The sequence below is a fragment of the Lepidochelys olivacea genome (assembly GCF_965140295.1).
Source record: "Lepidochelys olivacea isolate rLepOli2 genome assembly, chromosome: 2".
Taxonomy (NCBI): domain Eukaryota; kingdom Metazoa; phylum Chordata; order Testudines; family Cheloniidae; genus Lepidochelys; species Lepidochelys olivacea.
In genome coordinates this window covers 21040403-21112491 of record NC_140412.1, presented here as the reverse complement: position 1 = coordinate 21112491, position 72089 = coordinate 21040403, and the positions used below count along the sequence as shown (strand labels likewise).

General features: G+C 44.1%; 1 long non-coding RNA gene across 1 annotated transcript; it reads left to right on the top strand.

Annotated features, from left to right (window-relative positions):
- Positions 1 to 12292: 12292 nt before the first annotated feature.
- On the top strand, positions 12293 to 70789 carry LOC311515971. Its single transcript, XR_014710280.1, has 3 exons — positions 12293 to 12365; positions 70528 to 70595; positions 70703 to 70789. It is a non-coding gene; the product is annotated as an uncharacterized lncRNA (long non-coding RNA).
- Positions 70790 to 72089: the final 1300 nt, after the last annotated feature.

Here is a 72089-nt window from a genome sequence, read left to right as displayed (position 1 = left end):
GGTGCAGTGTTGGTTTACAGGCTGGAAACCCCTGATTGCAGGGAGAAGCTTCCATTTTCAAGGAGCTCTGAGAGGTGGGGGTTCCTAATGATGGGAGCTCTGATTTCCCCCACTCCCTTTCTACGCTGCAGCTGACAATGTTGATGTGCCATGTGTCTTCAGTGGAATAAGAAGGTGCACTTACAGCCAGATCCCTGACTGTCCATTTCTCTGCACCATGTGCAAACGTTTATCGCAGGGCAAAGTTGCTGTAAAAGGCTGTTAGCAGAATGGAAACGCTTTACATCCACTCGGCCCTAGTGTAATGACTGTACAAGGTGCAGGGAAATGGAGAGTCAGACAGAGATGTGGAATGATCTAGAGTCAAGAAAGTGACTCTCTGAAACAAATAGGTATTAAAAGCAAATACATAATAGGCAGGAAGCTAGCAAGTCGGGGAAAGCAATGCTTGATGAAGGTAATGACTAATCCACAACCACAGGTGGCTGCAGGTAAGCAGTCTTGGAAAGGAAGCCAAGGACTGAATGGAGTGATGTTTCCTCAGAGGTACTTCCATATCTCCCTGCTGTTGTATGAGATCACATTACTGAGGGCATCTAGCCTGAGCTGAAAGTGAAGGGAATTGGACAGTTGCCAGAATGTCAATAAATTCAGATGAGCATGTCTAATAAGGAAATGAAATATAACAGACTGGCAAATGTATTTGCAAAAACCCTTATGGACTGAGTAATTACCCCAATAGGTGTAATGACAAAGTGGAATAAGAAAAGCCCAGACTCTCTGGCAGATTGTGCAAGAATATCACTGATACAGACACGTTCTGAGATAGAACACAGATCATGTCTCAAAGTTTGCCAACTCAGTTTGGGCTAGTTCTCATTGTTAACCTAACCTGGTAACTTCTTCAGCTCCCCAGGGCTAGCTCCAAACTATTTCTTACCCCCAACCAAGTCAGCTTCAGCCTAATCCACTAATGCCAGCTTCTTTAGGATGCTGGAATCACTTTCCCAGTAGGCTCCTACCCACAGTCTTAGACTGTATCATTATGAATCAATATTGTCAGATAAGTATCTTTGTCCACCTTGGGCTTTACTTCCCAAGCTAAGCCCACTGACTCGACCACTAGAGTATCCCATAGAGAATGTCAGGCACCATTTCACACACTTGTCCACCCTTCCGCACAGATAGCTACGTAGCCAATTTAAAGCACGTTCCTGTCAAGAACACAAAGAAACTGCAAGAACTTTGAGACTACACTGGAGTATGGGACAAATGTGCAAATTGAACTGGTCCATCCACATGTAACAGCACCTTCAGTTTCCCTTTCTACCTATAGAGGGAGCCAGAGGGCTTGTGTTTCCTGCAAGACCACTCGCTCTGTTGGCTTTCAACTGATGATAATAAATATTATGCAGCTACTTCTGATTTACAGTAGTGTGAGTGAAGAATCAGGCCCAGATCAAGGCTCAAATATCATAATTTTGCAGCACTGTGCTACAAGAGTCCTTTTTGACCTGACCCTAATCCTGGATTGCAGGGAGGAGTACGAGTTTGGGAAAACTTGTGGCCAGAGGCAGTGTATTTCTGTATTCAAACAGCCCCTAATTATACTGTTCTTTAAAAATATTAATAAAACATAAAGAACCCACATCTGATAATGCTGGAAATGCAAAGAGCAGCAACAAAGGACCTGGGGATTGAGGGTGAGTGTTTTTTCTTTTGTTTTAAATCAGCTATGTGTTTGTTGAACTGTTCCTCAAACATTATTTCTGGTTCTGCTTTTTTATCCTCTGTTAAAGGAATTGTAATGTCCTTTGATTGTGTTAACAGCAATGTATTGAACGGGCAGGATAGAGGGGGAGGGAAAAGCTAAGCAGGGCAGCATGATGGAGATGGGAATGAAGAATTCCCACCCACACACTCAGCATGCACTTCAATAATGGAATAATCATGTACGGTTTCTTTATAGCTGTCTTCCCATAGCATTTACCCCCTCTGGCTAGAGTCAAAGCAGGGTGGGTACTGCAGTCAGTTTTTACAGTCGTGTTTGCATCATGATTTACATTTTATTATCCCCATTAGAAAGCTGAGATGCATAAGGAGAGCTAATGCAGTAGCTTCAGCTCACAGGGATTCTGTTGATTCATTTCAGTTTGCATGGACTTCCACCCTTTGATTTTTTTCAGAATCCTACAACTCCCAAAAACTTGAAACAAAACATAGTTTTTTCCCCTGGTTTTACACTGATGTTGCCTCAAACTGAGTCTTACGTGTTTTTGACTCAACTCTCTATATCTGTCCAGATTTTCTCAAAACAAGATCAACACTGGCCCAAAAGAACTGCCAACCTTTCAAGCAATGTGTGCTGGGTTTTGGATGAAAACCAAAGCCAGATGGCTTCATATAGTGGATGTAACTGCTACTAGAATGAGTAATACGGTAGAGTTCCCTTACTGGTGTTTCTATATTTATAGCCAGTTACAGGATGTTCTTGTGTATTCTCCATGCTTGTTGCTAATAAAGTTGAAGACTGGTTTTATGTGTCTCATCCTGCACTCCGGAAAGAAGCCGAAAGGTGTTTGGTATGATTTTCCGTGTGCTGCACCTTTACATTATTAGCATACTGCTGCCTTCTGAAATCAGTCACCAGTTCAGGTCAGTTGCAGGGTATCAGATACATTGCCCCCTCTGACATTTGTTCTTGTTTTTGCTCTCTTAATCTACACTAAATGACACTTAGACTGAGTCTCTGACTGCTCTTGGTGTACAGGAAACAAAATATTTCATTTCCCATGGTGCTTGGGAAAACATTTCCCACTGCTCTGTATAAAATAACAGCTTCCACCTGATGATCGTTATCTCTATTGCAATGGATGTCATACTGTGGTCCACATAGTTGAGAAGAGAAATGGGAAGTACTTGCAGATTCAGTGCGAGGAGGTCAATAAATAGAAATATAAGGGGAAATATATGCAAAATTACCAAATCATACTTGACTCTATAGCTACACCTTTTGCTCCTTGTCTCTCATATAGGTTGTGAGCTCTTTGTGTCAGATGTTGTCTTTGTTACATGTCTGTACAGTGCTTGGCACCACAGGGGCCTTGAGTGAGGTTTCTAGGCATGACTGTAATATCAATCATATTAACGCTCCTTTCATCTTAGGCCTCAAAGCACTTTGCAGATATTAACCATGAAATCTCATAATATACCTGCCAAATAGGAAAGGTGTATATGCAAACATTCATCAAGGCCTCCTTCTTTTCTAAAAGAAAAGGAGTACTTGTGGCACCTTAGAGACTGCCACAAGTCCTCCTTTTCTTTTTGCGAATACAGACTAACACGGCTGCTACTCTGAATCCTTCTTCTCTGAAATTTAGCCACCTTTTGGAGTCGAACAGAGTGTACAACATCTTGGATGAGTTTAGGAAGAGAAATGTTATCTACTATATAGCACCTACGTGTGCTAGAAGTTTTGCAAATAAGGAAATAAGGCCTCTCTCATGAGGATGTTGCAAGCTAACAATAGTAAAGATTACCCCTAGCCAAGTGAAACAGCAAGGGGAATCTAGAGAGGCATAATGTAGATATTAGAGCTGGACAAGACCCCAAGTTACTGAATCAGAAAGAAAAGTCAGATATGTGATTTTTTCCACAGGAGGTACATTATATTTAAATAAAAATTGAGTTTCAGAAGCACCAAAATGGAATTTTTTAAAAAACTGGTCTGGGCTTCATGGCTCCCCAGGCACCCAGCAGCGAGCCAGTTTGGCTGCTGTAGAGCTGGGGAGCCTGGAAGCCCTGGCTCCCAGGTTACTTGCCAGGGGGACTTCTGAGGAGCCTGGAGAGGTGGGTGCAGGAAACCAGGCTGCCTGGGTCTCCTTCAAAAGTTTCAACAGATTCAATGTTTTTCCATGGAACATTTAGATTCCATCAAATCTGCATTTTCTGATGGAAAAACTCTTCTATTGAAAAAATATGTCCAGCTCTCCTAGTTATCTAACGCGGACGACATGATGAACAATTGCACAAGGACTTTAACACCTCCTTCCCTCCCACCCCCATATAAAAGACAAAGAAAAGGGGATGGACCTAGATTAGACATCCTGGTCTAATGGACTGATCCTAGGTCTGGGAACCAGGAACTCCTATTTTTTTAAATCTCAGCTCCGTCTAATTTACTATGCAACCCTGGGCAAGTCGATTCTCTGTAATTCTGTTTCCCTGCACTATAAAAATAGTGGTAGTACTTGATTGCCTGCTTCACTAGGGTGGTTTAAGGTTTAATTTAGTTTCATTTTAAAGTGCTTTGAAGATCTAAACCACTAAGTATTATGGGAAACACATGGAGAAATAATAATAAAAAAGAGGCTACACAAGAGATCAGAGCCAGTGTTGCAACCAGCAGTACAGTCATGAAGCCTAAAGTAAGAGGCTTAGGCCTTGGTTCAACAAAATACTGGAGCACATGTTACAGTCCTCCTCTGAATCAGGGCCTTCGCTGTGAGCTCGTTGGGACAGGGACTGTCTGCAGTTATCTCTGCCTGGTGCCTAGCACAATGGGGCTATAACATGGTTGAAGCCTGTACGCACTAGCATAATAAGTAAATTATCAAGAGAAATGTAAGACTGAAGATGATACCAATTGCCATAATGCTACAAGTTCCTTAAGGACCAGAGAAGAGAGATGCAGTCTAAAGTTTCATATTATCTGCAAACGTATATACCTTCTTGCTTACGCTGTTCTCTAGGACGAGGTCATTAAAGCTCAATCTTGTTCACTATAAATAAAGACTACAAAAGTGTAGGGAATATGTATACACACTAGCTAGGCAGCTGAATGGGCATGAAAGGACTTGGTTTCCTTCCACCTCAGAATCTTGTTGTGTTACTATGTAATCAAATAAATGAGTTCTTAATCAGAGTGATGTCAACCTAGGATTTACCATAAAAAAATCCTGTTGCAATCAAACTGTATAATTAAGCAATGAGGCACAACAGGGCATGAATTATGATCTGACAACTTACACCTCGGAGTGTTACTGATGTGGTTGTGGTTTTATGCCACGACACTACCTAACTGTCATTTGCTATACAATAATCCAAGCACTGACAGGGATTCTACAATTAAAAGTTCTCAAGACTAACACTGAAGGTGCAGTGTAGGTGTACGGGCTGGACACCCCTGACTGCAGGGAAAAACTTCCATTTTCTAGGAGCCCTGAGAGGTGAGGGTTCCTAATGATGGGAGCTCTGATTCCCCCACTCCCCTCCCTTTCTATACTGCAGCTGACACATGTTGATACAGATGTGCCATGTGTCACTCTGATTAAGAACTCATTTTTTTAACCTACCCTTCCATAATGAAATACTAATGGCAGAAGGAGGAAAAACAAAATATAACTTTGGCTTACATTGTGGAGCTAAAAGTCATTGTGTAGACTTATGAGCTCAGGCTGGAGCATGAGCTCTGGGACCTTCCCCCCCTGGAGGGTAAGCTACAGGATCTTGCAAGAAATAGGGTTGTCAGGTGTCCAGTTTTTGACTGGAATGCCCAGTTGAAAAGGGAACCTGGCGGCTCTGGTCCGTTCTGCTGACTGTGCCGTTAAAAGTCTGGTCAGCGGTGCTGCAAGGCTAAGGCAGGCTAGTCCCTACCTGTCCTGGCACTGCACTGTGCCCTGGAAGAGGCCAGCAGGTCTGGCTCCTAGGCAGGGGAGCCCTGAGACTCTGCATGCTGCCCCTGCCCCAAGCACGGGTTCCGCACTCCCATTGGCTAGCGATTGCGGCCAATGGGAGCTAAGGGGGCAGTGCCTGCAGGCAAGAGCAGCGCGCGGAAACTTGTGCCCCGCCCTGCCTAGGAGCTGGACCTGCTGGCCTCTTCCGGGGTGCAGCGCGGTGCCAGGATAGGCAAAGAGCCTGTCTTTGCCCCGCTGCACCACTGACTGGGAGCCGCCTGAGGTAAGCCCATGCCCCAGCCCCATCTCCCAAACCCCTGCCACAGCCCTGAGCCACCCCCAGCCCACAGCCCTCCCCCCTGCACCCCAACCCCCTGCCTCAACCTGCAGCCCCCTCCCATCTTCCGAATCTGTCAGCCCTACCCCCCAGCCTGGAGCCCCCTCCTGCATCCCAAACCCCTCATCCTCAGCCCCACCCCAAAGCCCGCACCCCCAGCTGGAGCTCTCACCCCCCAACCCCCACACCCAACTCCCTGCCTCAGCCCAGAGCCCCCTCCTGCACCCTGAACCCCTCATTTCAGGCCCCACCCCGGAACCCACACCCTGACTTAGAGTCATCACCCCCTCCTATACCCCAAGCCCCTGACCCAGCCCAGTGGAAGTCAGTGACAGTGGGGGAGAGAGAGCCACCGAGGGAGGGGGAATGTTGTGAGTGGGGGGCGGGGCCTCAGGCAGGGTCAGGGCCTCGGGGAAAGGGTGGGGCTGGGGTATTTGGTGTTGTGCGATTAGAAAGTTGGCAACCCTAGGAAGAGGGTAATGACTTTGAGCCATTGTTACGATTTAAGCTCCAACTATGGGTTTAGGCTCAGATTCTCATAGGTATTTAGGTGCCTAACTTCCATTGATTTGAGAATCTGGGCCTAAGTGTTGTAGGAGACACCCATAAAGACAGTTTCTGCTCACAGATGCATACAAAACCATACATGAGACCTGAGGTCTGGGAGACCCAGAGGAGCAGTTAATGGCCTAACATTACATTTCTCTCCTCCTCCCTTCCCCATGCTTGGAGTAGACCAAGTATTGACAGAGTTAGGGTATATCGACCCTGGGAGCTAGGGGTGTGACTCCCATCTCACAGAGACAGCCTTGCGTTAGCTCTCATTGAGCTAGCATGCTAAGAACAGCAGTGTAGCTGCAGCACCATGGGCAGTGACGAGGGGAAGGTAGCTGTCCTGAATATAAACCTTCCTGGATCCCGCTGGTACGTACTCAGGTGGCTAGCCTAAGCTGCTGCCTCACGGCTATTCAACTATTTTTTAGCATGCTGGGACTCACAGCCCTTGCTCCAAGGGTCGGTATACCCTTCGGTGGGCGGTGTTGAGCCTTCCAGGAGCAGAGTGCTTGGGAAGGAATTGAAAAGGGTGGGCTTTGGCTGCACATTCCATGCACAGGGAAGAATATAGCTGGTCAATTAAAGTGACTTTTCAAAGACCTAATTTCCTTTGTAATCTGAGGCTGGTGATAACTGCAGAACATGGCCTTTTGGTACTCAGGCAAAGCCCCCACTGAAATCAATGGGAGTTTGCCTGAGTAGGGACCTCAGACTTTGTTCCGGGTATTTTAGCAAAACTTGGTTTTGAGGCGAAACCAAAAAACACTGTGGTTGAAAATCTTCCCTTTCAAAGGAAAAACAGGTCATTGGAAAAACCAAACATTGCTGCCTTCTTTCTTTCTTCTTCCTCCCTCCATGAAGCATTGGCTCTGAAGAGGGGTATTAAGTAACTGACTCCGCCCCGACCCAAACTTTCCAACGGCAGCATGTCCTGGCTGCTTCCTGCACAGGAGTAGCAGTGGCAAAGTGCAGGATCTGTTCCGTTGCCTTTCCAGCACACCTGCACTGGTTAGTTTGGCACTAAACATGCCATGGGACAGCAACTGCAACAACGTTTTCAAGTGCCACTGGGGAAGGGGAACACGTCACTGAAGGTGACAGGGCAAGGAAGAAGAGAAGAGTGGTTAGTCCTATAGGAAAAGGGGAAGAGTTAATAGAGATTACACCAAATATGAGCCCCAGGAGGATACAGGATGGGTTAAAAAGGATTACAAGGGAGAATGGGAATGGAAAGAACTTGCAGCCAGAGGGAACAGGGGATAGACTGGAGAATAGCACCGTCACTAGGAAAAGGCAGGTCTATGTGATTGGGGACTCTTTACTGAGAAGAATAGATAGGCCTGTAACCAGAGCTGATCCAGAAAATAGGAGGGTGTGCTGTCTTCCAGGTGCTAAGATACGGGATGTAGACCTGAGGTTGAAAAGGATTCTAAAGGGAGCGGGAAAGAATTCCCTAATTATCCTTCATGTGGGAACAAATGATACGGCTAGATTCTCGCTGGAAAGTATTAAGGGAGACTATGCTAGGCTGGGGAGGACGCTTAAGGAAATTGAGGCTCAGGTGATCTTTAGTGGGATTCTGCCTGTTCCTAGAGAAGGGCAACAAAGGTGTGACAAGATTATGACTATCAATAGATGGCTTAGGCAGTGGTGCTATAAGGAGGGCTTTGGGATGTATGGCCATTGGGAGGCATTCATGGATAGAGGACAGTTCTCTCGGGATGGACTTCATCTGAGTAGGGAAGGAAATAGACTTCTAGGATGGAGGCTGGCACAACTGATTAAGAGAGCTTTAAACTAGGAATTTGGGGGAGATGGTTGGGAGATGTCCAGGTAATCTCCACGCCAGAATTTAGCATAGAGTGGAAAAAAAATGAAGTAAGAGTGGATACAGCTGTAGGTAGGAGGAAGGGCAGTGTAGATACAAGTCTAATAGGTTATACTGGTAGTAAAATAACCGTGCCTAATAGGGTACAGAATGTGAGTGAGGCCAAACAGCAAAAATTAAGATGTTTGTACACTAATGCAAGGAGCCTAGGTAACAAAATGGAGGAACTAGAGTTACTGGTGCAGGAAGTGAAACCAGATATTATAGGTATAACAGAGACCTGGTGGAATAGTAGTCATGACTGGGCTACAGGTATTGAAGGGTATGTGCTGTTTAGGAAAGACCGAAATAAAGGTAAAGGTGGTGGAGTAGCACTATATATCAATGATGAGATAGAATGTAAAGAAATAAGAAGCGATGAAATGGATATGACTGAGTCTGTCTGGGCAACAATTAAATTGGGGAAGATAACTATTAGAGCCTCCCCTGGGATAGTGCTTGGGGTGTGCTATAGACCGCCGGGATCTAATTTGGATATGGATAGAGCCCTTTTTAATGTTTTTAATAAAGTAAATACTAATGGAAACTGTGTGATCATGGGAGACTTTAACTTCCCAGATATAGACTGGAGGACGAGTGCTAGTAATAATAATAGGGCTCAGATTTTCCTAGATGCGATAGCTGATGGATTCCTTCAGCAAGTAGTTGCTGAACCGACTAGAGGGGATGCCATTTTAGATTTGGTCTTGGTGAGTAATGAGGACCTCATAGAGGAAATGGTTGTAGGGGATAATCTTGGCTCAAGTGATCATGAGCTAATTCAGTTCAAACTGAATGGAAGGATTAACAAAAATAAATCTGCAACTAGGGTTTTTGATTTCAAAAGGGCTGACTTTCAAAAATTAAGGAAATTAGTTAGGGAAGTGGATTGGACTGAAGAATTTATGGGTTTAAAGGTAGAGGAGGCCTGGGATTATTTTAAATTAAAGCTGCAGAAGCTATCGGAAGCCTGCATCCCAAGAAAGGGGAAAAAATTCATAGGCAGGAGTTGTAGACCAAGCTGGATGAGCAAGCATCTTAGAGAGGTAATTAAGAAAAAGCAGAAAGCATATAGGGAGTGGAAGAAGGGAGGGATCAGTAAGGAAAGCTACCTTATTGAGGTCAGAACATGTAGGGATAAAGTGAGACAGGCTAAAAGTCAAGTAGAGTTGGACCTTGCAAAGGGAATTAAAACCAATAGTAAAAGGTTCTATAGTCATATAAATAGGAAGAAAACAAAGAAAGAAGAAGTGGGACCGCTAAAAACTGAGGATGGAGTGGAGGTCAAGGATAATCTAGGCATGGCCCAATATCTAAACAAATACTTTGCCTCAGTCTTTAATAAGACTAAAGAGGATCTTAGGGATAATGGTAGCATGATAAATGGGAATGAGGATATGGAGGTAGACATCACCATATCTGAGGTAGAAGCGAAACTCAAACAGCTTAATGGGACTAAATCGGGGGGCCCAGATAATCTTCATCCAAGAATATTAAAAGAATTGGCACAAGAAATTGCAAGCCCATTAGCAAGAATTTTTAATGAATCTGTAAACTCAGGGGTTGTACCGTATGATTGGAGAATTGCTAACATAGTTCCTATTTTTAAGAAAGGGAAAAAAAGTGATCCAAGTAATTATAGGCCTGTTAGTTTGACATCTGTAGTATGCAAGGTCTTGGAAAAAATTTTGAAGGAGAAGGTAGTTAAGGACATTGAAGTCAATGGTAAATGGGACAAAATACAACATGGTTTTACAAAAGGTAGATCGTGCCAAACCAACCTGATCTCCTTCTTTGAGAGAGTAACAGATTTTTTAGATAAAGGAAACGCAGTGGATCTAATTTACTTAGATTTTAGTAAGGCGTTTGATACTGTGCCACATGGGGAATTATTAGTTAAATTGGATAAGATGGGCATCAATAGGAAAATTGAAAGGTGGATAGGGAATTGGTTAAAGGGGAGACTACAACGGGTCCTACTGAAAGGTGAACTGTCAAGTTGGAGGGGGGTTACCAGTGGAGTTCCTCAAGGATCAGTTTTGGGACCAATCTTATTTAATCTTTTTATTACTGACCTGGGCACAAAAAGTGGGAGTGTGCTAATAAAGTTTGCAGATGATACAAAGCTGGGAGGTATTGCTAATTTAGAGAAGGACAGGGATACCCTACAGGAGGATCTGGATGACCTTGTAAACTGGAGTAATAGGAATAGGATGAAATTTAATAGTGAGAAGTGTAAGGTCATGCATTTAGGGATTAATAACAAGAATTTTAGTTATAAGCTAGGGACGCATCAACTAGAAGTAACGGAGGAGGAAAAGGACCTTGGAGTATTGGTTGATCATAGGATGACTATGAGCTGCCAATGTGATATGGCTGTGAAAAAAGCTAATGTCGTCTTGGGATGCATCAGGAGAGGTATTTCCAGTAGGGATAAGGAGGTTTTAGTACCGTTATATAAGGCACTGGTGAGACCTCACCTGGAATACTGTGTGCAGTTCTGGTCTCCCATGTTTAAGAAGGATGAATTCAAACTGGAACAGGTACAGAGAAGGGCTACTAGGATGATCCGAGGAATGGAAAACTTGTCTTATGAAAGGAGACTCAGGGAGCTTGGCTTGTTTAGCCTAACTAAAAGAAGGTTGAGGGGAGATATGATTGCTCTCTATAAATATATCAGAGGGATAAATACCAGAGAGGGAGAGGAATTATTTAAACTCAGTACCAATGTGGACACAAGAACATATGGATATAAACTGGCCACTAGGAAATTTAGATTAGAAATTAGACGAAGGTTTCTAACCATCAGAGGAGTGAAGTTTTGGAATAGCCTTCCGAGGGAAGTAGTGGGGGCAAAAGATCTATCTTGCTTTAAGATTAAACTCGATAAGTTTATGGAGGAGATGGTATGATGGGATAACATGGTTTTGGTAATTAAATATTCATGGTAAATAGGCCTAATGGCCTGTGATGGGTTTTTAGATGGGGTAAGATCCAAGTTACCCGGGAAAGAATTTTCTGTAGTATCTGGCTGATGAATCTTGCCCATATGCTCAGGGTTTAGCTGATCGCCATATTTGGGGTCGGGAAGGAATTTTCCTCCAGGGCAGATTGGAAGGCCCTGGAGGTTTTTCGCCTTCCTCTGTAGCATGGGGCACGGGTCACTTGCTGGAGGATTCTCTGCTCCTTGAGGTTTTCAAAATACAATTTGAGGACTTCAATAGCACAGATATAGGTGTGAGGTCTTTTTTAGGAGTGGTGGGTGAAATTCTGTGGCCTGCATTGTGCAGGAGGTCAGACTAGATGATCATAATGGTCCCTTCTGACCTAAATATCTATGAAATCTATGAAAACTTCTCCAGTGTATAAACAAAAACCTCTCTTGGCAATACTAACAGGCAACAAAATGCTCCAGGAGCTAAATGTGTAACAAATTTCACTGCTGAAATACCCGCCCCCACTCCAATCCTGGATGCAGTACCAAAGTGTTCCAGGCCTGTAAAATTAAGTTGCTAGCAGAAGTGATTCTGTGTCTGTTGGTGGATCTGTAAATCAGTTCAGATGAGCAGCGCTTTGAACCCATTTCAGCTGACGTATATGCTCCTGAGAATGAATGAATTTCCGAGTTGTTAATGCTGCTGTACTTCATAAGTCAAATTTCTTCACAGGATAGTCGAGTCCTCGGGTGATAGTAAAAACAGAGTTGACAAGATGCACGAGAATCAATTCCTTGAGAGCTTTCACCTTGAAAGACGAGTGGCGTCCTTGGGTTTTAAAGACTGTCAAACTAAAGTGCTCACAACTGGAATCCATGGAGAGATGGATTTAAATTAACTTTGCTCTTTTCTTGCCCTTCAGGTGAATTTGTGGCTGGTGGGAGGAGCTGGCTTGACAGTTGGATTCCAATGTCCTCCATCCATCAAAAGAACGGGTACAGTATTAGCAGCAGCAGTGCACGCTTTTCTAAACTATCTGTAGCATTACATTTATTCTGGAGGGGGCATCCCTCAAGGTGAAAGGTGTCCCTGGTGCTTGCGATTTACCTTTCCTCATCTCTGAAGAACAAGGGGACATCCAATTAAAATTAAAGGCAACCAATATGAAATTGATGAAAATGTCTTGCTCTTATTGTTAACATAATGCATGCTTAATCTGTGGAATTCCCTACCACAAGATGTTACACAGACCAAGAACATAGTAGGATTCAGAAAAGGGTTAACACTTCTTGATAATAAGAACCTCTGAATAAAAATATACAACCCTCATTCTTCAGAATATAAATCAACCAGTAACTAGGTGGGATTAAGAGCAAGAAAGCTCCCCTGTAAACATGTTGTTGAAATCTTGTTAGCTCAGGGGTTTTTTGCTGCTCTAAAGCACCTGGTACTGGCTTTGTCGCAGACAGGATAGTGGGCTAGAGGGCTCATGGGTCTGATCCAAAATAGCAATTCATATGCATTGCTTGGCCATCATGTTGCCCAGTCGGTCATCTGACTGGATGGTACTGTCCTCCTGTCCACTGCCTGGTGTTGCCCTAGTGCTGGCCAGTCTACCTGCTGACTGGGATGTTGCCATCCTACTAATGGTGTTTCAACAGATTTTAAGGGGGAAAATCTTGTCCCCCTCATCAACCACCATGCATGTAGAGACCAATTATGGTTCTACTGTGCAAGGGCTAGAAGTCAGGATGCCTGGAGGCTGTGTAGGGGATTAACAATCCCATGTGAGCCATAGAGTTCGCTATATGGATTCATCTCCGTTGCTGTTCAGGGAGGCTTGGGACCTCTTGCCTATGGAGGAGGAGAAGGGGAATGGCCAACCACCCTGACCAAAGGCAAAAGCTCTGTTGCACTGCCATAGCTTGGGAGGAGATTCTGACTGTCCTATCCAGTCTACACCAAGACTTGGTATTGTAGTTTGATGCAAAGATCAGGATTTGCCATTAAAGTATGGAGAGATGAAATGTCTTGAAGAGCAAATTCTACCCTTTCTGTCTTCTGACACCCAGGTATTTTGCTGCAGGAGTCTGGTTCTGAGGACTCTGGGCAATTTGTTCTTTTTCCACTTCATTCTGAGCTATAGATTGTGACTATTTAATTAAGTAAACAACAAATCCTGTGTGACATGAGATTCTGCCTTAAAGCACAGGCTATCTGCCCCTGTGATAATAGAAAGCTGTCCCAGGAGTGGTTTGGAAACTGTTCTAGATTACATCTGTCATCTTTGTAATTAAATCTTTACCCCTAATAAACCACATTGAACTGTTTCTATAATATACCCTGCTTCTCTTTAAGGCCACCTATTCCTAAAATCAAGCTCTATGGTCTCACTTTGCAATGTTGTAACTCCATTGATTTCAGTGGTGTCGCTCCTGATTTACACCGCAGTAAGTGAGATCAGAATTAGGCCCTATAGGTAAAAAGGAGTTTTCCTAGACCCCCCCTGTTACAACTTGAATGGAGCTTGGTTTAGTCATGCATGAGTGTAATGAATCAGACCTTTAATCTAAAGGTGTTTGAAAGGTAAGTAGCCAGTGCTCCTTGGGAGACAAGGTTTTCATTATAGTAAAACCACTTTAGCTAAGATTTCCAAATAAACTAAACAATCCCATTGCCATATTTAATGTACAGTGGATAGGAACATAAGATATTCCTTCAGTCAGGATCACATTCCCTCCTTGGGGACACATATGAACCAACTCAGGAAAACACTTAAGCACACGCTAAGTCCCATTGAAATCAAAACAAGTCCCTTTAACTTTGCGTGCATGGTTAAGAGGTTCCTGAGTAGGGGACGGACTTAAGACAAGCTTTCCTAAATCCAGGTCTATGTGATTCATAGAATTCAATGAGATGCATCTAGACTTGAATACCAGTGGACATATGTTACCCTCAATTCACAGCAGTGTTGCTGGCATAAGAAAATACTATGCAGTGTGAAGACTTCTTGTGTGCCATATGCAAATTAAGAGATACATACTAAATGCTGGGGTTGCAGAGTGTGTCTAATGTATCTACATACAGAAGTGTAAAAGGGAAGTAAAGATGGTAGGGAAACCTTAAAATCTAAGCCCCAAGAGGAAATGAGACCCTGACTTTTATTTCTGTTCAATTTCCTAAAGGAAAGGAATTAAACACTTGAATGAAATGAATGAATACAGGGCCTGATCCTGCATTTCTTTTACAGGCAGAACTTTCACTGACTGCAAGGAACGCAGGATCAGGCCTGGAGTCCCCTGTGTCTAATTTAGGCATGTTGCTGTGACAGGGAAATGATGTGTATGGTTTAACACTGATACTCAGATAAGATTACTAATTAACTCTAGAATTCAGTCAAAGTGGGCAAAATTCATTTTTGTTTTCAAACTTAGCAGTGCCATCTGCAGGAAACTCTGTGCATGTAATCTATGCAACCAGAGGGCAAACCTCTGCTCTTGGAGCCGCAAAACAGATTTCACTGTCCATATTGTGCTCTCCGGAGATGAGCAGAATTCTCACTGATGATGGTGGGAGATCTATGCATGCAGATAATGAAGAATATCTGAGTAGAGATCCCCTGAGTACATAATTTTGCCCAGAAATTCCACCTGTGGTCACTACTATCTAATCTGACAAGCTTTTCCAGCACCCTGCAGTGCATTTAAGGCTGGATCCAACTCCCAGTGAAGTCAATGGAGTCTTTCCACTGAGTTGGATCCAGCCTTTAATGCTGTGGTGTATCCCATGGAAAGCTCTTTACATCTGTGCACTAGGGCTCTTTAAAGGCACTCAAGTAGATAGACAGATTACATTATTAAGCCCCAAACAATGCTGCATAAGAAGTGGTGCTGGTGAGTCATTACATGGCATTCTTCCCTCTGACTCAGTATCGAGTCAATGCCGCAGTGTGTTGCTAAGGGGCCCTGTGTTGCTGGAGGTGCTCTCTTTCAGATGAGAAGTGAAAACCAAGGTCCTGGTCCCCTTCTTTATTATTATTTATTGACAAAGACCATTTGCTTGTGAGCCACTTGGGTGTACTTTATAGAATACTAGCCCTAGAACAAATTGTCTTTAGTTTCCAGTAGAGAACTGGGGATTTCAGTGCCAAGAGGGATCAGTGTTTTTGAACGATCCGGAACAAAATGTTTTATTAAAAAAACCCAGCAACACGAGGCTATTGCACATTCACTGCAGGGTGTGAGTCCTTAATACGTGAACATTTACTGCGCATAAATGTCAAGCTCTCTCCACTTCAATGACTGCCTTCAATTACTGTTGCCTGCATGCAACCAGTTTACTTATGCCTACTGCATATGCAGTAGAGCTGAATGGAGAATGACAATGCTGTTTCATGGCAACTTTTGAGGTTTTATGAATTTGTTGTCATTCTGCATTGGAATGAAAACAAAACTGTGTGTGTGTGTGGACTGGTCTGGGAAGTGGGAGACCCAGATTGAAGTCCCTGCTCTGTCTGATCAATGCCATTCATCCCAGATCACCTTGAGTTAGGCAGAGAAGGGGCTTCAACTTGGGTCTCTCACATCCCAGCTCAGTACTCTAAGCACCCAACGACAGAGTGTATGTTGTTGTTCTCTAAAACCTTCCAAGTGAAAACTTCATCAACATTGATATGTCTCCACAAAACGTCTCCCCAGACTCCTCTGCTGGTTTCAGTTAGATAAGTTAGTCTCCTCTTTTCCTCTTAAAAAAAAACAGACAAACATCCCCCACCCCCCAACACTGCATGAGGCCGGTAGTGCAGAATGGCTGCCATTCAAGAGATGGCTTCATTTGGATGGCTGGTCAGTGAAGCCTAGCCATGACTTTTTTTTAGACTAGATTCTAAGCTCAGTGAAAGTGTTGTATATCCAGAGTAACCGAGATCACAAGTCCATGGAGTTACTCTGGATTTACATTGGTGTAAGTGAGATCATAACTTGTCCCTGTTCTGTAAAATATGATGGCACCCTGCAGGCTGAAAAGGGCTATAGAATTGTAAAATGGTTCATAGTGGAATAACAGCATCTGTGCCACAAAAACCCAAGGAGAAAGAGGCAGAGAGAATTCAGAATTGCCTGGCTTTATAGTTAGATGTTGTTTTTATTATTGTAACACCAAGGAGCCTGGGCACTGTATAAACAAGCTTGGGTTCTCACATGTGCAAATCTTTACATAAAGGAGACTAGGTAAAAAAGCCATACTAAAATAACACCTCATCTGCGACTCCATTATTTTTATCTGTAACTCCTATTAGCATCCATTAATGGGAGTTATGGGGAATGAAGTCCAGAGTACACAGAAATCTAGATTTTGTAAATTAAGATGCTTTAATTAAAGCACGTAAAAAAAAACTAGTGAAAGACTTCAGGTTCTGCAGCTGCATTTTACTTTAAATGGAAACAGGTTTAAGTGGAAAATGCTGTGTTGGGGGGCTCTGTGTTCATTAGTAGTTGGATATGAATTGTGAAGTGTTAGTCAGGGTTTCCCCTCAGTCACCTGAAGCATACGCTTAGCTCTGCAGACATCTCCTCGGGAGAGAGTAGTTTTCTCATGAGTTCAGAGGAACAGAGATAACTAAGTTATTTTAATTGTCTAGGAAGGCATTCGGGGCTTCAAATGGGAGTTCTATTTCAGGAAGGTCACAAACCCCATAATTCTCACCCGTAAATGTACTCTTGACAGCTTCCAAGTATAAATTAGGCTGACTAAGCTGAGAATAGCAGAGAGATCAGATTATTTTTTTTAATGCCAGTCATGTCACGTCAGGGACTCGTACTTTCAGTTTATGGCACATTTTTATGGCCAGCTACCAACCTGATGCTGTTCCATCCTCCTCTTTCAACTGGGCTTGGGGCCATCTATGGCAGAGAAACTAGATGGGCAGACAATACCAAAAACACAATTCAAGTATCTGGGTTTCAGAATCCAGGGAAATGAAGGATGAAATGAGAGCTAGGTTAATAAACGCCTGACTCAAATGCAGAGAGATAAATAGTATGTGAGAAGAGGGTACCAGTAAGATTAAAAGGGATAAGCCTATAAAACGGTGGTCTGTCCAGTTGTAATGTATGGCGCTGAGTGTTGGGTCACAAGGAAGAAACATGAGCAAATGATCTGTTCCACAGGAATATGAATGTTGAGATGGATAAGTGGTATAAGCAGGAAAGACCACATGAGGAATGTATATGTTAGAGACATGCTCAGAGTAACACCTATAACCAAAAAAAATGAGGGAGTACAGGCTTTGATGGTTTGCTCATGTAAAATGCAGTGCTGAAAACTGTGTGGGTAAAAGAGACCAACAGATCAAGATTGAAGGGCAAAGAGAGTGAGGCTGACCCAATAGGAAGTGGTGGGATATCATAGAAGAAGACATGTTAGTGTGTGATATGATAGAGGATATGGCATTGAACAGAGCACTTTGGAGGGAGAGGACTTGTAGAGTGAACTCCTTTTGATGGGATTATTGCAAGGAAGAAGTCATATGCAAGGATTAGCATGGATGTACTGCACATGAATGCATATAAATCACTCAGTTTTTCACTTTGGTCCATGATTTACCAATGGAGAAAATATACGATGGCATTGAAATGCTTCTTAAAAACTTATTTTACAGTTTTAATTAGTGGATGGTTCTCTCCACTGCTTCTTGGTGGTATTATGTTTCATTTCAATGACATGTTGCAAAGGGATGTTGATAAATTGAAATTGTTTGATGTGAGTGTTGTTACTTACCTCAGAATTCAAACTACATGATACATTTTGATAATTCTGGCAAGTAAATGAAATTAGATTACAAATTAGTCATTTAAAATTACTTAGATTTCTTAACTATTGTTTTTATTACAGAAGCACCTCAAGATCCTAAGAGACCAGAGCCCCATTGTGCTAGGTTCTGTACAAACAATCCCTGACCTGAAGAGCTTACAGGAGATGGAAAGGGTGAATGAACGGGAAATCTCTCTCTTACAAAGCTGAACTACTGAGATCAAAAGAGTTGCAGGGCAGGGACAGAATCTATGGCACAGCCAGGAATCAAAGGCAAATGTCAAGTCCAGTCCTAAACTTGTTTAGATCATCCTTCTTCCTTAGATTCATTGATCTTTGGCTGTGTTTGTTAAAACACATGTATTGGGCTACCTTCTGCTCTCACTTACCTGGGGTGTCAATCTGGAATAATTTAACTGAAAACATTAGAGTTCCTCCAGACGTACACAATTGTAACTGAAAGCAGAATCTGGCCTCTAATGCCCAAGGGTGAACTTCCCCACCGAGTTCCAAATGATCAGGCCCAAAACGTAATGCGATCCATTTTTCAGTGCCAGTTTTCTAACACTGTACATTCCCTGTAAAATGTTCTGGGAGGCCTGGCATACAGGGTGATAAAATAGAAGCTTGTTTATCAGATCAAAGTTTGTTCACCTCTGCTTTCATTCAGAAAGAAAGGTGAGTGTGAGGTGATTCCATGCAAGTAAGCTCAACATAATAGATTTAATTGCTTTGGAAGTGAATTGCAAATAATAGTTTCTAGAAACTAGATACCACAAGAGCAAATTCTACTCTCCATGCCTGAACACCTCCTATTGACCTCAGTGGGAGTCACATGCAGGCATCTAAAGGCAGAGTTTGAACCACAGGGCATTACAAGAAGAACTGGTAGTTGTAAAAGCTAAAATGGAATGCATTCTGTGTTTTGAACATGAGTGGTCATGTCAATATCAGTGGAACTACTTGTGTGCTTTCATGATGGTTGCCATCTTCATGGGCATTGAGTATTGAACTGGAGAATCTCCAGGGCTAAAAGAATGCATCTCTACAGCTTTAATTAAAGAGCAGCTCTGTCAAACTAAGAGCTGACACAGATTCCCCTCCTCTGTGTATTGGGCACAGATGAGGACATGTAACACAATTGATGTGTGAGTTACCCTTAAAGGCACATGCTTCAGTACCTTGCTGAATGGTGACTGACTGGTCTCTAATAACTCAGGTTAGGACTCAGAATTGGTGTTAGGAAGTAGGCACAAACCTGGGAATGAATGTAAAATTCCAGGATAAATTGGGGGTGGAGTGGGGGGGGAGAATAACAACCTAGTTTGTATACAGGACTGGGTTTTCCCTTTTTTTAAAAAGATCAGAAGCAATTACACTACGCTAGCAGAAACTAGAACAACTTTTTGGACAAACTTTCCCACAATTGCTTGTGGCCTTACTTATGAGTAATGTTTCCAGTTGCTTGGCTTGTGCAGTACACAATGAAATATAAATACCATGTGGAATGCTCTTCGTCATAGAAAAATACTTATTAAGAGCAGATTTGTGTTCATCATCCTGACTTTAATTCAAGCAGGATTTTTTTTCTCAGATAAGGTGCTTGTAGTCTGCTGAGCAGTGACTGATGTGTGTGTGTTTATTTCAGTTGAGTCATCAGTGTAATTAATATTATCTTATTTACCAATGTTTGTCATTTTATAGCTTTTGACTGTGCAGGGTGACTCACCTTGCACAGAAACCGAGAACAAGAACATAAGAGATTTTTTCCCTTCTACTTCTTTCTTTTTGGCTTGGGATAGGAATTGAGAATGACCTTTGAGGCATAGTCTGAGTCATGCAGTTATTATATTTACCTCTGCTGTTGTGAAACTAATATAATAACTACAAACATTCACCCCCCACAACATACACCCCACAAGGAAAAAGTTTGAGATTCAGGGCCCACTGGCTCGGCACAGAGATGGATGCTCATAGTCAACTGCCTCCCACTGCTCACATGGAAGGAAAGGTTCTAAACACAATTCACTAGGCGGAGGAGATGCTCAACACCTTTTTATTGTTGCCCTCTGCACTATGATAGGGGACACTGGGAGAGAAAAGATAGAATAAAGCAAAGGAAGAACACTCCCAGAATTGCCATTCCACTGGCCATCATTGAATGAAGAGAAATAGCTTAGGGCTACGTAAAATGTTTGCAACTAAACCCAGCGACATGCAATCACTTTTCATTTTGAATGTGGGAACAAACCTAGTAGAACTTGATCCAAACCTGTTTCTTCAAGCCTGGAAACAACCTTTTCCTCCCCATACCTGTTTATTAATTACCACTGAGCATTATTTGCATTACACTGGCACCTGAGAGGCCCTCACCAAAAACAAAAAACATACGTGGGTCCATTTCAGATTTAGATTATATTATGTAAACTTCTGCTGTGCTGCTTTAATAAGATGATTATCTGAGCAATACTATGCCTTCGCACAGTAGACAGAATCTCATACACTAGAATTCACAGGTCAACTCATGGGCTATCTCTACGAAATCACAGGACCATGACTGTGCTGTTCTACTAGATTTATCTAATGATGTAGGGAGACCTTTTGCTCTGTGTGCCTTCAGTTGCTAGAGGTTGGGGTGCTCAGCGGCTGCAATGGAGCCAGAGTGCCCAGAAGGAATATTGAATCAAATTCTCCCTGGGGTCTCCCAAGGCAAGGAATTCTGTGGAGGGGGTGGAGTGTTCTGTTCCCCCCTGACCATATCTACTGACAGTTGTAAAGGATGGACTGTGAGCCAACCCTGCCCACCTCTCTCAAGCAATGGTACTTAGGCATGTTGGAGGCACTTAGTTAAATGCCTAACTTCCAAAGCTCGAGTGCCTAAAACGTTGGCCTTCCCATCTCATCCAGAAAGGAAATGTTTGCTTTGGGGTCTTTCACCAACTGTTAATAGCTGCTACTTAACTCACGTAAACTGAGGTTTCTAGAGGCTAATTCAAGGTCCGTGGTTTGCCCTAGGACTGAGGCCTGGCTGCAGCTGTCCTCACTATGCAATTCCCAGGTAGTGTGACCAGACGTCCCGATAAAATCAGGACTGTCCCGATTTTTAGGTCTTTGTCCCACGTCCCGACCGATGCACGGTCGGGAGGCCATTTGTCCCGATATTGCGGCTTTGGCAGCTCTGGCGTTGTTGGTTTTTTTTTGGTTCCCCCATGTGTCCCAATATTTTCTTCATTTCATCTGGTCACCCTACTCCCAGGTAGGGTTCTCTCTTTTACTGTATTTCACCCGGAGTATTCAGCAGCATCCCAGGTAATCCCTCTCAGGATTATGCTAATTATCTTAATTTTGCTGACCTATTAAAGATTCATTAGCCAACAGCAATGCAGAGGCTGCAGATAATTTAGATAACCAGGCGAAAGAGCATTCTGTAATGACCTGCAAAAAATGCAGATCTAGAAGAAACCAAGTATCCTGGTAGTTTTCGGGACATCTGGACACCAATCTCCCCTAAAGGAGGAGGCAGCCTTCAGGCCAGGCACAGTTAGGGGAAATGTGACTAAAAGCTGGTGCAGTCTGTACAGGCCTCCGCATGCAGCAAGCGTCTTGGAGAGGATTTGAGCTCCCTTACCCTGGAATGGTGCAGCACCCGCATTATATTGCTCCCTAGTCAGACTGGTGCCTGACAGGCAGATCCGTCCCATGTTAATATTTGTAAGCAATAAACGCCGAGCTTTTAGGCCACTGAGGGCTGATTACTGCATGAGCCCTTCCTCCAATGCACTCAATTCCACTGCACTCAGCACATTTCAAGATTGTGGGTCTCTATTAAAGCACTGGGGACACATTCAGCATCTTTATGAGTAGGCACAACTCCACCCGTCAGGCCTCCGGGCTGAGAGCCAGCCTGCCTGGCTTTCATCTCCAGCTCTGCTACTCACTTTCTGGGTTCTTTCCATGTGCCATTGATCTGCTGTGGGGTATGGAGCTCACAATGCCTAAGTTTACCAGTCTGTAAATGAGTGAAATACTACTGACCCAACAGGAGTGCACTAGTCTCTATTCCCTGTCTATACAGCACATTGAGGTCCATTGGTGGAAGACACCTAGAAGAGCAAAGAATGTTCTCGTGTTAAGAATGCAGATCTGGAAAGAGGATGCGCTGTCCCTTATGTTCCTGTCTGTCACAAAGTTAGGCACCTAGACTTCATGTCGTATTTAGACATAATTAAGCAGAATATACTCTGACTTGTAAATTACCTGGTTCTTTGATGGAATGAACAGGGTGAGGGAAGAATACCTGGCTGGAGACATAATGATTCTTGCAAAAATCAGCATAATACAACTTAACAGCTTGTTTTTGAGCCTAACAGTTCTGACAGTTCCTTATAAATACAAAGATCACCCAAGTGCAATTCCGATCAACAGAATCGGTAGAACAGGTTGATGTATATGTTCAGTGATAGTCTGTCTGGAGCTTACGCTCTTCAGGGCAGTGATTCTGTCTTTGCAACCATTGCAAAGACCCTGCCACACTGCTAGCACTCTGAAACAAATAATTCATAAATGAAGAACGTCAAGGTCATTGGGCAAGCATTAACAAATAGAGCAGCAATGCGCTATTGACTCATCTTTCCCAGTCATCATCCAGCTGCAATATCACTGGATTTTATTTTTCGCTAGAGAACAGCTGGCCTGGCAATAGACGATCCAAAACCTGGAGGTTTTCTTCAGTGCTACTAGTTTTGGCTTTCTGGAAACTATAGGAGCTTTTAGGAATATCAGCAAGGTCAAGGTCACACTTAAGCCCATGGCTTCTTGGACAGATCAGCTGTTCCAACCTAAAAGCAGAAACATACACACTTTAATGCTAGGAAAATGGCTAAAGGTTCGCCATTGGGGCTCTATATTAGAGGAGCCTTAATTGGGGTTTTTTGATCTGTGATAACACTTTTGAAAGCATCTAAGTGACTTAGGCTCCTAAGGCCCCATTTTCAAAAATGACCTAGGCGCCTACATCCTATTGCAAAGATAGTCAAAAGCATCTGATTATTTTAGGTGCCCAACTAGAGATACTTTAATAGGGGCCTGATTCTCAGAGAGTGGGTGATCAGCACTTTCTAGAAATCCCCTTTTAGGAGTGTCTAATTGGGTACCTTTTTTGGGGTGCCCCAAATCACTAGTTGCGCCTGAAAATCTTGGCCTAGACAATTATCATCTTAGTGCAGTTTTGGTTGAGTCATCTCCTTCTCTCTTTCCAGCCATAGTTCAGTCTACTACTTCACAGAATAAACCAATCATTCCATTAGCCTACTTACAGTTTTGTGCACTAAAATATAACATGAGTACCAGCATGTGACACTTCTAAATTCTGTTGTTGGCCTATGCATGCAGTCACTGACACTGCCTGCTAAAAAGCGACTGTGTACCCTTGCTTTACAGATGGGCCCATTGAAACAAAAATCAAGACTAGAACATGGCTTCATATTAGGAACTTTTTTGAATTGTTCACAATTCTACAGTTCAGACTCAAAACCAAACCTTTTCTTATTCATATTTAGCTACCTAAAAAAGAAATATCCTTTCTAAGGTGATGATTTGCTAAATGTTTCCTTTCCTCCTATGGCAGGGGTGGGCAAACTTCTTGGCCTGAGGGCCACATCATGGTTGCGAAACGGTATGGAGGGCTGGGTAGGGAAGGCTGTGCCTCCCCAAACAGCCTGGTCCCCGCGCCCTATCCGCCCCGTCCCACTTCCTGCCCCCTGACTGCCCCCTCAGAACCCCCGACCCATCCAACCCCCCCTGCTCCTTGTCCCCTGACCGCCCCCTCTTGGGACCGCCGGCCCCTAACCGCCCTTCCAGGACCCCATCCCCTATCCAATCCTCCCTGTCCCCTGACTGCCCCTATCCACACCCCCGCCCCCTGACAGGCCCCCGGGGATCCCCGACCCATCCAACGCTCCCCCCCACTCCTTGTCCCCTGACTGCCCCCTCCCGGGTCCTCTGTTCCTAACTGCCCCCCCTGGGATCCCACCCCCTATCCAACCCCCCCACCCCGTCTTCTGACCGCCCCCCCGAACCTCCGCCGCATCCAATTGCCCCCTGTACCCTGACTGCCCCCTGGGACCCTCTTCCCCTTATTCAACCCCACTCTCCCCCGCCCCCTTACCAGGCTGCTCAGAGCGGCAGGACAGGCTTATTGGAAAGCCTGGCAGGTGGGCGGGTGGCGCAAGCCGCACTACCTGTGTGGCAAGCTGAGGCTGCTGGGGAGGAGGGATAGCAGGGGAGGGGCTGGGGACTAGGCTCCCCGACGAGGAGCTCAGGGCCCAGGCAGGATGGTCCCGCGGGACGCAGTTTGCCCACCTCTGCCCTATGGTCACCCAAAGGTAGTGTGTCTGTCTGTCCATCCCAGGTAGGATTTGCTGGTTATAAATCCATTCAGGCGAGAGGTGGAATAAGACAGATAGTATCTTTGGGATCTAAGCTGTTGCAGGGGAACCTGTGGTTTAGGTATTCCACTAGAGAATGAGTGGCCCAACTTTATCCTTGGATATACACAGCTGACTCTTGTTGAAACCCGTGGGAGTTGTGGGTACAAATCTGAGGTCAGAACTGGGTCCATGAGTTTGTGGGGTGTGGGAACGGGAAGTCAAAAGCCTGCACTAGGGGGTGCAATGATAACCGGGAGGACTCACCTATTCAGATGAAAGGGGTTAGGCATAGGAGTCAATTTGTGAGACAGAGGTTAGAAAATCAAGGGGTCCATGGAAACAGAATTTTTGGTGGGTCTAGACCCCTGACCACTGTTAGATCATTTAATGGCAAAGGCCTTTTCAACACTGTTCCTCAGGTCCCAACCACCCTGTTTATACAGTGGTGGGACTTTTATATATAATTACATTGATTTTATTTGCAGACAGCAGGGGGAGCTCAAGTTCTGCCAAAGAAGAACTCAAAAGGGAATTTGTTACAATTCTTTCTTTTTTAACCAGAAAGAATTTAGATGGAGGGTTTTGTTTTTGTTTTAAAAGACTCTTATATATGCCATAGGGAGACTGTGTAAAACAGCTGATATATAATTAATTTGAACAGGAACACTGCCTGAATGGCTCTTAAGAGTTACACTGAAACACTAGAAATATAATCTTAAAGGAAATATTTCTACAGACCTGGAGGAAGGTCAAAAGCAGTTTTATTACCTGTTTCATAGAAGGGGCAGGGGGCAGTGAGCAGACCTGGTGAGTCTGTATGGGAAGAATGAGATGTTCCTGCCCTCCACTAGTCTTGGGGTCACCTTGGTTAAGTGTGAATAACTCCTAAGCCATCCTGCTTGGGTCAGGGCGAAGTCTTCATTGGCAGACCATGCAGACGAACACACTGGTGTCAATAAAGCGGATGGCGATGAAGCATATGCCTTGTGATGGCAAGGGCAACCTGCATTATATACGTAGTCATTGGCCAATCACTACACGCGTAGGTAGATGAGGCTCTTTAGCTCAGGTCAGCCGCTCATCTAGGAGAAGGACAACTCTGAACACAAGTCCTGCACCCAGGCCAGCTGCCGTGCTTGTGGCATCTATTGCAACAGCCGCTTGAGCAAGAGAGTGGGAAAAGCTCTGCACATATCTCTCTCACTTAAATCCATTCATAGTGCAGGTCATTCAGCTAACCCTACCAATGCATCAGAGTCATGTGGCAATGCAGAAGTGGTGATGGGGACAGGCAGAAGATGCTGTTGGCAGTCCTTAGTCACGACTTCTGCATATACGCGGCCTTAGGGTGACGGTTGTTCCCACAGATCAGGGAAGTTAAGGCGCTTGTATCCTCCAGAGGTGATGGAGCACAGGACTGATCTCCCCAATCTGGCGATGGGGGGCTGAATAGAAACCCAACACAGCCCGCCCTTTCTGTGTCTATCAGGCTGCTGCTCCTGGCCGGTCATCCAACTCAGCGTTCAAAATAAAACAAAGATTCTCAGACTGACTTTTGGGTCGTGGAATGTCAGAACTCTTCTTGACAATGACCAAAGACTGGAATGAAGGACAACCCTTATTGCTAAAATACTGAAGAGGTATAACATAGATATTGCTGCCCTCAGGGAAACCAGACTCGCTGTCCTGAGGAGGTGGGAATGGGCTATACCTACTAGTGGAGTGGCAAGGGCAAGGATGACCCAAGACAGTCGGGGTTAGGGTTCATCAGACAGCCTAACATTGCCTGCAAACTTGACTTGCTCCACAAGAGAATCAATGGCCAAGTTTATGGTGCACTGCATAAACTTGTCCAGAGATCAGTATGCCACCATTATCATTGCCTATGCACCCAACAGTGACTTATACAGATGAGATCAAGGAGATGTTTTATGAAGATATCAGCAGGGTCATCAGAGGAGTGCCACACCAGGACAAACTCATTATCAAACTCATAAAGTTGGAGACTTTAATGCTCATGTGAGAGCTGATGCTGGCATGTGGAGCAGTGTACCATGGCATTGGAAGATCAAACTCTAACAGCCAACTACTTCTCTCCAAGTGTGCAGGGTTCAATCTCTATTCCCAATGCAGTCTTCCAACAGGGCAACAAATATATGTCACCGTGGGTGCATTCCAGGTCAAAACAGTGGCACATGCTGGACTATGTAATTGTATGGTCTAAAGATATTAAAGATTTGCACATCACTCACGCTTTGAGAGGCACTGAATGCTGGTCAGACCGTTGGCTTGTGAGAAGCATCATGGCGCTACACTTCTCACCAAAGTGCCCTAGAGGACACCTCAAACCACCAAAGAAGATCAATGTGTCTGCCATGAAAGACCCCAGCAAACAACCAAAGCTGTAACAGGCACTGGAGACTGCGTTAGTTGAGGTCCTAGAGAACTACACAGACATTGAGATAACCTGGCAGAAGCTCAGACATGTCGCATATAATACAGCATCCAAGGTTCTTGGATTTGTGAGGCGGAAACACCAAAACCGGCTACTGCAGACCATGCACACCATACACAAGTCCTACCTCTTGGACAAGAAATCAGCAATGAAGAAGGCCAGGTACCATCAGGCCAAACATACACTTCAAACCTGATTAAGGCAAATGAAGAATGATTGGTGAGAGCAGAAGGCTGTGTAACTGCAGGAAGAGGCTGGCAAGCATGACATGAAGGCTTTCTGTGAAAGTCTCTGTGCTGTTTGTGTCCCAATATCCAGTGGTATAGCCCCTGTCTTCACAGCAGATAGTAACTGGCTGCTCACAGATAAAAGTGATAGTCTCTCTTGCTGGGCAGAGAACTTTGGTATTCTCCTGAACTGTCAATCCACTATGTCTGCTGAAGCCATTGACTCACTCCTGCTGTGTCCTGTCCTGGAAGAGCTGTCTGTGGCCCCTTCTCTTGATGAGATTACTGAGGCCATCAAGGAACTGTCCACACACAAGTCTCCATTCCCTGAAGACATTCTGCCTGATGTATACAAATGTGGATGTGCCCACCTGGTCAGGAAACTCACTAGCTGTTTGAAGACTATATGGGAACAAGGTACTGTGCCCCAGGAGTGTAAGGATGCTTTCATAGTCCATGTATACAAAAGGAAGGGAAGCATACCTAGCTGTGACAACCATTGCGGGATCTCACTGCTGTCTATAGCGTGGAAGATCCTTGCACTAGTCATCTCTCACCTAGTTGACTTGATCTATCCAGAGTCACAATGTGGCTTTCATGCTGGCCGTGGTACCATGGACATTATTTTTGCAGCCCGACAAATACAAGAGAAGGCTGGTGAACAGAACAAGGACCTGTACATGGTGCTTGTTGACCTAACCAAGGCCTTTGACACTTTGAATTGTGAGGGCCTATGGAAAACCCTTCATAAATTTGGTTGCCCAGAGAAGATAATTGCTGTCATCCACTCATTTCATGACAGCATACTGTCCAGGGTGATGGAGTGCGGTGACTCATCAGACGCCTTCCCTGTCACCAACAGTACCAAACAAGGATGCGTAATGGCTCCAGTCCTCTTTGACATTGTCTTTTCGGCCATGCTCTTGTTTGCATTCCAGGACTTTGACAGAGAAGTACATATCTGGCTTAGATTGGATGGGGGTCTATTCAGTCTACAGCGACTCAGGATCCACACCAAGGTAATCAAACAGCTATGAAGAGAGTGCCTGTTTGCTGACAATTGTGCCCTCCCTTGCACACACGCTTGAGGACATTCAGCTCATTATGGTCTACTTTGCCTATGCCTCAAAAAGCTTCAGTTTCACAATCAGCCTGAAAAATACAGAGATCATGTAACAGCCAGCACCAGACCACCAGCATCACATATACCATGATCACAACTGAGAACCCATCCTGAACTCAATCAGGAAATTCTGTTATCTGGGTAGCATGCTTTCCAGCAATGCCATGTTGGAAATTGAGATCATTTAACATCTGGCAGAGGCCAGTTTGACATTTGTCAGGCTCGCCCACAGGCTCTGGAGGGAGCATGGAGTCTGCCTCAGACCCAAGATAAAAATCTACTGTGCTTGTTATACTCATCGCACTCCTGTACAACTGTGAGACATGGATGCTCTACCAATGGCACATCAAACAGCTGGAGAGCTTCCACCTTCTCTGCCTAAGATCCATCTGCAACATCAAGTGTCAGGACAGAGTCTCCAACACTAACATCCTTGAGAGGTGCCAAATCTCTGGTATTGAGAGCATGCTCATCAGGGCTCAACTTCGCTGGGTCAGACATGTGGTCCACATGGAAGTTTCCCACATACCAAAAGCAGTGCTCTACAGACAACTGAGCAGCGGAATCTACTCAATGGGTCGACCCATCCTGAGATATAAAGACACCCTGAAAGTCAACCTCAAAGCATGCAAGATAGACATTAAAACCTGGGACTTCATTGCAATGGATAGATCCCGATGGATAGCTTTGTGCCATGAGGCAGTGTCCACTTTTGAGGAGTGGCATTTCAGGTCTCTGCAGAAGACAGCATGTTGTAAGGCCAACGCCTCAAACTCTCCCCACAGCAATGACTACACTTGCAAGATATGCAACTGCATTTTAAAATCCAGGATTGGACTTCTCATGTGAGAAGCTCAAACAAATAAACCCAGAATTCAAGTCAAGCTGAATGCGTATCTGTCAAAGCAACAGGAGACTCCATCCACAGAATGGTTGCACAATACATTCAGCATATGGAAACTACTAAGAAACCATTGCCATAGTCATAATGCATGCCACAAGTGATATTGGTTAGCTATAATGGGCCAGATTCATCCCTCTTATAGCTCCATTGAATTCAGTGGTGTTACATCAGGGATGGCTTTGGATCGAATATGCTTAGTACCATAATCATGCTTTACACTGTCAAAGTGGTGTACAAATGCCAATTAATCCTTGCCATCTCCCCATGAAATAGTGTAGGTAAGTGATTATTGTCATCCTTGTTATGGAGCTGGGGGAACTGAGAAACAGAGGGATCACTGCAAGATCACAGTGTGGCAGAGCATGGGTAGAGCTCAGTACTTCCCACTTCTTAGCCCTGCCCTCTCAATGACTAGAGCGACAGTTCTCAATCTCTTTTTCACCTGGCACCAAAATCCATCTGTAGTTGCTTGCCAGTACTCTCATAGATCCCACAATCCTTTGTATCTCAGCATGAAACGATAGGCAGATTTGCATGTGGACTGGTGAATAGTGGTAGGGAATGAGTGGGGCCCTGGTGGAATCTGATTTGGAGGATGCAGGAAGCATGTTGATCCTTCCCTCCTCTACTTCTGCTCCTGCAGTGTCCAAGTGTCTATGGATTCATGTGGCTTTTCCTCCATGTAAAGCAGTGCCCAGTGAGCATTCCCCGTTGTCCCACCTGTGGATCATGCTCTGTGTGTTGCGAAGTGCTCAACTCACTTGAGAAGCTTCCTGTGCTATCTTCAGTTACCTACAACTGTGGGTGTTCAGAATCTCTCTGGCAAAGTGGGTGCTTTATTATTTGTCTAGCAGCTCCTGAAAGCAGCAGCGTGAAGAGTCTGGAACCCCATAGCCACAGAATTCTACCCAACCAGAAAAAGGAACGAAGAAACATCATGCTGGCTGTCAAGTCCTTTCATAGCCTCTTCTTAACTGGGCAGGATCATGCTTCCATTGTCTTCACTGTGACTTTTTCCTTGGGAAGTGAGTGCTGGATAGGGTCGTAAGGGTTGCTTACTGCTAACCAGTAGTAGAAGTGGCTAGCATAGAACTATGGGGATATGAATGACAATAGCTTGTATCTGCCATTATAGCCAACATGAGTAAAACACAACTGGCCCATCCAGGGTTTGGACATCAAGATATTATGGTTATTTATTTAATTACCACAGTAACTAAGGAGTTAAAAAATGCTGATAATACTTCAGCCCTGTTTAATCTCTTCTAGCTTTGTCTTGTATCTGTTGTTTCACTATAGTGAAGTACGTAAAGCAATATCAGGGGTATAGAAGCCAAAATAATGACTGTATTATTACTAGTTTCTATTACTCTAATGCCTAGAAGTCAGAACCAAGATAAGGGCCCCACTGTGCTAGGCACTTACAAACACAGAGAACCAGACCATCTCTGCCCTGAGGAACACAATCTAAATAATCAAGAAAAACAAAAGGGAAGGGAAGACGATGTAACACACAAGTAGATTGAACATTGAAAGGTTACAAATGTCATCTAAATGGCACTTTTTAAATGGAGGAGTTGGTGGTGGTTTTCTTTTTTCTCTTGGGGGGCAGGAGAGGTGGGGTTTAGGAAGGGATTAGCTAAATGGAAAGATAAAGGAAGGAAGGGGAACCATTGAAGGGGGAGGTGAGAAGGCAGGAGAGGAGCATGGAGGCAGAGTGAGACTGAATTGAGGAGGTAATGTGTGGGCTGGTGGGGGAATGGGAGGGAGTTGGAGCAAACGCTCAATCAGCATTGGGAGAGAGTGTCCACCATCAAAACTGTAGAAACCAGCTGCTTCCAGGTTTGCTGCCTGTTGAGTCTTCTGGGCTGGTTCTGCCCATGCTCTCTCCCTCAGACATAATTTTGATGCCCCCAGTGAGGGGAGGTTTCCTCACAGAGCACTGGCTCCAAGGGGTGCTGTGTGGGAGGGGTAACCTTGGCTAAGACTCATTTTTCCTCACCCAAGGTGATGCTTTACCTGCTGCAAGTGCTGCTGTGTCTGCTTCTGGCACAGTAGTCTCCTATGTGCCCTGTTGTGTCCATCCCACTAGAGTGCTCCTAGTGGCCAGGCACAACATAGCAGTTTTCTCCCCTTCTGGTACCCCTTGCACACAGCTGCTCTGGTCCTCCAGTGGTCCACCGATTCCCCTTGACAGCCTTCTGGCCGGGTCATGATTTAAGTCCACCCCTTCCTGGTTAACAGGAAGTCCAACAAAATAAATCTAGTGTCCTTATATCAGGTCTCTAGCCCCAACTCTGGGCCCAGTGATCCTTGCTTTGCTTCTCAGGCATCCTTGTCCCCTTCTCCAGCCTCATGCCTTCATAACAGTGACATGTAGGGGAACCCGGGCCTGCCCACTACATAGGATTGCCAACTTTCTACTCACACAAAACACCCTTGCCCCACCCCTCTGCCCCCCCTTCTCTGAGGCCCCATACCCTGCTAACTCCATTCCCCCTCCCTCTGTTGCTTGCTCTCTCCACCCTCACTCACTCATTTTCACTGAGCTGGCTCAGGGGGTTGGGGTGCAGGAGTGGGTGAGGGCTCCAGCTGGGGGTGCGGGCTCCAGGATGGGGTCAGAAATGAAGAGTTCAGGATGTGGGAGGGGGCTCCGGGCTGAGGTAGTGGGTTGGGATGCGGGTGGGGGTGAGGGCTCTGGCTGGAGGTGCGGGCTCTAGAGTGGGGCCAGGGATGAGGTATTTTGGGTGCAGGAGGGGGCTCTGGGCTGGGGGGTGGAGTCAAGGGGTTTGGAGTATGGGAGGAGGCTCTGGGCTGAGGCAGGTGGTTGGGGTGTGGGAGGGGGCATGGGTTCTGAGCTGGGGTGTGGTTTCCAGGGTGGGGCCAGAAATGAGGGGTTCAGGGTGCAGGATGGAGCTCTGGGCTGGGGATGATAGTTTTGGAGTACAGGAGGGAGCTCTGGGCTAGGACAGGGGATTGGAGTGCAGGGGTGTGTGTGAGGGCTCCAGCTGGGGATGCAGACTCTGGGGTGAGGCTGGGGATGAGGGGATTGGGGTGTTGGAGGGGGCGCCAGGCTGGGACCTAGGGGTTCGGAGGGCGGAAGGGGGATCAGGGCTGGGGCAGGTAATTGGGATGCAGGAGGGGGGTCAGGGTTGCAGGCTCTGGGCAGTGTTTACCTCAAGCAGCTCCCGGAAGCAGTGGCATGTTTCCCCTCTGGCTCCTAAGTGGAGGAGTGGCCAGGCAACTCTGCGCGCTGCCCCATCTGCAGGCGCTGCCCCTGCAACTCCCATTGGCCACAGTTCCCGGCCAGTGGGAGCTGTGGGGGTGGTGCTTGGGGTGGGAGCTCCCTGGCTGCCCCTAAGTCTAGGAGCCAGAGCGGGAACATGCCGCTGCTTCTGGGGGCCACACAAAGCCACATCAGGCAGGGATCCTTCCTTAGCCCCACTGTGCTGCTGATCGGACTTTTAATTGGTCCCTTTTCAATCAGGTGTTCCAGTTGAAAACTGGACACCTGGCAACCCTACTACTGTACTGGGTTCCAGTCCAGGGACCCTATAACCAGCAGCCAAGGACTGTCCGACTCCTTGCTACTGCCTCCCTGGGCTACTTCCTACTGAGCCTTTCTAAGGCCTTCCCCCCTCACAACCTCTGTAGGTGTACCTTCCTCTCACGGTTAGGCCTCTCAGGGCTGTCCCCTGGAATTCCCCAACAAAATCCCAAACTAACAGTACAAACTCATCCACCTTTCTTGGGCTTGGTCTTTCATGTTTCTTCAGTTCCCCTTGCTGTTCCTTCATTGAACACCTCCCAGGGCTCTCTCTCCGTGTAAGTCTGGATCACACTTTTTTTAATTAGGGGTTACCACCGGAGCTCACTCCACTCCCAGTGGCAGTGTCAGCTCTCTTGGCCTCTTGTGAGCCTTCTCTACTCAAGCAAGGATCCTGGGCCTTCCTCCTCACAATCTCTCTATTCCTAGAGAATGACTGCAAACTCCTCCCTTGGCCCTGGGCTTCTTCTGTCTGTAGTCCTCTCCCAGTCCCTCCCCACCTGCGATCCATCCTCAGTTAGGCCTGGCTGTCCTTCCAGGTGCAGCCTGGGATGTTAATTGGCCCCTCAGGTGCACATTAACCCTTTTGAGGCCTGAGTGTGTGTGTGTGTATGGGGGTGGGGCACCCCAGATCACCTATGTATTGACTGAAAATCCTGTGTAACTTCACTATGAAAACTAAGCACTAAATATTTCTCCTTGCAATGTGTCACAGGGCTTGGGGGTGAAATCCAGACCAATAAGGTGTAGGGTCATCACTTGTCCTGCAACTCTGGGTGCCTTACAATGCTTTGCTACTGCAGCTTCCTACCTGGGATGCTTACAGTCACCACCGAGCATGCAGGTCACACCCTGAGTGTCAAGGTCCTGGCTTCCCTTGTCTTCCTAGGTGAAAGATCTTTGTTTAATCAGGTCTCATCTATGTTCAGTTTTCTGAGACTACACCCATCCCCAGATGAAGGGATCCATCTTTCTCAGCTTGCAAGTACTCCGGCCTCTTGTGTCTGTCTAGTGATGGAGGCAAAGATGTTTTCTCTTTGCTTATATCTTCCAGAGTTCATTAATTTTATTTCAAGAGGTAGGGTGACCTCATGCTATTTCTCTCTTCCTCTGGGCTTCCCATCCCCTGTACGAAAATGGGTCTTCCATTGTTTTGATTCCACCGTGATTAATTTACATAGGAGACAGCTAGATAGCTGCCTTCTTTCCTGTCTGGGAAGGAAACTGTTTCTCCTTGTTTGGTCACAGGCTTTAAATCATAATATCATGAAGTATTCATATTTCCTCATGTCATGTTAATACATACTTTTCACAATGACATTAATCACCAGTGTCATCACCTTTTAGAAAAGTCCTCACTCTATGTACTTTTTAATACAGTAATATTGTTACAATCAGTTGATTCAATTGCTTATCTTCAGTCACCTCTGTTTTTATAGCCAGTAAACCTTTGAAATGAATTCTTCTGAAGCTTACCCCTCAAAGTAAAGTTTATTCAAGCTGTGAGGAAGGTGACATGGAGTTTGGTGGCAAAAGAAGCTGCATGCTCTTCTTACCCCTGCAGGTGTTTGCTCTGTTTCCTGCAATCTCCCCTGCGCCTTATTAACTTGATGGCTCTGTTCACTGCTTATATGTAAACAGAGGTAAATCCACATTCCTTTTTCTAATGCAGATTGTGCTTACGCAGTGCTTGCCAAACACATTTTAAGAATATAATTCTAGCACATATTCATAACTTTTTGTACTCACACTGTGTGACATCATACAAGAAAATTGATGATCCGTGGCTTATTAGTTTTCCAACGATATCTTACATGCCTGCTTTTAGATACAGATTATGTCTACAGTGCGTGAGGTGTAGTGAGCATGTCCAGACTGACAAAAGCAGCTGACAAGAGTGCTGAATTACAAATGGGCCACTGTGGCACACAATGACAATCAGAACTATATTAATTACTTCGCCTTCTAAGTACTGACATTGCTTCAGGCATAATTTAGACGCAAATTCAGCAAGGTACTTACGCAAATGCATAATGTTCAGCATGTGCTTAAGTGGCCTGCTGAATGGGGGCCTCAGGTAGAATAGATTCCCTCCTAGCATAGCTTTTCAGTTACATGCCCAATGTCTGCCAGTCTCTGTGGTATTATAGTGTAACTCATGTTACCAAGTATGCTTTTGCAAAAGAAGTAATGTACTTCGTTTTGATTAACTTCTCCCAACATAAAAGGGCTATTAACTATGCCCTCAAGTCATATCAGTATCATTGAAATAGCACTTTAAAATATGTGACCGCACCACATTGTTCTCCATTAATTTAGGGGATGGCATATAGTTGAAGTCACATTGAAATTGGAATCTAGCTCACTTCTCCATCTATCACTTTGGTTAACACAGCGGTTTGTTATTTGGATAAATTACTCTGGTGGTGCAGTGTCCTAGTTGCACAAGAATATATATTCTCTGGAGATTTGTTGGCAGACCTGGTTTATTACTTACTTCAGTTCCTGTTCAGTTCTAGAAGTTAATACGTATGATAGTTATTGCAAACATCAACATTTCAGCAAGACCAGCCATCTTTTCTAAATAAGGAACTAGAGTGTGACTTTGAATAGATCTGTTGAATTTAATATGAAGTTTTCAAAAAAGGGTCATCCCAACCTTTTGTTGAACCAACATATTAATACTCATTGACTTTACTGGATCTATTCACTGAGTGAGGGACGTGACTGTGATTATTTCCTCCTTTGTATTTTGCTTAACTGAAGCAACAGAGTCAGTTTCAGGGTGAACTAATGGAAGGCATTGCACTGAAACATGATAATTCTTAACAGGACTCTATTTGTTATTGTGGTACTACTAATAATTAATTTCCATGTTATATGGTAACATTAATCCTTTGTTTCCCCCCACTTAAAAAGATATAGTGAGCCAAATTCTGTCTGTCTTGTGAAAGATTTGGGAGCAGAACTTGAGAATCTTCATTCCAATCCATTATTCTAACCACTAGACAAAACTCCCTCCTTATAGACCCTACTGTTTTCTTCTCCAGAAGATACTACTCACACGTCTATGCATTGCAAAATGAATGCCAGTTTCACATTTGTTACTACACAAATCATGTAATATAACATTAACATGTCAAAGAATGTGATGCTGCTTGTATACAGACAATACCAATACCACTGATAAATGGGAAACCATATTATTTGAGCACCAGTATACTTGGGAATATACAAGAAACAAAGAAAGAGAGGCTGTTCCCCAAGGATCTTGCCAACTAAAGGACAGACACAAATGAGACAAGACCTATGGAGAAAACTAGAGGAAGACATGAACATAAAGTTATTTTTTCTTAAGGTAGACATACATTTTGTCTAGTTTTGAACAGAGATTGGGGAACTAGCATTCTTTAATGTTGTTAGCAAGCGTGCAAGTCCTTTGCGCCCCACCACTGTGTGAGAGGGAGATGAAAAAGTAGATTCAGCAGCAAATTTGTTGCTGTCAAATTGCAGAGTTGGTGGAGCTCAACTTCTCTTTTGTTGGGCAGATAGGTATAATCCCCTGTGGCCCTACTTTCCATTTGACTCCATTTTTCAGCCCTGAGGCGTGCCCATAGAATACAGTTTCAGTGGGAGCTACGCCCAGAGTCAAAGTTAGCTATACGTGTCTCATGGACAGTAACATGATGTGTCACCCTAGAAGCCTTGAACAGTGATACATAAACAAGTACATGTAGTCATTTCATCCATTTTCACCAGAGGCAGTAATCTTTTCTTTGAATATTTGGCGTTCTGATCACAAGCACTTTAGAGATGGGCAATGAGTCTGTTTACATCAGATGATATCAGAAAACAAGTTGGTGTGTTTGAAAGCCTACGGCTGGAAGAAGTAGGAATCCTAGCATTGTACATATCATTTAGACTTTAAGTATATATCACTTCAATAGACAAGCCTCTCCAGCATGAAGAAGCAGGTTTGGAGATGGTCACGTTATGGGCTACAGGGCTTTCCTAGACTGTGATAAAAAGGACAAAATTCAGCCTCATTTACACCTATGCAGTTTTATTAGAGTCAAAAGGGGGTTCTATGGATGTAACTGAGAGGAAAAATCTGGGCCACTGGACTTGAGCTTCTTTATGGACAGAGGTGACAAATTAAAATAAAAATAAAAATTGTATTATTTTGCCTTGACAAACTCCTTTTCAAATTAACTATCCAATAAATACAAGGGAAGTGACCTGGTCTTGGGGCCCCTTTAATCTAGCAGGCAAAAGGATAGCAAGATCCAATGGCTGGAAGCTGAAGCTAGAAAAACTCGGTTTGTGAAAGAAAAAATATCAACTTTTTAAACAGAGTGCAACGAACCATTGGAACAGTTTACCAAGGGGAATAGTAAATTTCTCCTCCTCATCATCATGGAGTCCTTAAATTGAGCTTGGATGCCTTTCTAAATGATTTAGTTGAGTTAAATTGCTCATTTTGGGGCGTGATAGTGTCCACATGCATAACAAGGAAGAATAATTGACCTGCATGGGGTGAAATTCTATGGTCTGTGTTATGCAGGAGGTCAGACTGATGATTTAATTGTCCCTTCTGGCCATAACGGATGAAACGGTCAGGGTTATGTTGTATTTTTTGGCAATCTAAACTCCTTTTGCATAACACTGTGATGGTGACTAAGCTAAGTCAGCCAGAGTTCTAAGCTCAGTCTGCTAGCTTTCCAGACAGTATAGCTGGAAATGGATCATTTGCCAACTAGTGCAGGGAGTCAATTACTCAGAATGCACAGCAGGTAGAGAAGCTTCGTGTTTTATTTTTCCACACTGCGCTATAGTATTGGAATGGGGATTCAATGTCCAGCCTGTCACTCTGACTTTGGTGCCACATGAAGCAGAGGAAGAAGTACAGCATTATCCTTAAGCCATACATCAATATTTCACAGCAATGGTTACAGACAGTACCGGGACAGATCCTGCAAGCCTGAAGCCCCATTGAAATGAACGCTTCATGATTGGGCCCATATGGCACCTAGCCCTTGCTCTCAAGGACTTTTCCCCAATTTGATGAATTCCCCTACGCCAGGTCCAGACATAATCACAGCCTCTGTGCTCTTATACTAGTACCCCTTGGGGGACGCTCAGCCCACAAGAGGCCATGCTGAATGGGATGGCCCATTATAGGCATACCCAGTCCTTATTAACAATTACACTGTAGAAGATCAGGGTTGGAAGGGACCTCAGGAGGTCATCTAGTTTAACTCCCTGCTCAAAGCAGGACCAATCCCCAATTTTTGCCCCAGATCCCTAAATGGCCCCCTCAAAGATTGAACTCATAACCCTGGGTTTAGCAGGCCAATGCTCAGGCCAATGCTCAAACCACTGAGCTATCCCTCCCGCACATTGTTAGCTGCAGTGCACTGGACCACTACCACAAAGCACTATAGTGGTTTTTATGTAGAAATTGATATTGGAGGGTGCAGAAAATATTGTTTACCTTCACACTGGCATATGAATTTTGCCTAACTTTGAAGCCACTAGGGAAAGGGACTCAGAACTTTCTGAAGCTTGTGTTGTGTTAGAAACTGGCCTTTTGCCAGCTCCTTTCCAGTGTTGATAGCAGCAGGCTTTTACTGCTGGTGACAGAAAGCCTGATCTGCTTGATGCCTGTATCTCCTGGCACAGAGAGGGGTTTTCGCACCATGGATGGAGAAAGGAAGAGAAAATTCTATAGATCTGAATCTTAAACTTGATTAGTCTGGAGGATGTAGTGATCACAGAGATGAAAGCCAACTTTCTTTCCTTTCCCATGTGCCCCAATCACAACAATAACTCAGAATCAGCCCCACTTTATTACACAGTACTTCTGTGAGTGATAGTTTTTTTCTGGATGTTGAGTTTCATTGCTACATTGTTGAGCATTTTCTTGAAGTTAAAATAGTTTAAAAAGCCCACATGCATGCCATTTAAAGAAAGTGACTTTTTAAAGCTGGCTGTATATTGCATTCCAAACAAACAAACATTATTTTAATTAAAAAAAAAATAGGAGCTATTTTAATTGTCTCCTTCCTGGAACACTGTAGCCTCTCACTCTGGAAGTGGAATAACAGCCACCAGCGCATATGGGTGTTGCAAGATAACCACATCTATCTGGTGCTGGAAGCCCTTGGCTTGGACTTCATGGCTCATTATGCACCTGATGTGTTTGGTTATCTGACAACAGCTGCATGCCCCTGGGTGTGTGGGCCCTTAATACTTTTGTAAGATGTACCTCCCTTGTAGGAGGATGTTTAGCTCTTTTACTGTACATTTCATATATGGTCCAGGGTAGGGAACAGTAGCTTTTAGCCAATATTTTCTATGGGGAAGACATTAGTAACCCAGTACAATATTGGCAAATTCATTGTACTCATTCATCTACCCATGTAGAAATCTCCTACATGTATTCCAATCTGCTACTGCTTTTCTAGGTAAGAAAAGACATGTGGAATTGCATTGGTCTGGAAATGGGGCTAGAAATATAGTGGTATCAGCTGCCTAATGAGATTTTCAATGCTTTCCAGTTTAGGTCCTGGCTGAATTGAGCTGCATGGATTTGAGAATATTCTTTTAAATTACAGAAAAATTTAGGAATGTGGTTAGGAGACTGGAGGGGCTGACTGAATTAAATAGACATAGCTCATCTTGACTAATGGCTAAGAGCAGGAGTAGGGAGAGAAACATCCACTTACCTTGGCACGGGGAGCACTATACAGCGTTAGCTTCTGCAAAGCCTAAAAAAAAGTTCAGAACAGACCAAATCCAGAAGCCCTTAATTGGGATGGGATCATCTCTGTCTCTCCCAGATTCACATGCAAAAGTAATCAGGCACCTCTGCAACATCTTCTCCCCCACTACGACCTGGTTGAGGGCACTGCATTGATCTGGGGTAGGGCTTGGTGAGAAAGCATAGATTGGGCAGCCTGGGGCCATGGAGTGTGTGTGTGTGTGTGTGTGTGTGTGTGTGTGTGCACGCATGTGAGACACATATCTCATTCTGGATCTGCAGAGCAATGGCATGCAGAATATGCCTTCTTACCACATGGTGAGAACAGCCAGGTGTTGCCTGAACTTGGTGGATCACCATAGTAATGCTGAACACTGGCATCCCTACAAGTCTGAGGATAGGGTCATTTCTGGAGAGAAGGTGCAAACCTAGGATTGCCAGGCGTCTGATTTTCGACCGGAATGCCTGGTCGAAAAGGGACCCTGGAGGCTCTGGTCAGCACTGCCAACTGGGCAGTTAAAAAGTCCGGTCGGTAGCGCAGCGGGGGACCGGGGCTAAGGCAGGCTTCCTGACTGCCCTAGCTCTGCCCGGCTCCCGGAAGTGTCCGCCAGGTCCTTGCAGCCCCTAGATGCATGGGTGGCCAGGGAGGCCCTGCGTGCTGCCCCTGCCCAGAGGGCCGGCTTCACAGCTCCCATTGGCCAGGAACTGTGACCAATTGGAGCTGTGGTGGCGGCGCATGTGGACATGAGGGCAGCATGCAGAGCCTCCCTGGCCACCCCTATAGCTCCCATTGGTTGCAGTTCCTGGTCAATGGGAGCTGCAGAGCTGGCTCTCGGGGCGGGGGCAGCGAGCTGCACCTCCCTGGCCGCCCATGTGTCTAGGGGCTGCAGGAACTTGGTGACCACTTCTCAGGAGCCATGGAAAGCATTGCTGGGACCCCACACCCCGAACCCTCTCCTGCATCCCAATTCCTGCCCAAGCCCGGAGTCCCCTCCTGCACCCAAACTCCCTCCTGGAGTCTGCACCCCCCCAACACCCTAACCCGCTGCTACAGCCCCCTCCTGCACCCAAAACCCCTCATCCTTGGCCACACCCCAGAGCCCACACCCCCAGCCAGAGCCTGCACCCCTCTGCACCCCAACTCCTGCCCCAGCCTGGAGCCCTCTTCCGTACCCTCAACCCCTCATTTCTGGTCTCACCTGGCGTCCTCATCCCCAGCCCAGATCCCATACTCCTTGCACCCAAACCCCTTGCCCCAGCCTGGTGAAAGTGAATGAGGGTGGGAGGCTGCGAGTGATGCAGGGAGGGGGGATGGAGTGAGTGGGGGAAGAGCCTCAGAGAAGGGGCAGGGCAAGGGCGGGGCCTCGGGGAAGGGGTGGGACAGGAGGTGGGGAAGGGATGTTCAGTTTTGTGTGATTAGAAATTTGGCAACCCTTTGCAAATCACATCTTCAATGTCCCTTGAGGAACAAATAGAGATGAACTTCCAATGGGAATCCCAACAGAGGTTTCAAAACCCACTCAACCCTCCTTTAGGCTTTCCCACTGGAGGGAAGATTTACTCTGTCCCTACTGGAGAGGGTAACTTGTTTTTGAAAGATAAGTTGCTTTGGTCCTCCCGTCTCCAAAATGGCCTTTTTTTTAAAAAAAACAACTTCATTTGGAAATGTTTGGCTTTTTCAATTGTTTTCAATTCTATAACAGTTTTTATCAAAATATTTCTAGCAAATGAGAAAAAGAGTTCTACAGGACATAAAAAGAAAACAAAACAGAAAACATTTCTAAAAAAAATTCAGACCCCTCCTGAAAGAGAAACCAATCTGAAATTTCAAAAGCTTTTAGAATATTTTTTCCTTAGGCAAAACTCCTATGGCTTCCTGTAAAGAATACGTGAAAACTGAGGAAGGAGTCAAGGATTTGACTCAATGTTAATGGAAAGAAAAACTTTCCTTAAAGCAAGGCTAAGAATAGATGCATCATGATCTCCTGTAATGCTGCAACTCAGATTTGAGATGGAGAGTGGAGTACAGGGGCGGAGAGTATATAGAGCAATATAGGAAATTAGTCACCCAAACAGCTCTGATCAGATGCTTACAGCTCTCTCCTCTCTCCTTAGCCTTAGTTACTGCAGCATTTCTGTTTTAGTCAAATGAAACTATAAGAACTTTGAGTCTGATCCAGGAGAAGACCCGATACTTGGCTTCCGGAAGGAAAAGGTGAGCAGGAACTCAACTTTGTTCACGTTCATGTTACATATTGGATGTAAGCTAACTAAAGAACCAACCCTGGTATCTTTCTGCAGGTGAGCCGGTCCATTGATGTCAATAGGATTATTTGCCATAGTAAGAATTTTTCACATGAGTAAGCACTGAAGGACTGAAGTATAACCATTGAATCCATTCTTGTCCCTCCTCAAAATCTTCTGTCAATAACCGACCCTACCCGTCCCCGCCACCAGTCATATCACTCCCAAATGTGAAAGGCAGTGATGGACTTAATATCCATATTAACATGTACATATCAGTTAGAGCTAGCTGAAAAATGAGGATTTATCCTATGGAAAATTTTGACTTTTTTCCATAAATACTGAAAAATGTTGATTTGGAAATGCCACTGTGATGCTTCATGGGAGTTTTAGTTTGGGTGCCTCATGCTCCCATTCTTCCCTGTAGGACAGGCTTCTTGGTCAGGCTACATCTCCTAAAATGCACCACAGACACCTCTCTTGGAGAGGGGGGGCAATGGATCATGGGAGCATCTGGCCCTGGTACATCATGGGAGATAGGAGCACAGAGTACAGAGATAATGGGAACACAAGGCACCACAGCAGCATTTCCAGATTGAAATATTTCATTCTTTTTTATTAAAAATTGAGATCTTTTATGGTAAAGCAGACACTTTTCAGAACCCCCCCACACCCCCATCATTTTGTCAAACAGCCAGTGTTCAGTCGAAAAACAGTTTTGACAGAAAATTTGTGATCAGCTCTACTACGGATATTATCTATAAAGAACAAACCTGCATGGTGATTCTGATGGAATCTGCAGGTTTGTCGGTGCTACATTTAAGGTTCTTGCAGCCCTGGACAAACTGGAAAATGTACACCTCTCTCCATTCATTAGACTCAGAATATCAGCAGTTGATAAATGCTTTGCAGTTCTAGGCAACGTTTTTTTGTATAGAGCTAGCCCTGTAGAGAGAATTGCATCACAGCCTTGTTACTGTCCCTCCCTCCTCTCCAAAATGTAAGTGAGTTTTGCTCATAAATAGTCTGAGGCTTACAGATCTGGAAACTGAAGTTCTGGTTACAGAAAGAAAGGGGCTACTCACTAGATCCCTGTAGTGGAAGCAGCTGGACCAAGAAGAAGAATTCTTCTAAAATGCTTACTCCCCCACTCTAATATTACCTGTGCAGGGGGCTGGTCAGAGGAGCTCTGGCAACAGCGTGTGTCTGTGTTTAATGATTTAAGAGAAAATTATAAAAGTAAATTAATAAAAATTAATTGGAGATGCCAGGCTCTTAAGCTTATAGTGTTTGCAGAGAATGGCAGCTGTAGTCCCGACCCTGGCATCTGTTGTGCCAGCCTTGTTGAATTAGTTATGTCTGGGAGTTATTTAAAATTGAATAGATGGATATTTCAACACAGACATTTTGAAAGAGGTAAAACTCCTGTCTTGCCAAATGTCCCCATGTCACCAAGAACCAAGATCTCTTCCTCCATAGGTGCCTTTTCAGGGTCATCCCTGGAGCGTGAGCGGTTGTTCTGAGCAGCGTAGCTGACGAATGTGAGAACACAGGATTGTTATTTGAGCTCATGAAGGTGGAATGCCAAAAGGATTGCCTCTCTGCCTTGCTAACAAATGCCAAGTGCTACAGCAGAGCCTGGTGCGGTGTGAAAAACATAAGGATCCTTCCATGTAAATCACACTTACCTGGAAACCCAGCCTGTCTGTTAGAGTCACAGGGCTTGATTTTGATCTTGCCCTTGTGTAATTCCATTGGCTTCAGTGAGGAAACTCCAGGTTGATATTGCTGGAAGTGAGATCAGAACATGGCTCAGATTCTGGAGAAAGCAAGCTTTAATGTAAAAATGTCTAGCTCTTATGCCCATGAAGACAGTCTTCTGAATGTAATCCTTAGACAACTAATGCACACACAACTTCATTGGGAACCAAATAGGGTTTCTGCCCACACTAGAGTGTCACCCACTTTGTTGTTTCTCTAGGCCAAGATCATTGCATTCCTCCATTCCACCCTACCCTCCCATCTCCCTCTATTTCAGGGGCATACGAAAGAGTGAAGCCTGTATCATTTGTAACTGGTTAAAATATTTCCTTGCTTTCTGTCTGGAGAGAAGTCATTCAGGGTAACCATCTTTAAAATTCCAATGGGCAGAGCTGAGAATGGAATGTTATTTTGTGGAAGGTGTTAATGGCAATGACAATTGGAGAGCTGTGGTGAGTGTGCTAATCAGATGTCAGGGGTGTGGTGTGTCCCCCTTTTCCCCTTCTGGTTTTCTGATTTCCATTAAAATCAATGGGGTTGTTCTTATTGATACCTAAAACTTGAAATTTTGGAGTTGATCAGATGCTATGTTCAAAAGTTATTGCGTTACATCCAGCTAGCCGGAGAGATGCCGTCAAGCTCAGTGTAGGACAGAGGTGGGAAAACTACGGCTCAGTTTAATCTGGCCCTTGAGTTCCCACTGGGGAGCGGGGTCTGGGGCTTGCCGTGCTCCCGCGCTCCAGCCAGGGACTGGGGTCAGATGCCGCTCCGCGCGCATGTAACGAGGCTCCTGAAAGCAGCAGTATGTCCCCCCTCCTGCTCCTACATTTAGGGGTAGCCAAGGGGCTCTGTGTGCTGCCCCTGCCCCAAGCATCACCCCTGCAGCTCCCAGTGGCCAGGAACTGTGGCTAATGGGAGCTGCAAGGGCGGTGTCTGTGGACGGGGCACCGCACAGAGCCGCCTGGCCGCACCTCTGCATAGGAGATGGAGAAGGGACATGCTGCTGCTTCTAGGAGCTGCTTGAGGTAAGTGCCACCCAGAGCCTGCACCCCTGACCTCCTCCCGCACCTCAGCCCCCTGCCCCAGCCTGGACCCCCCCCCGCACCCTGAAATCCTCATTTCTGGCCCAACACCAAAGCCTGCACCCCCAGCAAGAGCCCTCATGCCCCCAAACATGTCCCAACCTCCTGCCCCAGCCCTGATCCCCCTCCCACTCTCTGAACCCGTTGGTCCCAGCCTGGAGCACCCTCCTACACCCTAAATCCCACATCCACAGCCCCACCCCAGAGCCCACACCTCCAGCTGGCGCCCTCCCTTCCCCCCCCGCACCCCAACCCCCTGCCTCAGCCCAGAGCCCCCTCCCACACCCTGAACTCCTCATTTCTGGTTCCACCCAGAGCCCACATCCCCAGCCAGAGCCCTCACCCCGTCCCGCACCCCAACCCCCAATTTTGTGGGCATTCATGGCCACCATACAATTTCCTTACCCAGATGTGGCCCTCGGGCCAAAAAGTTTTCCCACCCCGGTGTAGGACCTCACTTTGCTCAGCTGACAACATACCTAACATAAACCCCAAAGAGAAGGAAATGCAAAGTTTAAGCCCCCTAAGAGTTCATTCCCCAATTCATTCCACCCACAGCACATCCCTTCCACACGGAATCACAATTACTGTATACCACAGACCACGCACCTCACCTCTGTGACTCCTTTTGCCTTTCTGCACAACACCCCTTCTCTCAGGTTTCTCCAAACTGTGGCTGTTTGGTGTTGTAGTTAGTTATGTTGAGTGAGGGTGCTCTGGTGAAGGATTGTGTACACAAGGGTGGTTAAAGGGGCTGATGGAAGCCTGGTGTACTGGTGTTGAGCTGTGGTGCACAATAGTTGTGGTAACAGTAAGGTGTATGTTTTGGATGGAAGAGTAGAGGGAATGTATTGTTAGGTGGCTTAACTTTTCATTCCTTGATTTCTGGGTTTGTGTCAGGCATGTTGTGCCTATAGCAATCCTAACTGCTTCACAATGATGCTTTCTGTTTATTCATTTGTGGAGGGGTGGGGACAGAGGTGGCATTAATGCTTAACTGCAAGTAGTTGTACAAAGGGGTGGAGGACGGACCAGGGGAGGTGGGGCTACTCCAGCTGCTGCGGGAGAATATTTTATCTATTAGCAGTTATTCATGAGCCCTTGGCTGGTGTAGGGTAAAATCTGACAGAAAAGTGTAGCTCATAATGAACAAGGTTTTATGTGGGCAGAGCTCGTAAGCCCATCAACCTTGCATATCCCGAGCCCAGCAGCTATTCAGGGTTGTGTGAACAGGGCATTAGATTTCAACTAATTAGAATAATGGCTAAAAATGACTCTTAAGCCAAACTTTTTGTTAAAAAAGGTCCCATTGCACCAGGCGTAGTCAGGATCCACCTCTCTACATAGTCTTTTGTTAGACAATCTTTTTGAGAAATCAATCAACCATGACAAGTGGGATGGTGAAAGACATATGTCATTTGGAGCGCAAATTCAAAGATTGACTATTTAAAAAATCTGAAAAGAAACTCAACAAAAACTGCCTAGAATACTAAAAGGGCAGAAACATTAACCCCGTGTGAAATTTCACATCAATAGGCCACCTACTTCAGAAAAGCAGGAACTTATGCCCCAGTTTAGAAGGCAGCCTCAAAGCACTGCCAGGCATCTTTAATATAACGGTAAAAACACCCGAGCCCTGTTTGCACTACTGCGTCCACTACTGCTGGCACCAGGAAAGCCGTACCCCTGGTGAATTAGGTGTCTGATGGCCGGTGGTATAGTTGCACTTGTTGAGTCAGTGGCAGAGTGCAGGGAAGTGGTAACTGTTAACTTCTGAATGGCCACAGCTATTCAGCTATTCAGAAGCAAACTTTGAAAAGTGGCCACTGCACTTGGTGCCCAGCTTGTGACACAGGGGACTGGATTCTTAGATGGCTGAGCTGTCCGATGCCTGCCACGGTTTCAATTACAGCTGCAGGCGCATGTCTGAAAATTGGGCTTTAGCCTGAGACAACTAAGCACATAAAAAACGGAGGCACCCAAACTAGAGACTATGGAAGGAAAGTTATTGTGATGTGTGATGAGGTGTCTACCCCACACAGGATTAGAAGGGCTTAAGGTGGCCGGGTAGGCCAATTAACTGCCCTGGCTGCAGCTGGAGGAAGAGCCAGGGAGCAGGGAGTTGATTAAAGGAGGCTCAGCTGGGCAGGAATGGGTGGGGCCTATAAAACTCAGGAGCTGAGGGCAGAATAAAGGCTGCTGGGAAAACCTGCAGGGAGGCAGGCAGCAGTCGCTTCTTGGGAAGCAGGAGGAGTGTTTAGGGGCTGCAGAGAGGTAGTCTGAGGCCAGTCCCTGGAATGAGGGATGTGGTTTGGAGCTGGTATTCCCAGAGAAAGGGGATGGGGGACCAGAGAGTGTAGGAAGCAATCCAGGGAAGGAGCAGTGAGGGCTGACAGGGTAGAGCCCAGAACTGCTAAGCGGAGGGTCCCTGGACTGGAACCTGGAGTAGTGGATGAGCCTGGGTTCCCCTACTGGCCACTGGGGAAGTACAGGGCAGCACAGGAGAAGATGGCCTGGGGCTGTTTGCATAGAAGGACATTAGGGCAAGCCATGAAGGGAGAAATATGGATGGTGACCCGGCCGGAGAACTGAGTCATGAAGAGGGTGCTGCCATTCCTGGAATGAGGTAGGTCCACAGGGTGAGAGGAAGACAAGAGAGGCACCACCTGAAGAGGGCGCACCAACTGGTACAGCTAATCCCCAGGACGGCCAGCGGGAGGTGCCACTGTGGTGAGTGGACCCTGTCATATGCTGAATGAAGAATTAGCTGAGAGCTGCTTTGGCCCAGTTTGTAATTCAGGAGAACTGGTGACTGACTCCACCATTTTGCTGCCTTGTGAAGCACCAGTCCACAGGGCAAATGTACCTTCATTTCCACTCCAGCACGATGCCAAGTACTGCAATACTGACATTTCAGTTTTCATACACTGCAGTAGGGATCTGCAGGGAAAGGCTTAAATAATCTATTAGATTAGAAACCACTGTCAAGCAGAGGAGAAGGATTTTTATTTTTTTCAAATGCTGTATCCCTTGAGTTGCTACGAGCAGCTTCCTCGCGGGCCACTGATACGACCTGAAGCTGGTATTACAATGAAAGGAAAGCCCTTCGATGTTGTACATGATATCAACAATCCTCAAACACTAAGCAGTGCAAAGTATTGTGTCTGCTTCTGGAGCGTCCTCGTTTCTCTTCTTTATTTAATTAGGGAAATAAATGCATCTCTCAGGTAACCTTGCAAATCACATGCAAATTCAATATATCAGCTCTCTCCTTGCTTCAGGGCTTTACCCAACAATCAATACAAGGGTAATACATTTGTGCAATGTTAGAGATATTTTTGAATAACACTTTGATATGTAGCATTAGGTTTTCAATTTAATCATCCTCATGCTCTCCTCTGCAGATGATGTGGCGAGGACCCTGAGCTTGGCAGACATCACAGTGTGGGGGAGTGCCAGCCTCAGAGCATGATTTCCCTTCCCTTGCCAATCTTGTGGATGTCCCTCCATGAATTCACTGTGGGTAGGGCAAGAAGGACCAGTCTAGGGTCTTCTGACTTCTCCAGACCTTCAAGCAAGCTGGGCACGAGTTACCGTTGACAGAATCTGCAGTAATTTTGGTGATTTCCCCTCCATGCCTTGAGGGGTGGCTCTAAGGGCATCTGTGGTTGAAGGATCAGCACGTGTGCTGCTTGAGGGCATGGTGAGGAATGGGAGGGTGGGCAGAATGGTGATGTGGAGCTCAGGGTAATTTTACAGGGGCTTGGAGCCTGTGTAGTGGCTTACACATACCCTCCTACTGCCATTTCTGCTGTCATGTAGGGGCTGTGGCAGAGCAAAGGAGGTGTGGCTTACTTACACCCTTTTGGACCCATGGGGCCACTGACAACTGGGGTAAGTTAGAGCAGCTTTCAGGCTGTTGTAACTTACCATGGGGAACCCCCTGTAGTATGTAGCCAGTGCAGGATCCAATAAGCACAAAGGTAAGCTGTGTGCCACATTTTCACCCCTACCCCAAGCCGTGCTACACACTCCCCCGTTCCTGCATTCCAGGGGCAAATCTGGAATGTCGTCAATGACACAGCAAATATCTGGGAAAGTGTGAGGAGACTTACAATTTCTATTGCAGCAGAACTTTCCATTCCTTGACAGTTGAGGAACTTTGCCTTCCCGTTTGGTTGATTCTATCAGAACAGCCTATGCAGTCTCACCTTTTCCAGCAGGTAAAGAGGTCAGTGTGTATGCCATTCAGCTTTCTAATAAGGAGAGCAGTGAGTGAAGGTGCCACAGTACCTTCATTCTTCACTTGCACTTCAAAAGCAGAGTGTGGAAAATCTTGAACATTTGCAGGCTGCAACCTACATCTGAAGGCCAGTTTTCTCCATGGGATGCTGCTTATTAAGGTTCTGCTGTTTAACACTGAACTCAGCTTGCTTTAAATAAGTTAGAGTGCTGGGGTAATGACTGTCCTGTCAAATACTTTATTCATTTGTTCATAATCAGTTGGACTATTGGTGGAGAGCAATAATGGAGATCTACTTGCAGTAATCCATGTCTCATGGCAGAAAGCACAGGTATGTATGTGACCTTTAATCCATTCAGTGGATTAAAAACTGGCTAACTGCTAGGTCTCAACATCTAATTGTAAATGGAGAATCATCACTGAGCAGGTATATTTCTATTGGGGTCCCAACAGGATCAGTTCTTGGCTCTAAGCTATTTAACATTTTTATTAATAACTTGGAAGAAAACATAAAATCATCATTATTCAAGTTTATAGATGACACACAGATAGAGGGAGTGCTAGATAAGAAAGAGGAGAGGTCACTGATATGGAGTAATGTGGGTCTCTTGGTAAACTGATCACAAGTAAACAATGTGCCTCTTAATAAGGCCAAATGTAAAGTCATACATCTAGGAACAAAGAACATAGGCCATACTTACAGAATGTGGGACTCTATCATGGGAAGCAGTGACTCTGAAAAGGACTTGTGGGCCATTTTGGATATTCATCTGAACATGAGGATCTAGTGTGATGCTGTAGCCACAAGGTTAATGCAGTCCTTGGATGCATGAATAGAGGAATATCAAGTAGGAATAGGGAGATTATATAAGCATTTGGCACTGGTGTGATCATTACTGGAATACTATGTCCAGTTCTGATTCCACAGTTCAAGAAGAATGTTGATAAATTGGAGAGGGTTCAGAGAAGAGCCATGAGAATGATTAAAGAATTGGTAAACAGGAAGTACTCAAGGAATTCAATATATTTAGCTTCTTAAAGAAAAGGTTAGGGGGTGACTTGATCAGTCTATAAGAACCTATGCGGGGAACAGAAATTTGATAATTGGTTGTTCTATTTAGCAGGCAAAGGTATAACAAGATCCATTGACTGGAAGTTGAAGCTAGACAAATTCAGATTAGAAATAAGGTGCATGTTTTTAACAGTTAAGGTGATTAACCACTGGAACAATTTATCAAGGATTGTGGTAGAGTCTTCATCACTGGCAATTTTAAAATCAAGATCAGATGTTTTTCTGAAAGATATGCTCTAGTTGAAACAGGAACTAATTCAGAGAAGTCCTGTGGTCTGTTACACAGAAGGTCAGATGAGATGATTACAGTGGTCCCTTCCAGCCTTCATAATCTATGGATCTATACATTTAGCCTTCTTTACAATTTCAGTTGGAACTTTGGAACTCTCTCCAATTCTTGCTGAACCTTCCAGGCTACTCACCTTTAAGCCCTTCCCACACTCTTTGATCTCTCTACGGAATTGGTAGGTCTCATCGTCTACTTGTTCTTTGGGCAATTTCCTGGCTACTTCGAGCACTTTCATATTCTTTCCAACAGCTCCCTGCTACATTCCTGGATCACCTTTCTGATGCTTCTGGCTCTTTGCAGTACTCCTTGGTCACCTGTGGAAATGATGTAATGACTTTCTCCATTCACCCAACTGCCCTTTTGGGCTGTTCCTGAAGCCTGTCTCTTGTAGGGTTTTTTGCATGCTGTTCTCTCTCCACAACCGTCCTTCCTTCCCTAGGTGTAGTCCTCAATCACTGAGATTTCTATGAAAGTATGTAAGGCTTCTTAAAACAAGGGAGGAGAAAAAAGCTGAAACTATTCATTAGTTTTGCAAACAAAACCAGGGAGAATCCACTGTTTTCCTCAACATGCCCCAGGGTCTTTGGAGATTGAACACCACATATATCTGGCTATTTGTTCTGTTATCCTTTGCAACATGGTTCAAAAATTCAGATGTGTAGTATTATTCTTTGGCCAACTTCCATTATATAGCAAATCTGTAGGATTGCTCATGGTTACAATGCTTCTCAACCACCAGATGGTATCCTTGACCAGCAGATGATGGAGCTCTTTCACTACTGAAAGTATTAGTCCTTCATTGAGCCTTGTGTCATGGAATCATAGAATCATAGAATATCAGGGTTGGAAGGGACCCCAGAAGGTCATCTAGTCCAACCCCCTGCTCGAAGCAGGACCAATTCCCAGTTAAATCATCCTCAATGTCAATGTCATCCTCAGTGTCAATCCCTTGCTGCTTGAGAAATGGAAACATTGCTGCCGTCCAAATATATGCTTAATGCCAAATCACCCATGCACTTTGCTTGGCATATTCTGAGAGCCATAGCCTAGATTTATCTTCATGATGAGGGGTTCTATCATGTATTGGCAATTAGTATGGTAAATGCTGTTTCTGAAAGTAGCATTGGAATACCAGCTCTTACCAGGAATTTATGTTCTTCTTTAGAGAGACAAGGTGGGTGAGGTAACATCTTTTATTGTACCAACTTCTGTTGGTGAGAGAGACACGCTTTCGAGCTTACACAGAGCTCTTCTTCAGGTCTGGGAAATGTACTCAGAACATCTGTCTACACTGCAATTAAAATCCTGAGGCTGGTCTGTGACATCTGACTCAGGCTTGTGGTGCTCAGACAAAGTGGCTATTTAATTGCAATGTAGACATTCAGACTTGGGGTGCATCCTGAGTTCTGGGACCCTCCCACCTCACAGGGTCCCAGAGCCTGGGCCCCAACCCAAGCCCAAACATCTACACCACAATTAAACAGCTCCTTCGCCCAAGCCTCGCAAGACTGAGTCAGCTGGTGCAGGCCACACTGGTTTTTAATGGCAGTGTAGACATACCCAGAGTCACTGCTAAATACAAGGTAGAACAAGTTATTTAGCATGTATAGTTACACATTTCAAGGGACGATTCAAGGGAAACGGCCCATTGATACCCCTACAGGAAGGGGAAAAAAGGCAACGGTGGGGGGCCGGAGGAGGTTGTCAGTGGGTTATAGATTGTTGTAATAACATAGGAGCTGATCTGCCAATCTGACCTGGGGGAATATTCCTTCCCGACCCCAAATGTGATGGTCAGTTAGACCCTGAGCATGTGGGCAAGACCTACCAGGGAAATACTGGGGAAAGAATTCTTATTAGTAACTGAGGCCTGGTGTACACTAATGCGGTAACTCAATCTAAGCTACGCTACTTAATTTACGTGACTAACTTAACTGAAGTTGATGTAGCTAGATCCACTTACTGTGGTATCTACACCGCACTGTGTTGATGGGAGACGCTCTCCCACTGACATACCTTACGCTTCTCAGGGAGGTGGAGTAGAGAAATCAACAGGAGAGCGCTCTCCCATCAATTTAGCATGTCTTCACCAGACCCGCTAAATCAATGCTGCAGTATTGATTTCAGCAGCGCTGATTTAGCTCTGTAGTGAAGAAGTGCTTTAAGAGCCCTCCCCTGCCTTCCTTTCCCCCCCTGTGACTGAAGTGGTGTTAATGCATCACTTCACCTTGAAAGGTCCCTTGAAATATGTGTAAACTACCTATGCTAAACAATCTGTTTTGCCTGGTATTTTGCTGTGATACTCAGTACCTTTCTCAGGCCCGAAGAAGAGCTCTGTGTAAGCTCAAAAGCTTGTCTCTTTCACCAATAGGAATTGTTCCAATAAAAAAATATTACCTCACCCACCTTTTCTCTCGAATATCGTGGGATCAACACAGTGACAACACCACTGCATACACTGTTCTTTAATCTGTCATGATCATGATGACTGATACAAGTGCAATGTCATCTTGCATCTTGCAGAGACCGACTTTCTCCTCCTGCCCTCAACATGGGCTATACCTGATTTAATATTGCATTACTGCTGTGACTTATGTTTTCTGACCTATTGACATATCAAATAAGTTTTTTTCTTCCATCCTCTACATTACTCTTCACTTAACTGAGACAGTCGCTTTATTGAGACATATCCCAGGAAATAATTTAAATGTAAATAGTTATGGGTGGAATTTTCAAACACACATACATGAATTTGGAGCACAAATCCTATTGAAAATTGATTAGCCTTGTGCGCCTAAATCACTTAAGTACTTCTGGAAAGTCAACCCTATATTAATAATGAAAACGAATGGCAATGGCTACATTTTAATTGGGCGATAGGCCACTATTAGCATAAATTCAATTTACTAGGCATGCATTGAGTCAATTCCAAGGGTATGTATGGTATTTAAATAAGAGTTAAATAGGTATGAAATTCTAAGTTCTGTTCTCACAACACTGAGGTTGCCAAATAAGATGTGAAGCAGAAGTGCAGAACATACCATTGCTCTTGGTTTTTATTCAGGACAAGATTTGAGTACTTTTTAAGCCTTTTCCAAGCTTTCTTTTCAAATGACCTCCCTTCCTAACTGGGGCAGCTGCTTTAACCAGGATAGGATGCTGGATTTATACCCTTGTGTATCAGCACACCCAGATCAGATAACATATGCCCATAGGTGATCTTAATTATTTTTAGTGTCTCTGCATCTCTACAAGGAAACTGAAAAAAGAAAACTTTTCCTCACTCAAATGTTGGAGTTACTGTCATAAATATAAAGGGAAGGGTAACCACCTTCCTGTATACAGTGCTATAAAATCTCTCCTGGCCAGAGGCAAAATCCTTTCGCCTGTAAAGGGTTAAGAAGGTAAGGTAACCTCGCTGGCACCTGACCCTAAATGACCAATGAGGGAACAAGATACTTTCAAATCTGTAAGGGGGAAAAAGTTTTTGTCTGTCTGTGTGATACCTTTGCCAGGAACAGATCAAGGATGCAAGCCTTCCAACTCCTGTAAAGTTAGTAATCTAGCTAGAAAATGCATTAGATTTCCTTTTGTTTTTTGGCTTGTAAAATTTGCTGTGCTGGAGGGAATGTGTATTCCTGTTTTTATGTCTTTTTGTAACTTAAGGTTTTGCCAAGAGGGATTCTCTGTTTTGAATCTGATTACCCTGTAAAGTATTTATCATCCTGATTTTACAGAGGTGATTCTTTTACCTTTTCTTTAAATAAAATTCTTCTTTTAAGAACCTGATTGATTTTTCATTGTTCTTAAGATCCAAGGGTGTGGGTCTGTGTTCACCCTTACCAATTGGTGAGGATATTATTATCAAGCCTTCCCCAGGAAAGGGGGTCTAGGGCTTGGGGGGATATTTTGGGGGAAGATGTCTCCAAGTGGTCTCTTTTCCTGTTTTGTATAAATTGCTTGGTGGTGGCAGCACACTGTTCAAGGACAAGGCAAAGTTTGTACCTTGGGGAAGTTTTTAGCCTAAGCTGGTAAGAATAAGCTTAGGGGGTCTTTCATGCAGGTCCCCACATCTGTACCCTAGAGTTCAGAGTGGGGAAGGAACTGTGACAGTTATAAAATTAGGGTATTTTATTTTACAAAACAAAACACCCTACCTAAGTGTCCCATTGATGGACATTTCCAAGGATTTTCATTATTGTGACTTTTATAGTTGATACGATTAAAAATTTTGTTATAAACACCTTGCTGTAGTATTTAAGTACATAAAAGACTGAGGGGATGTCTGTGTTGTGGTACAGAACTTGTTCTGCGAGCATCCGCTGTGATTGTTTGTTGTGACTCTGGCCTGATTCTGATTTCACACTAATTTAGTTAACTTGAGAAGAGTTCCTCCTGATTTTGTAAGTGAAAGGAGAATCAGGCCCATTGTATCTTACTCTGTGTAATGATGGGCTCTATCCCTCAACCTTTTGTGCAAGAAGACAACTTGCATGAGTATCAGACCCTATAGTTCTGAACTCTCTCTAAATTCCTTTGCAACATAAGAATGCCCATACTGGGTCAGACCAATGGTCCACCTAGCTCAGTATCTTGTCTTCTGACAGTGGTCAATGCCAAATGCATCAGAGCGAGTGAACAGACCAGGACAATTTATCGAGTGATCCACCTCCTGTCGTTCAATCCTAGCTTCTGACAGTCAGAGGTTTAGGGACACCAAAAGCATGGGGTTCCATCCCTGAACATTCTGGACCTATCCTTCATGAACTTTGTGATGCTGGCAAACCAGATGCCAGCTCATGCCTAGGCCTCAACACTGAGCAGTACATAGCTGGAAACCAATCTGGCTCCCCCATGTGTTAGTGTTATACCCCATAAGAACCCGTGGTCACCCAATGAAATTAATACAGTAGGTTTAAAATAAACAAAAGGAAGTACTTCTTTTATTACCTTTTGGGACCTAAGCTTGTAACTCATTTGTGTGTGTTTATTTACTTGCTTTATCCTTGTAAATAACTCTCATTTCTTTTTCTTAATTAATAAATCTTTAGTTAATTTATTACAGGATTGGCTACAAGAGTTGTCTTTGATTTAGGATATAAAGTGCAATTGACCTAGGGTAAATGACTGGGAGTAACCTGAATGTTGTTGTGATTTTTGGTGTAAGGGACCATCTATCACAATGGCAAGCTTACCTAGGTGGCAAGGTAGATCAGAGTACCCAAGGGGACTGTCTGTGACTCCCTGTTAAGGCCCTTATAGTGCTTGAGGAGCTCACGCTTGATAATTGGGTGGTGAAATACAAGTATAGAACTCACGACCAGTTTGGGGAGTGTGCCTGCTTCTTAACAATCTGTCCTGAGGCTGGTACTCATGCTCCTGAGCCACTCCAGACAGCTTTACAAATTTATCTAATTCTTTTTTGAACCCAGTTATATTTTTGACCTTCACAACCTCCACTGGCAACGAGTTCCACAGGCTAACTGTGTGTTGTGTGAAGAAGTACTTCCTTTGGTTTTAAACCTGCTGCCTATTAATTTCATTGGGTGACCTCCAGTTTGTGTGTTATGTGAAGGGGTAAATAACACTTCCCTATTTACTTTTTCCACACTGATCATGGTTTTATAGACTTCTATCATATCCTCTCCTCAGTTGTCTCTTCCAGGCTGACCAGACCCAGTCTTTTTAATCTCTTCTCATATGGAAGCTGATGGGGTGACCAGAACTGAATGGAGCATTCAAGGTGTGAGCATACCATGGATTTATATAGTGGAATTATGATGTTTTCTGTCTTATTTCTCCTTTTCCTAATGGTTCCTAACATTCTGTTAAGTTTTTTGACTGCTGCTACACATTGAGCAGATGTTTTCAGAGAACCAACCAGAATGACTCAAGATCTTTTTTTAGTGGCAACAGCTAATTTAGACCTCATCATTTTGTATGAATAGTTGGGATTACAATGCACAATACTTTGCATTTATCAATATTGACTTTTCTCTGCCATTTTCTTGCACAGTTTTGAGATTCCTTTGCAGTTCTTCACAGTCTGCTTTAGACTTAACTATCTTGAATCATTTTGTATCATTTGCAAACTTTGCCACCTCACTGTTCATCCCATTGTCTAGATCATTTATGAATATGTTGAGCAGCACTGGTCCCAGTACAGATCCTTGGGGTGGGCCCGGCTATACACCTCTCTCCACTGTGAAAACTGACCATTTACTCCTACCCTTTGTTTTCTATCTTTCAACCAGTTATGGATCCAGGAAAGGATCTTCCCTCTTATCCCATGACAGCTTATTTGGGTTTAGAGTCTTTTGTGAGGAACCTTGTCAAAGGCTGTCTGAAAGTCCAAGTACACTAAACTCACTGGATCCCCTTTGTCCACATGTTCGTTAATACATTCAAAAATTCTAATAGATTGGTGAAGCACAATTTCCCTTTACAAAAGCTGTGTTCACTCTTCTCCAACATATCGTATTCATGTCTGTCTCTGAGAATTCTGTTCTTTACTATAGTTTCAGACAATGTGTTTAGTACTGAAATTAGACTTACTGGCCTGTAATTGCCAGGATCACCTCAGGAGTCTTTTTAAAAAGTCAGCATCACGTTAACTATGCTCCAATAATCTGGTACAGAAGCTGATCTAAGTGATAGGTTACATACCAAAGTTCATAGTTCTGAAATTTCATATTTGAGTTTTTTCAGAACTCTTGAGTGAATACCATCTGCTCCTGGTGACTTATAACTACTTAATGTCTCAATTTGTTCCAAAACCACCTCTACTGACACCTCAGTCTGGGACAGTTCTTAAAGATTTGTCACCTAAAAAGAATGGCTCAGGTGTGGGAAGCTCCCTCACATTCTTTGCAGTGAAGACCAATGCAAAGAATTCATTTCGCTTCTCTGCAAAAACCTTCTCTGAGTGTTTCTTTAGCACCTCGATCATCCAGTGGCCTCAGTAATTGTTTGTCAGGCTTCCTGCTTCCGATGTACTTACATTTTTTTGCTGCTTGCTTTTGTCTTTTGTTAGTTGCTCTTAAAATTCTTTTTTTGGTGTGCCCAATTATACTTTTATTCTTGACTTGCCAGAGTTTCTATTCCTTTCTATTTTTTTCAGCAGGATTTGACTTCCAATGTTTAAAGGATGTCTTTTTGTCTCTAACTGCCTCTCTTACTCTGTTTAGCCATGGTGGCATTTTTTTTTGGTCCTCTTACTGTTTTTTTAAATTTTATTTGGGGTACATATATGGTGTGAACGTCTATTATGGAGTTTTTAAAAAAGTTTCCATGCTGCTTGCAGATATCTCACTCTTGTGACAATGCTACTGTGGTGGATTTCTTTAACATTTTCCCCCTACAAGGATGTTAAATTTAATTACATTATGGGCACTGTTAGTGAGAGGTTCAGCTATATTCACCTCTTGGATGAGACCCTGGGTGCCATTTAGGATTAAATCAAGAATTGCCTCTCGCCTTGTGGTTTCCAGAACTAGCTGCTCCAAGAAGCAATCATTGTGACTTGAAACACCTCCCACTTTATTCCAGTTCATCAAGTAAATTTCATTAAAGGACTGATTAACAACCCATCCCTTTTTCAGATCCTTAATGAAGATGTTACATAAGAATAGACCTAACAGCAATGCCTGCACCACCGCAATGTACATCTCCCCCCACAAATGGATACAATCAGTTAACATTTATTTCCAGTCCTCCGGCTGCTTCCTGTTCCCTATGACAGCTCCTGTTATCTAAGCTAATTTGAATTAATTTTTTTCAAGAAAGATTTCATGAGACCCTAAAAAATGCAGTAAGATTTGTAAAGACCAAGTCATGCTAAAAACATTCCATTACTTTTTCTAAAAGAACTATAATGTATTGATGCTGTAAGGGAAACAGTGGGGTGGGAACTGCTGGGGCAATTGTCCTGGGTGATCATTTCCCTGGTGGCTAAGGTCTTCTAGAAAGTGTGTGTGAGAGAGATGGGCAAGTTCCTATAAGGTCATCTAGTCTGTCTGTCTGTCAGCAGATATCACTGTAATATCTAAGCATCTAGACCATCACTTGCCAATTAAGTGTTGTTCTCTACTGTATATTTTCCAGTCCTTTGTGGAGTCTTGATTTCCATGTGTCAAGCAATAGGCTTCTAACACTTCCCTTAGTCTTGCATTAGAGAACTCTGTGTTTGAATTTTTTTCCTTATAGCATAATTTTTCCTTTGCTAAGCAGGGAAACAAAGGGATGGGAGTGAAACTGAAATGACTGGAGAGAGGCTGATTGACATGCAGACATTAAGAGTGAGGGAAGTGTGGGAGGGGAAGAGACTTGGAAAAGGAGGAATATGAGGGAAGACCTACTAATAGCTGGATGGGCACGTAAGACATCTGCAAAAATGAAACTCTCCCTCTAAAAATTTCCTGGGTCCTTTCTAGAAAGAGAATCTCACAAGAGAGGGAAAAGGAGATTCCCCCCATTTCAAAAATGAAGTGAACTCTCCAAAGAAGTAATTTCAATGGGCTACAGAAATTGAGACAAACCAATATGAAAAGGGGTGAAAAAAAGACAGACTGGTTAATCTTTGAGGCAGCAATCTTCAAAGGAGCCTCAGGGACCTGGATGCCTAGCTTCCACTGAATTTCAATGGAAGTATCTAACTCTCTTAGGTTCTTTTGAAAATTCTGGCCTGACAGGCCTTAGAAGAACAGAAGCTAGAAGCATGAAGCAGTGCATGCTAGTGTGGATAGGTGCATCAGTTAGTCCTGAAGTCAGTAGTACTAAACATAATAGTAATTATTTGCACTGTGGTAGCACCTAAGGGTCCCAATGATAGACAACTTCACACTATGCTAGACACTGTACAAACACATAAGAAAAGAGATGGTCCCTGCCTCATGGAGCTAATGTAAATGTCCTATTCATTGTATTCATTTATGGTTGGTTAAGGATTTTTTCTTGGGGGGGGGGAAGGGATTTTTGAGAGCCTTTAAAATATGTGGTTAAGATTTTGAAATTAGTGCACGGGACTTAACTATACATCTACTTCTAAAATTAATATATGGTGTATGGCTAAATCCCTGCACTGCTTTGAAAATTTCAACCCATTTGAACCCGGAGATGCATCAGGGCCTGGGGTTAGAAATAGAATGATGGCAGCAAATCAGGTTCCACCGGAACCACAGAGTTGCTGCTGCCTGCATTAGGGGAGTCTTGTTGAAGAAATTTGTAAAAGGGGGGGACCAGCAAACGAGCTGCTCAAAATATTGGTCCAAATCCAACAAATGTTGTTGCCTTTTTTTTCATTAGTTGATGCTCAGAGACCAAATGCGCTTTATAGTTCACCATAGGCAGAAATGTTTTGAAAGTCAAACAGGGTTTTTCTGGTACGTTCTCCTTCCAACGTGGGGGTAGGACTCAAGGATATGGTTGCTCAGATTGGGGTAGAGGGGGATATAACAGATTGTTTTGAAGTTGTGGAACAGTGTGAATGCAGTAAGGCACCAGTGTCTATAGTGAGAAGCTTGTGCAACACCAGTCACCTGTTAGCTTTGTCACATTGCTTTGGTTGACACTTCCCATCTTAAAAGAAAAACCCCTTTGATAGTAAATAGGGAGATTTTCGAGACCGGAAACTGCACAAATTTGTGTTTTGATTGAGGAGGCATGCAGGAAATCTTGTGGAGGGGAGCAAGATGACAGTATATCTAAAGGAATACTAGCTACAAGAGGGGATGGATTTGGAGGAAATGTGATCTAATGGACAGAGCACTGGACTGGGTGTAAGAAGAACTGGGGTCTGTTCCCAGCTGTGCCACTGACCTGTTGTGTGACCGTGGGCAAGTCACTTCTCTTGTCTCTGCCTCTGGGTCCCTTCCCACCCATTTTCAGTCTTTTCTATTTAAACTGTAAGCTTGTAGGGGCAGGGATTTTTTTATTTACAATGTCTACAGTGCCTAGAACAATACGGCTCCAATCACTGCATATCAGTATTAGGCAGCACTGTAATACTAAGAAAAAAGGAGAATTTGCTTTTCAGAGCTCATGAGGATTGAATTTCCTCCATTCTTCTTAGGCAGAATAACATCTGAGAAGTACAGTGGTCTAGGAAATGGATCGCAGTCCTCATGGCTTTACAATATCAAGTCTTAGAATTCCCGCTAAATTAGTCTTAATCTGTTCTATTGTCTTTGTCAGTTTCTTCTCTGCTTATCATGGCCCACCTCCCATCTGCACTGGCCAACAAAGCAGGACCACTGCTGTAGGGAGCCCTGTCAAAGTTCCTTCCCCACTCTGAATTCTAGGGTACAGATGTGGGGACCTGCATGAAAACCCCCTAAGCTTATTCTTACCAGCTTAGGTTAAAACTTCCCCAAGGGACAAACTATTTTACTTTTTGCCCTTGGACTTTATTGTTGCCACCACCAACCGTCTAATAAATATATAATAGGGAAAGAGCCCACTTGGAAACGTCTTTTCCTCCAAAATCCTCCCCAAACTCTACACCCCCTTTCCTGGGGAAGGCTTGATAAAAATCCTCACCAATTTGCATAGGTGAACATAGACCCAAACCCTTGGATCTTAAGAACAGTGAAAAAGCAATCAGGTTCTTAAAAGAAGAATTTTAATTGAAGAAAAAGTAAAAGAATCACCTCTGTAAAATCAGGATGGTAAATACCTTACAGGGTAATCAGATTCAAAACATAGAGAATCCCTCTTGGCAAAACCTTAAGTTACAAAAAGACCCAAAAACAGGAATATACATTCCATTCAGCACAGCTTATTTTATCAGCCATTTAAACAAAACAGAATCTAACGCATATCTAGCTAGATTACTTACTAAGTTCTAAGACTCCATTCCTTTTCTGTTCCCGGCAAAAGCAACACACAGACAGAGAGAGCCTTTGTTTCTCCCCCCCCTCCAGCTTTGAAAGTATCTTGTCTCCTCATTGGTCATTTTGGTCAGGTGGCAGCGAGGTTATCCTAGCGTCTTAACCCTTTACAGGTGAAAGGGTTTTTCCTCTGGCCAGGAGGGATTTTAAAGGTGTTCACCCTTCCCTTTATATTTATGACAAGCACCAATTATGGAAGGTGTACATTTCCCACACTCAAAGCTCCCAAGGCATTCTGGGTGAGTCACTCAGAATACTTTGGGGCAGGAGGGTGGAGAAGGGGGCTGCACCTTCTGGTGCCTGGGGCTGTCTTAAAAGGTCCATGCTGTGAACTGACTTTAAGTAGCTTAGATGTGATACAAGAGCCTTCTCCTCCTTGGACATAACCCATAATTATAACTGTTGTCACTGCATGACATGCTACAATTAACATGTGCAAGCTGTTTCAGATTGATTCAAAATACTAAGAATTTTAATGTTTTTAATCAGACCAACTGAAGTGCTGCCTTTGAATGAAGCCCAGTTTTAAATACAGGGCCAAATGTTTTCCCTCTTGTGATTAGTGCTAATCTTTGTGATCCAGACAAATAGCACTCCCGCTGCCTTCTAACTCAAAGCAGTGTAACCCTTTAGTGTATGACATTTCTAAATTAATTCCCTGAGCAACAAAGCTACATGAAATAAACAGATGTTAGTTTAAAACATCTTACAGAGGATCAAAGACCCACAAATTACAAAGTAAGTTTCTGCAAATGTGCCAGCTCCTGTAAAATTCCACTTTGAAGCAAGTGTAATGGCCAAGAAAAACATCAGTGTTTTCATGTAAAAAATTGTTCATTCTAGAAACAATCAGATGGTCTTGGCTATCAAACCTGGAGATAAAAACAGAGGAGCAGACTGTCAACTGGTGTAAATCAGCATATCTCCACTGTCTTCAATGGACCTACACTGACTTGCACCAGCATATATAATTTTAATCCTATTAATTTTAATAATAATAATACCTAGCTCCTTCTGTAGCACTTTTCATCTGTAGATCTCAAAGCTCTTTACAAATGAGATCAGTATCATTATCATTAGTTTAAACACTGGGAGAATGTGGAGAAAACAGAGCGAACTTGAATGGATTCATTTTGTTAAGCCCTCCATGTTTCCCAAGGTAGAAGTAATAAGGTTTAGATGTTGCCTTAATTTGTATGGATTCTTAAGCAGCAAACTAAGGGGGGATTTTTTTCATGGCTATCCTTTGTTAAACTATTGGCAGTACATCATTAAGTGCAACTATCCGCAGATTCAGCCCTACGAGTCTTAATTAACAGAGCAACAGAGAAACCCTTAAGTAGACCGGTTTGCTATTATTTAAATGACAGGTTTCAGAGCAGCAGCCGTGTTAGTCTGTATTTGCAAAAAGTAAAGGAGTATTTGTGACACCTTAGAGAATAACACATTTATTTGAGCCTAAGCTTTCGTGAGCTACAGCTCACTTCATCGGATGCATTCCGTGAGCTGTAGCTCACGAAAGCTTAGGCTCAAATAAATTGGTTAGTCTCTAAGGTGCCACAAGTCGTCTTATTATTTAAATGTTATATATTGTACAGCAGGACCTTGAAGTGCAATCACTGAATAACAGGCTGCTAAGAGAGTTTCTCTCCTCAAGACAATTGCCTGACAAGGTCTTTCCCCCTTTCTTCCACCCAGATGCCCTTCCCAGACGATGAGATTCCCACCTTACTTTCTGAAACTAGCTGTTGCCAGGCAGTAGGCCAGCTGTTCCTTTTGTCTATTGCCTTACTCTAGGCAGCTTCCAATGATCTTCTGGGCTTCCTAGAGGTAAGAAATACCTGGGTTAGCATAGTGGGGAAGCACCAACCCTAATGCTGAACTCCATGAACAACCAGAGTGAAAAATAATAAAGTTCCTGTTGATGTTGTGGATGAAGAATGTAAATGAAGCAGGATACACAGCTTGTGGCATGTGAAGATTGTGTTCTGTAAACATGTTATCACCAGTCCTTAAGTGTCATCCTTACGCATTTAAAGAAGCCCTTCAATCTTTTCCTCTGAGGCTTTTCTCTTGGCTCCCTTCTCTTGCTTGGTCACTGATGCTTTTTAGAAGTCGGGGAGAGGGAGAGAACTTGTGAAGTGCTGATCTGCTGCTCAGTACAATTCCCTTTCCTCTTTACCTAGTTGATTACAGACACCAGAAAATGGTTGGTGGAGAAATGAATAAAGCTGTGAGAGCAAGGTGTCTGATACACCAGTGAACAGCCTCAGTCAAAAGAAAACGAGGACTTGTGGCACCTTAGAGACTAACAAATTTATTTGAGCATAAGCTTTTGTGAGCTACAGCTCACTTCATCAGATGCATACAGTGGAAAATACAGTGGGGAGATTTTATATGCACAGAGAACATGAAACAATGGGTGTTACCATACAGACTGTAACAAGAGTGATCAGGAAAGGTGAGCTATTACCAGCAGGAGAGCGGACGGGGGGGGGGCGGTCCTTTTGTAGTGATAATCAAGGTGGGCCATTTCCAGCAGTTGACAAGGACAGTAGGAGGGGAAATAAACAAGGGGAAATAGTTTTACTTTGTATAAATACACATCCACTCCCAGTCTCTATTCAAGCCTAAGTTAATTGTATCCAGTTTGCAAATTAATTCCAATTCAGCAGTCTCTCCTTGGAGTCTGTTTTTGAAGTTTTTTTGTTGAAGAATTGCCACTTTTTGGTCTGTAATTGAGTGACCAAAGAGATTGAAGTGTTCTCCGACTGGTTTTTGAATGTTATAATTCTTGACGTCTGATTTGTGTCCATTTATTCTTTTACGTAGAGACTGGGAAATGGCCCACCTTGATTATCACAACAAAAGGTCTCTTCCCCCACCCCACCCCCGGCTCTCCCGCTGGTAATAGCTCACCTTTCCTGATCACTCTTGTTACAGTCTGTATGGTAACACCCATTGTTTCATGTTCTCTGTGTATATAAAATCTCGCCACTATATTTTCCACTGTATGCATCCGATGAAATGAGCTGTAGCTCATGAAAGCTTATGCTCAAATAAATTTGTTAGTCTATAAGGTGCCACAAGTACTCCTTTTCTTTTTATGGATACAGACTAACACGGCTGCTACTCTGAAGCCTCAGTCAGTGGTTTGGAAGGGGACAAAGAGGCAGAGGGGATCATGCTCATGATCAGGGCTGAGAGATGATGAACACATGGAATAACAATTTCAGTACTTTGGAAGTCTGGCTAGGAAAAAAAATCAAACTACAAATCAGTCAGAGAGGCGACCTTCCCCTAGGGAAGGATACTAGAGACGGAAAGGGAGGGAGGCTTAGAGCAGGAGTTCTTGAGAAGGAGGAGAAACAGAGCAGTCTTGAGGGAAAGGGGGAGCAGAAAGTTTAGTGTGTTAACTGGGGACCAGTAGGCAACACTGGGCAATTATGAGCTCGTATCATTGACTCTTAGCATTAAGGAGGAAGTACATTTTTCAGCAGAGTTCAGTGACATTTCAAGCTCTTGAGGCTGATGCCTGGCTTAGCAAGGCATGCTTGCTTCTGAAGGATGGCTGCACAGTGTGAGAGGAAGGGATAAATTGGTTAAGCGCAGAAGAGAAGACCAAATTGCAGGTGATTTACACTGGGGAAGGAGGTAAATTCTTCAGAAAAAGAAGAGAAAACAGAGAGGGATTTTTGCTGATAGTTTGCCAGTTCTGACACACATGAGGGTCAGAATAGGAAGAAATCCCATGTCTAGGGAAAGAAATTAAAGGCAATTAGTGGTTACCAACAGTGAGGCCATTGGGCATGTGATAGAATGAAATGCTGATGATGAGGTCAGAGATTTATTATAGAGGTGTCTTAAGCTGGCGATTTCTTGACTGAAAGATTCACAGGCAGTATCAGAGGCTATAGGGTCATGGAAATTCACAGTTTAGATATTTATATCGGCACTGATGATTCTGCCTGAAGAGGAAGACTGATGCGCAGGAGGAGATATAAGACTTCTTGAAGGAAGGCAAGTTTCCCTCTTGTCGTATGATGGAAAAGTTGACAGACATTTGAAGTCTATGAATCATGGAGATTAATCGGTTGCATAAAGGAGATGAACTGGAAAGAGAGGGCTGAGAATGTGAACTCAGATCTACAAATTGTAGTGCCATGTCCCTGGGCACTCCCTGGGAGCTGTAAAGATGGTATCCCAAGGGAGTGACTTCAGTGAATAACTGCCATATTTGAAATAAGAGAAAATACTGTCACATGACCTCATGGTCTCCTTATTTGTGGATGAATGCTTTCAACTTTCCATAGCGCAAGTTCAAGTTATTCCCTCCAGTATGTATCACCTTACTCTCGATTACAGTGAATTACAGCTGCTGTTTTGCCCAACTGCTTAGCTTTGCTATGTCCGCCTAATTCTTCACATAACCCTCTCCATTGTTGTTGAGATCATTTTGTGTCATCTGCAGGTTTTGCCACTGCATCGTGCACTTCCCAAATGGGGAAAGCCACAATCCTTTCAGAGTTGTGTCTCTTGTCCTGCCCCAGCCAGGACAGTAACCTATTACAATATGTGTGTTTACCTGCTAACAGCTTAGGAAAGTGTTTAACAAAACTTTCTGAAAAAGCCACATTCAGGAAACAAAGATGCAGGGCTAGATTTGATCCTGGCAGTTCTCCCATTCTGTGCTAAGTGACTTGCTAACGAGTCACAGGGTGATCACCCCAGGAGCATCGGAAGCGTGTGATTATCAGGAGGATGTGATGATAGCTCCATGCGTGCTTATTCTGTATTTCAGTTACTTGGTTTTCCTGGCTATTTTAGAAATGTTTTACACAGCTGATGCATCTTCTTCTTTTTTTTTTAAAGGAAGAGACTGTGTCCACTAGTTAAAGCATGAGATTGGGAGTCAAGACTCTAGGCTTCTATACCCAGTTCTGCCAATGATTTGCTTGACTAGAACAAGTCACATTAGATCAACATTTCAAAAAGTGTCAACTTATTTGGGGTACCTCCAGATGTCGGTGCCTAGACCCTCAGAGCACTGAAGACCCATCACTCTCAGTGACTTGGAGATGGGTTGCTCGTCACTTTTTGAAAACAGGCTATAGGTGTCAAGTTGGACAACAACAATACAAAATGGAAACACCCCAAGTTCCTGGAAACTTCTGAATATCTTGACCTGAATTTCTCTGTGCTTCAGTGTGCCCCAAAGAAAATGAGGGTAATGTTATCTCAGTGGAGCTTTTTGATGCTTCATTAAATAATGAATGTTAGGAAAGTGCTTTGAGATCCTTAAATGAAAGATGCTGTAGACGTGCACATGATTATCATTATTATAACAGAAGTCCAAATAAGGGAGGAAAATGAAAGGGGTTTGCTGGGTGTGGACAGAGGTTGGAAGTTGTGCTCACAAGTATAATGGCTGAGCTGCCTCTGAAATACAGCATCAAAATGCTTATTAGGAACACATTTCAAAAGGTGTCTCATTTGAATTGCTGTGCAATGTAAAGAACTTGATAAGTTGTTAGAGGAATAGAGAGTATTTTACACAGGCAGCACTAATTATGCCTAACCGTGAGTTTTAACTGAGCAAGTAGCTCCATCTGCTTTTACAATACAATTTATGACACTGTAGCTTGGCATGCTCAGAGTGCCCCTGAACAGTAAGATGCAATAGCATATGTAAATACTTCCTAATTATGCACAGCAACGGGAATTCACAGATGGGCAACACAAACACCCATCAAAGACCTGCTACCTATCATTCCTCCTTGAAACAGTCCCTTGTTGCAATAGATTTTTGGAATGGAATACTAAGATTCCATTATCTAAAGTGGGTTTCAAGCAAGTGTGAGCTCTCGCTTGCTTTTATAGGAGGACATATTTCAGATGACAGCAGCGCTCAACTACATTGCAAAATACTCATGCGTCTCTCCTGCCGCAAATGCAGTGTATGCTCTGTAATGATGGGAATAAGGATTACGCAGATGCAGAGTTGCTGTGCTTTAAACAAGAAGTAGAGTTCAGTGAATTTGTTTCCTTTCTTTTGGAGTCAAATAGTCCATGGTGTGCAAAATTCACTGCTGTGAGATATGCTCAAGATAATGAGGGGTGAATTGTTAAAGCCACATGCAAGATTTCCGCTAACATCAATGGACCTGCACAGAGAAATACCCCATGCATTGCATGGGTAATGCTGATATAGAGGTAAACCCTTTCAGTGTCTTGCCTAAACTTCATAGATGGCTATCATTTAACAGGGTGAAATCTGTCACCTATTCCACCATTACAGCCTTAAGTGAAAAATAAGAATTAAAACTGGCATTTTCAATGGCACATAAGGAATTCTTATTCCTTTGAAAATCCCAGCCCCAAGCCAAGGTCTTTAGGAGATCAGTTTCTCTTTCTGTCTCTGAAAAATAAGAGCCTTTTAATATGGATTATGTCATCAAACCTTTACTGGGCTAATTTCCAAATAGATGCACATGCTGAATGGGTAAAATGGATAAATGCATGCTGGGTTATTTTTTCCATGGGTGACACTTAGGACTGTGCCCTAATTTCTGAGCAAAGAGGAAAGTGAAGTAGTCAAGCCTGGGGCTTAGCCATCTGTTAAGTGTGTAAGTGAATTTTTATTTTATAGGAGGTACACATTTCGATCCTGAATGCAGTCAGTGTAAATGCACCCTTCAAGGAATTTGACGCATCAGCATGCAGAGTGGAGTTGCATGTGCAAAAACATAACCAGTACCTTATGGTGGTGAGACCCTCTGTTGCACTTCTGAAGATGATACAAGATTTTGCTCACATGCATTTACATGCCTAACCACATATTGATCAAATAGCCTTTGAAAGTAGCTCGTCATTAACCATTTACCTTGATGGAATTGGACACGGATCTACTTACCCTGGGTATAAAGGGAGCCTGACCTATAAAGGAGTCTGAATTCACAGCATAGTCTCATTGAGATGAATCAAGAGTAAGTGTTGGCAGGATCAGGTGCTCACTCTATTGTGGGGCTGTAGGTTGGAGGGAGAACACCATTTGAAAGCTGTAGAGTCATGATGGTTCTTCTTCCTCTTCATTTCCAGAAAGTGACACAAACAGGCAGTGCCCTGATCTTCAACAATGTTTAGTTAACTAAAAGCAGACTTCTATGTAGCATAGAACTTCAATACATCTATTAACCATGGAGGAGGATGTGATAAAAATATAATGAGTCTTTGCAGTGCCAGTGTGCCTTTTTTCAAGGCTATCCAATTGCTACAGAAATAGTGATTAATCCTCACAGCATCTGGGAGGTTGGTATTATGGTACCTATTTTATTATACTTACTTGTGAGCACCTATTCAACACAGGTAAACAGAGGATAAGTGACTTTTCTCAAAGCCACTCAGCAAGTCTGTGGCAGAGATAGACCTTTTCCTATCTTCTCACTCAGGGGTAGTCAATAGGCAGACCACGGCCCGCTCCCCAGCACAGGGCCCTCCTAGCAGGCAGCAGGTCGGTTGGGCTGGGCTGTAGGGTGCAGGGTGTCCCCGGACAGCTGCTTCTGTAACCACAGTCCCACCAGCTCTGTCCTCCGCTGGCTGGCAGCAGCGCAGGGATGGGGAGAGTGGGCCGTATGGGTGAATAATCAGGAGCTGGCATCCAGGCTCAGTGCGTGGGGTGGCGGGATCCTCTCCGGGTGGAGCGGGTGGGGAGCTGGTGGTTGGTCGGGAGTTTTTGGAGAGCTGGGCCACCTGGTCCCCAGGTAAGTGAAACTGCCAAGCACCTCTTGGCTGGGCCGCCTGCCCTGCCATGAGGCCTCAGAGTCCGGCGGGGAGGGGTGACAGAGCCAGGCCCCAGCTCCCTGCCCTGAGTAGGGGAAAGGCCCACAGGAAGAGGCTGCGTCCTGGGCCTGTGCCAGCTGCCCTGCCACCGTGATGGAGCAGCACTGCCCCCAATCTTGAGAGTGAGGCTGCAGGTACCCCCTCCAGCACCACCCAAATACGCCCTCCAGTACCCCTCTAATACTCCTCCCAGTACACACTCATCTGTCCCCCACCCCCAAACACCCACTCCCAGTATACATGTACCCCTCATTCACCCCAAATGCCCCTCCCACATCCCAAATATACCCCCCCAGTACACACACACCCATCACACACCCCAATTATCCCCTCCAGAAACCCCCCAAATACCCTCTCCCAATACGTACACACCCACTCCTCCAGCACTCCCCAAATACCCCCTCCCAGTACACACTACCCATCCAGCACCCCCAGTGCCCCTCACAGTACACCGCTCTCCAGCTCCCCCACCCTCTCCCTCTCCACCCCCAGCAGTGTCCTTTTTGGGGGGAACTCAAAATATGGTAACACTAAGCTGAGCGGTGGATAATTGGGGGGTTGGGAAGGGGAGCTAGGTGGGGGCAATCGGGGGCTTATATGCCTCCAATAATTTTATTTGACAAAACCAAAGTTAATACTCTTTGTAAACTCAAAACAAATTCAGAACTGAAAACAGTTGTCTGAAAGTGTGTTCATGCTAATATTTGCATTTATTTGACATTTTATCTATGTACTTTCTCAACGTCTCAGATGTAGTTTATTACATCTTTCTTGAAAATTATTTTTGGGTTATACAGTGGTTTGATTTTATTTTTCATTTAATGCACTAAAAATAAAAGCAATAAGCCCTGGGTATATTACACAGGATTCTATGTTGAACAAGGGCACTTGCAGTGTAAAAAAGGTTTTTCTGGGATTTGGATCTTCACTATACCTTGACCAAGAAATTTGGACATTGACAAAATTAATTGACTACCCTGTCTGGCTAGTAAACAAACACAGGCTTCTCCTACATATCTAACTTGACTTCACAGGGACTCTTCTTCTCCTTCTCAAATGTGTATTTAAATGAAAACTGTTCTACAGGTACTTTGGGAGACAAGGTACGTGAGGTAATAGCTTTTATTGGACCAACTTTTGTTGGTCAAAGAGACAGGATTTTGAGCTACATCCAAAGAAGACCTCTATGTAGCTCGAAAGCTTCTCCGTTTCACCAACAGAAGAAAGTCCAATAAAAAATATTACCTCACTCACCTTGTGTTTCTAATGTCCTGGGACCAACATGGCTACAACAACTGTGCAATCTACAGTTACCTGACTTTCTGAGAAAAATGATTGTTTGACATGATTCACTATAGGGGTGCAAGAATGACACACGGACAAACCACAATCATAAAGGTAACTACTCACTGATATCAGTGATATAGGATACAAACAGGTAACTATGTCAATGACTGTCCTTGTTTTTACATTTCAATTCACAGTCTCAGATGATCCTTTCTCCTTGGATTTGCATGGGTGTCATTAGACCCAATGAAGAGAGCCCCTTATGGTGAGTAGATATTGCTAAAGCTGATTTATCTGTGACCATTTAATAGAAGACTCTTTGCATGGCTATTACTTTTTAAAGATACTCTTTTTCTTTCTCTTATCTACCAGATGCGACATTTTGAAGGAAGACAGTTTTGTCTTGACATTTGATGATGAAATGCAAAGTGTTTGCTTTAGGTTAATAAATGATCGAAGATTAAATCCATTTTAAAATCTTCATAGAAATTCCAGGTGTGGTGTTTGACTGGTGTAATCAGTCAGATGAAGCACTCTATTCCATCTTCCTCATCGGTAACCAGTCCTGTGAGTGACATTTAAAAATGCACCTTCAGAAGAATGTGCACTAACAAACAAGAGAACATTGATATGGTGTCTGGGTAACTCCATGGATGGGCAATGAGCACTGCAAACTTTTGCCTATGGGTCACTCACGTCAATTCACTGCAAACTGGAACTGAACAAGTGTTTGACACTTTAGTGATGTTAATTAATGGCCTCAGTCCTACTGCCAGCAGAGAGATGGCCACGTCACACACCTGCCATCACAACAGGTACATTGGGGTGGAAAACAAACTACATTTTCAGCCCTAGAGGTGATCACTTCTGGTCAGGCTCAAAGGATATTGCTGTGAGGGAGCTTTGGGGCTATAATTCCACCTGTAGATTCAGTCCAAGTTGGACACGGCAAAAGGAATTATAGTCTCAGAATAGGCACTTGGATACCATGATGACGGGAAGGGACACTCTTTGTTCACTCTTTGTACAGCGCCTGGCACACTGGAGTTCTGGTCCATAACAGGGACACACATAATTGAGGCTAACTTGTGTGGATCCTATGAAGGTCATCTCTTTCAGAATATTGGTGTTGGAATCCCTCATCCTTATTGCTCTTGCTTGTGAGAATGACACCTCTTTCACATGAAATGTAACCCTATGCATTCTAGTACCATAGCAGAAGGGAGTGGGTGATCAAACATGTATATGACTTTTGTTCTTGGTGACATAAAAGAAAATGAATGTAATTTTCACCTACATGCTTTTATCTTTTTATGAGTAGAGCTGCTTATAAGCAAGAAGGCAAGGTGAAGTATTAAGGTGATAACTAGAAAGAGAAAAACCACCCTTAATATTTTCAAAGTAATGAGTTAAATTTGAATACGTTTAATACTCAATGATACATACAATTAGTACTGGTTTCCGTGGTTACACAGCAAAGATACAGAAATTCTAGCTCGGGTTCTTGTAATCAGAACTCTAAATGAAATAAAAAACAGGGCACATCCAAATGGAAAATACTTGTATGCTAGAATATTGTGTCCAATCTGGCAGCCAAACTTAAGCAAGTTAAAACATGTAAAGATTTGTGGCAGTTAAGAAGATTATTTCCCTGCCAAGTCAGAACATACCTAACTAAGATCAAACTTGCATATTCATCACTGCAGAGAAAACAGTATTTGTTCTTTTTTTAAAGAAACAATTATTTGTTCCACCGAAA